General features: G+C 32.6%; 2 protein-coding genes and 1 long non-coding RNA gene across 4 annotated transcripts; 2 read left to right on the forward strand and 1 right to left on the reverse strand.

The window, feature by feature from the left end:
* Positions 1 to 12575: 12575 nt before the first annotated feature.
* LOC120079862 (uncharacterized) lies at positions 12576 to 21221 on the reverse strand. 2 transcript variants are annotated; one of them, XR_005482361.2, is made up of 4 exons: positions 16019 to 21221; positions 15855 to 15917; positions 13491 to 15760; positions 12576 to 13049 (listed from the first exon to the last, which is right to left on the reverse strand). It is a non-coding gene; the product is annotated as an uncharacterized LOC120079862 (long non-coding RNA). The 2 variants fall into 2 exon arrangements; XR_016530081.1 differs by having other exon boundaries at positions 13283 to 15760.
* Positions 21222 to 38309: 17088 nt separating this feature from the next.
* On the forward strand, positions 38310 to 44102 carry LOC120079594 (uncharacterized). The gene is made up of 4 exons (XM_039033822.2): positions 38310 to 38609; positions 38798 to 38974; positions 41027 to 42598; positions 43672 to 44102. The coding sequence occupies exons 1-4, from the start codon at positions 38592 to 38594 to the stop codon at positions 43702 to 43704; spliced, it is 1800 nt and encodes a 599-aa protein (XP_038889750.1). The 5' UTR covers positions 38310 to 38591; the 3' UTR covers positions 43705 to 44102.
* Positions 44103 to 47625: 3523 nt separating this feature from the next.
* Positions 47626 to 48714, forward strand: LOC120080357 (Putative membrane lipoprotein). The gene has a single exon (XM_039035001.2). It carries the CDS (start codon positions 48030 to 48032, stop codon positions 48534 to 48536), a length of 507 nt encoding a protein of 168 aa, XP_038890929.1. The 5' UTR covers positions 47626 to 48029; the 3' UTR covers positions 48537 to 48714.
* The last annotated feature ends 23375 nt before the right edge of the window (positions 48715 to 72089 follow it).

The following is a 72089-nucleotide window of genomic DNA, read 5'->3' on the forward strand; positions in this document are numbered from 1 at the left end:
GTCATACCAATACTGCTGAGTTAAACTCACTTTGGCTACTTTTTGTAAAGGTTTTTTTTAATACAACAACTACGAGGTGGAGGATTGAACCTCCGACTCTTAGGGACGAAGGTCATACCAATACCACTTAATTAAGCTCACTTTGACTACTTTTCGTAAAGGTTTTTTTTAGTACAATAACTACGAGGTGGAGGATTGAATCTCTGACTTTTAGGGACGAAAGTCATGTCAATACCACTACATTAAGCTCACTTTGGCTACTTTTCATAAAGGTATTTCTTAGTACAACAACTACGAGGTGGATGGTTGAATATCTGACTTTTAGAGACGAAAGTCATGTCAATGGCACTGCGTTAAGCTCACTTTGGTTACTTTTCATAAAGGTTTTTCTTAGTACAACAACTATAAGGTGGAGGATTTAATCTCCAACTTTTAGGGACGAATGTCATGTCAATACCACTACGTTAAGCTCACTTTTGCTACTTTTCATAAAGGTTTTTCTTAGTACAATAACTATAAGGTGGAGGATTTAATCTCTAACTTTTAGGGATGAAGGTCATGTCAATACCACTGCATTAAACTCACTTTAGCTATTTTTCGTAAAGATTTTCTTAGTACAACAATTACGAGGTGGAGGATTTAATCTCTAACTTTTAGGGACGAAGGTCATGTCAATACCACTACGTTAAGTTCACTTTGGCTACTTTTCGTAAAGGTTTTTCTTAGTACAACAACTACGAGATGGAAGATTTAATCTCCAACTTTTAGGGATGAAGGTCATGTCAATACCACTGCGTTAAGCTCACTTTGGCTACTTTTCTAAAGGTTTTTCTTAGTACAACAACTATAAGGTAGTGGATTTAATCTCCGACTTTTAGGGATGAAGGTCATGTCAATACCACTGTGTTAAGCTCACTTAGGCTACTTTTCATAAAGGTTTTTCTTAGTACAACAACTACGAGGTGGAATATTTAATCTCTGACTTTTAGGGACGAAGATCATGTCAATATCACTGCGTTAAGCTCACTTTGGCAAATTTTCGTAAAGGTTTTTCTTAGTACAATGACTACGAGGTGGAAGATTTAATCTCTGAATTTTAGGAACTAAGGTCATGTCAATACCACTGCATTTAGCTCACTTTGGCTACTTTTCGTAAAGGTTTTTCTTAGTACAACGACTACGAGGTGGAGGATTTAATCTCCGACTTTTAGGGACGAAGTTCATGTCAATACAACTGCGTTAAGCTCACTTTGGCTACTTTTCATAAAGATTTTTTTTAATACAACAACTACGAGGTGAAGGATTGAATCTCCGACTTTTAAAAACGAAGGTCATACCAATACCATTGAAGTTTGGCTACTTTCCGTAAAGGCTAACCTTTGTAATTCGGTAATTAATTCAAATGGTCTTTGTCCTCAATAAGAAAAATAAAATAAAAGGGAAAATATAAAGAAATGAAAGGGAAAAGTAACTATAATTGAACGTTTTCCCAAAAACAGTTTTTTAAAAAATTTATAATTAGAGAAATGAACTGATTACTGGTGGTTTGACTAAGAGATATCAATTGGGGAATTTTGACCAATGGGCTGTGTTTGTCGTGGCCCACACACATTGCCTTTTGTCTTCTTGTCCTTTGTTTTACCCTACTAGAATTTGTTCTCTTTATTTTATTTCCTTTCAATAAATTATTGACAATAAATACCATCCACACACATTTTTTTTTCAAAAAAAAAAAATGTCTTCTTATATATTTCTAAGTTTATACTTCCTTTAAAAGTTACAATATATATCATGAAATCTTTGTATTAAAAAAAGCTTTATTATTTAATGTCAATTGCGTTGACTCGAAATTGAGGATTCTCTTTATGGAAATTACCTATGATTATGACAAATTATATTCCTCTTCAATAATGTTTATTCTTAATCAATTAATGTTCATTCAATGTTCAAATAGTTTTAGCTAATGGTTCATAATTTCTTATGTAATTAATTATTTGTGTTACTTTTGTTTGATTTTTTTAGTATAACTTTATTTGATTGATACTATGTTGATTTTTTTCCCAACCCTGTTGGACATATATATTTAGTATTCACTATTTCATTATTTTCACCTTTTAAAAATAGAGCGACAACTCATTTGATGATGTGTAGCTTGATTTAGCCCATAGAGTCCTTATGTTTCATATTTGATTCACTTTTTGCCTTCATGATTTTATTTTAAATGATTTATTAAAAGTAATTTTTAATATAATTATCATTTTAGACAATGTTTACACCCGTTGAAAGATAATCCATCAATGGTCTTATAAAAAGTGAGCCCTAATCGATTACTTTTGTTGTTGTTTACCTGTTTTTTGTAATCGCATTTAGATGTGGGGTTCATCTTGAAATTTGTAATCAAATCATGTAATCTAAATGAGGGATGAATGATGCTTAATCTGATTGTGGTTGAAAACTATGTGAGATTCACTACCTTTACCATTATTATTACCGATATTGTTACTATGACAGTATGAAAATTATGAATTTCTCACATTTATTGTTACCTTTACTGTTACCGTTGCTGTTAAGGTCAAACAGTAACAGTAATGATAATGGTAACAGTAAAATCTGATATATTCATAATTATAGGTAAATGCGATAAAAAATAATCCAATTATGTTTACAATTCAAATCTATTACGATTTATCTACCAATAAATTTTTATTTCGATTACACCAATTTTCATTACAGTTTAAATATAGCTTTAATGTTTTGTTCTACAATTTTAAAAGTGATTTTTCATGTAATAAAAAATTGTCATGCATGCATGAAGGTGGCTTTGAAATAAAAGCTAAATGATTTAGTTATAATTATTTTGTAAGGTGTTTAGTTATAAATTATTTTAATTATTAATTTCACCCTTGTATAGGAGATTTTGATTCAATTAAAAATGTTTTCGTGATTAATGTTTGTTTTCACCGAATCTTTTAGAATCATATTAATAAAAAGGACATTACATTTTAGAGAGAAAAAAAAGTGGTAAAACAAAAGTTATGGGGAGAAGAAACCCAATAGAAAAATAAAAATTTAAGAAAGAAAAAAAATATAAAAATGATATAAGAGGAGTTATTTTTTCCATTAATTTGAAATAATAGTCACGTTAAAAAAATCCTTCCAATTATTTATCAAAAATCACATTTTCTGCGATTCACCTAGAATAATTTATATCTACTAAACCATCACCATTTTATAATAGAAAATTTTTGGGCAAGATAATGATTAATCATCTCAAAAATCTCTTTCAGACATGCTTTAAGAGTATGTTTGGATTATTATATACATATATATATATATATATATATATATATATATGTTTGATTAATTTTTAACAAAATTTTGAAGGTCCAAAAATATTATTTTTACGAAAAAAGTCTAGTTTCGGGATAATTTTTGAAAATATTAGGTTAGTTCACAATTATTTTTTTAGAATCATTTTAGATTGATTTTCTAATAAAATAATCGACTGAGAATCACTTTATAGTTATAATTTGACATTTATAAAGTCACTCTTAATGTAGACAACAAAACACTTGTATTATTAATTAAAATCTCACTTTAAAGAAAAGGTGAGCAAAACCTACAAAACTTAGAACCATTTTTATATAAAAAAATATTTAAGAATAATAGCTTTTTTTATAAAGAAAATTAAAATGAGAAGGTACTCCAAACTCACAAAGAAAGTTGGCCTACCAAGAAAAAAAAAAAAAATCTTCTTTGGGTATCCATGGTGCTATTTGTTCATAATTGATCACAAACCATAAAAGAGATCTCTTCAATGCATTAATTTGATTTTTGTCTTCTTCTTTTTGTTTTTCCTTTCCTATGCTCTATACTTTTTGTTAGTGATTAATTTTTTGATCTAATTTTTATTTCGTACTTATGTTTCAAAATGTTACCTTTTTAATTTTTATGTTTTGAGTTTAATTTTAATTTAGTCTTCAAATTTTAAAATATTATAATTTTACATTTAAAGTTTGAGTTTTGTTTCAATCTAGTTCATAGATTTCAATATTTATATTTTTAACCTCAATTTTTTTTTGCTAAATTCTTACTTATTTAGTATTAATGTCTATTAATTAGTTTTAGAAAAATTAAAAGAGTTAAACTTCATTATATTCAACTATTTTTTGCTTCTATATTAAAATTAGTTTTAAAATTCTACTTCATAATTTTTATTAATTAATAGACATTAATGACAAAGACTGAGAAGTGAATAATTGAGGTTTAAAAATATAAATCTTGAAATCTAGTGACCAAATTGAAACAAAACTCAAATTTTAAAGGTAAAAATTGTAACAATTTGAAACCTAGAAACTAAGGTCATGTTTGATAACTATTTCATTTTTTGTTTTTTATTTTTGGTTTTTGGTTTTTGAAAATCAAGTCTATTTCCTTCCCATTTTTTACAATGCTTTGCATCTTTCTTAAGTACAATGACTGAATTCCTAGTCAAGTTCCAAATTCCAAAAAAAAAATTTTTAAAAATCACTTTTTTAATTTCCAAATTTTGGCTTTGTTGAGAATTCCACATTGAAAAAATCAGAGGATCTCATATTCTTTATAAGATAGATGAGCTACTCTTCTTATTCCCTATTGGTTTTGAGATGGAACGTCATCCTATCAAATATGGTAACCCAAAAAGTGTATCATCTTATTGTCTATAAGCTTAATTTTCAAAAACATATTCAAAACTAAAACTAAATTGTTACCAAACGGGATTTAAATTAAAATAAAACTCAAAACTTATGTACTACTAAAAATGTAACACCAAATGCAAACTATACTCAAGACCAAAAAAGTAGTTTTTCTTAGCATTACGTTTCATATAGCTTGAAACTAATATTTTTGTACTTTTTTCTGGTTGTTATTTTCACTTTCAGGTTGCTTAAGGGCGTATTTGGAATGTATTTTCAAATGTTTAATTTAAAAAATAAGTCATTTTGGAAAAATTTGGAGTGTTTGACAATCACTCAAAATAACTTTTCAATTGTATTTTCAACCTTTTTGTCAAAAATATTTAAATAAAAATATTTTTTTAAAAAAATATTTTTTCTTAACTCAATCCAAACGTCCTATTTTCAAATATTATAAATTTAGTTTACCTTCCCGACATTGAGTTGGGTCACAATTCGATAAATGAAAAAGTCAAAAAAAAAAGAAAAAAAAGAAAAAAGAAAAAACAAAGAGACATACCAACTTGCTTGTGTTCCACTTGATGACAATGGACATGGGAAACAATGACAGTAATCAACGTGGAAATTCAACAAGAAACCAACCACAACTTCACATTTTTCCTATGAAACATCCACTTGGATTTTATGTGCTATTCCTATTTCTTTCCAGAACAAAGAAAATGATAAAAGCTAACAAACATTAAAAAGAAGTGTTAAAATTATTATTATAAAGTAGCGGATAGTTTCACATCGTCAAATATATGAAAAAAAATTACATATAAAACTTGGGTAATTATTTTGAATTAGCAAAATTACTGAAAATCGGTGATAAGCACTAGTAGATAGTTATATTTTGCTATATTGTAAATAAATTTGCTCGTTTTCCTATATTTGAAAACAATCATGAATATTTGATTACTAATCACTAACTAATTAGATTAGATGGACAAATTTCCAAGTTATTTGAAAAAAACTAGATTCTCCTTTAATAAATTTTCTATACGTTTTAGTTGGATGTAGTTAAAAGGGGAAAAAAAACTAGGTGATAAGCTGTTTAATCACTAAATTTTAAGCATTCATTCTTTTTTGTTCCTAAAGTTTAAGATAATAGTCTATTTTACTTCATATTATAAATAAATAAACTATAAGTAAAACATATTTTGTTACTAAAAATCATTTCACATTATTCATTTTTTCCAAATAGTTATAGTTCAATTATCCGAATAATTTATCTATATTTTTCTTAATTCATCGAAATTTGGATTACATACCTCATAGTTACTAAAACATTTGTATGTTTAGTAGAATTTGTGATATTTTAAATATAAAAAAATTAAATTAGTAAGTAAAATTCATTCTTTTCAAATGGTTTAAAATTTCTTATTATTAATATTAGGTCCACGTGAATAATACTTTGATGGTAAATTTATTATTTTTCATCAATGTTTAGCAATATAATAGAAGTATCAATTAATCTCTTATATCAATATGAATCTATGATGAACACACAAAAAATACATTAATGAAAATTTATAATCTTGAATTAGACAACACAATTTTCTATCGTTTATTTATCTTTATGGGAACTATGATTTTAAAATTTTAAGAAAAAAAAATACATTTTTGGTCTTTTAGATTTTAGGTCTAGTTTCTATTTAATCCTTAGGTTTCAAAATGTTATACATTTAGTTCTTAAATTTTGAATTTTGTTTGAATTTAGTTCATAGGTTTCAAAATGTTACAATTTTACTCTTAATATTTGAGTTTTGCTTCAATTTAGTCCTTATGTTTCAAAATTTACACTTTTAACATCAATTATTCACTAAATACTCATTTTATGTCTTTAGTGTTAATTTATGTTAATAAATTTAAAATCATTGAAAGAGTTATAATTAATTAAGTTTCATTAATTTTTTTTTATCACTTTTCAAATTAAATTTAAAATTTCACTTTATAATTACTTTCACTTAATTAACAGAAATTTACGTCGATGATTGAAAGTGAGTATTAATGAAAAGTTGAAGTTAAAAATGTAAAATCTTGAATCCTAAGAACCAGATTGAAACAAAACTCAAGGTAAAATTATAACATTTTGGAACTTAGGGACTAAATTGAAACAAAACTCAAAACTTAAAAACTAAGGTCTCGTTTGATAATCATTTAATTTTTTTGTTTTATTTTTTAAAATCAAACTTATATCATCCCGATTTCGTATAATGATTTACATCTTTCTTTACAATGATTGAATTCTTAGCCAAAATTCCAAAAACAAAAATAATTTTTTGAGAGCTACTTTTTTAATTCTCAAAATTTGACTTTAGTTTTTAAACCATTGTTGAAAAGTAGATGGTAGATGAAGAAATTTAGAAGTGAAAGTAGTGTTGATAGGCTTAATTTAAAAAAAAAAAAAAAAGTTACCAAACGAGACATAAATATATAAAATTTTAAAATCTTAAAACCAACTAAAAACTAAATCCAAAATTTAACAACCGAAAAAGAATTTTAGACGCGTTAAAAACAATTTGCATATAACACATCCTTTCTATATTTTCTTTCTAAAGTTGTGCTGGAAAAGTGGGGAAAGAGGTGCTTAATGATGGATTAGTTGACCCATTAGTTCTAATTTTTACCATTATTACACGCCTATATCATGACTAATCTTACAAATTTTCAATTAAAATATGTCCGTGTCTCTCACTCTATATATTTGTGCTTTTTTTTCTTTTTTAATTTTCCTCATACCTTTTCAGTGATTATCTAACATCTATCCTAACTTTTCATAATTTCTTTAATGAGTAATTAATCTAGCCACTACTTTTAAGATTAATAATTAAGTATATAATAATATTTTTAAAGAATTATTAATAATCTAGATAGACGTCTACCATTGATAGATTTCTATTAATGATATGGTCTATCACTGATAAATTTCAGAATCTAAATTTAATTTTTGTTATATTTGTAAATTATTTTGTATTGTACTATATTTACTAATATTTTGAGTTTAATTTATATATTAGCAACTATCTTTAAACTAAAAGGAAAAAAAACAAGAATAGGCCATTTGAACAATGTTAAAACATTAATGGATTAAGAACGGTTTGATTTCATCAATTTTTGAGCCAACTAGTAACCATACTAAACTCCTTGGTTTTTTTTTTTTTTTTTTTTTTTTTTAAAAAAAAAAAAAAGAAACCAAACCGATGTCCATGAACAATGAAAACAAATAAATTCGTTTTTATTTAGTTCAGTTTTTTATCAGTTTGGTTCTCCATTTTTTGTATTTTTTTTTCTTTTCTTTTAAAGTTCATTTTTATTTTTTATTTTGTTTTGAATTGGGTATTTTTTTTGCTATTTTTCATGGTAAAATTGGATATATATATATATATGTATATAGATTAAAATTGGTTTTGTTTTTTATTTTTATTTTTTTGCGTGATTTTTTTCACACCATAATAATTGGTCACATTTTCCTAACTAAAAAATATACACAAATCATAATAATGAAAATTTAAAAGGATTCTGGGACGAGTTTATCTTCAAGGATATATATTCGGTTTCATTTAGTTTCGATTGAGTTTTTCAATAAAAAACCAATTTAAATCAATAATTTTTTGTTTTTCTCTAAATACAAATCAAAATATCTAATTTAATACTAAAAAACTAATCCAAACTAGTGCATCCATTAGGTTTTTTTTTTTTTTTTTTTTTTTTTTTTTTTAAATTTTTTTTGCGCTCCTAATAGTCAATAGATATAGTCGACATGTACCTACGGTTTTGAAGATGGTTCTTCTTCTTTTTTTTTTTGAAAAAAACTTAAATATGATCACTAGATTTTTAGGAGGGATCTACAACTCATCAAATTATTCCATATTTATCCTAAAAGATCATATATTTCTAATAAGGATCACCATTCATTAAGTTTTTCCATACGAACGTATGTGGATTTCTTTTATTTTTAAGTGGTTATAAAATGGAGTATCTACAAACAAATTTGGTAAGATTTTGAACCTTTACCGTATTCATATTATATTTTAGAAAAGAGTTGAATAGTTACCTTTTTCTTCCATTGAAATTTTTTATTTTCTACCTCCAAAGTTTGATTCAAGTTCGTCAACTCAGTAATGATTTCAAAATACACAAATTTTTCATATAAATGCGTTAAAACTATCATAACTTTCAAATACTTTCTTGTCAATTGAATTTCTTAATGCGTAATGAGTCTAAGCATCACACTTTTTCGTGATAGAATGTTCGCGTTTGAATTGACTTCATCAAAAAAATATTTTTTAAAACACTCATTTTTATTAAATATTTTTTATAAAATTGGTTAAAATATACTTGAAAACTATTTATCAAACACTCGAATTTTTTCAAAATGATTTTTTTTAAAAAAATTTATACTTGAAATATATTCCAAACACACCCTAAATCTCATTTAAGAGATTTTTTTTTCTTTTCCTTTTCCTTTAGTGAAAAAAATTTAAAATTAATTCACACAATCTCATATTAAATTAATGTAAATAAGAAACGTATTGTACTTAAACTTTTATTTTGATTTAATTTCTTAATAAAAATGTCAACTTTCAAAAACTTTATTTTACTTATTAATTTATCACTATTTACCAAATGTTTATACTAATCATTTAACAATAACTCGTCAAAGAGAGCATAACTCAATCGATATATAGTATTGTTCTGTTTTATGCCCTAAAACTCGTAGATAGTAAGTGTTATTAATTGACTGTCATCAATAAAGAGTTATAAATGTTATTGTGTTGTTTTTTTTATTTTTTTTTAATAACTTTAAATCCAATAAACTAACATCTTATGAGTCTTGAATTGTATGTGGAGACATACAGAGATCAATGTTCAAGATAAAGCCTAAATGGTCTATAGTATAGGGATAAAGTTGGGTACTTTATCATTGTGACACTATGGATACGACCCACTTTGTATTTGATACAAATACAATGATCCAATGCATTCGTCTAGGTGACACATGAGTGACGGTATCCTATGCAATGAGTTTGCATAAGATCAAACCGCGAAATAGTAATTACTAGATGTAGCACCTTAACTAGTTAAGCTCCTATTTCAATAGGATGACCTAGACAAATTAGTCTCAATCCTGAGTATGTTATGAATTCCTGTTCACGATGGATTATCCTTTGATTTGTATGGGTGAGGGTGGCCAACTCGCCGACTCAATATGTCTACCATTTTGGGGACAAGAACGAGTGGAGAGCTGGGAACATAATAATACAAGATGAAATTCACTCATTCCCATTTTTAGAGTAAGTAGATGAGTGTTCCCTTAAGTGATGTCTTTGGGACGTGAACAAAAGGCCCTACCCTTTCATTGGCCCGAGAGGATTTTTTGTTTATTGGTTGAACCATAAACAGGTTGTTCATTAGAGAAACACTGGTACTTAAGGAATCAGAGGTAATCCAAGGGTAAAATGGTAATTTGACCCAATTGGAGTTACGAACACTCGTGAATGACTAACTTGTTGATATTGGTCTATTTCCTTGGACACAAAAATATATCTGTAGTGAGAAGAGTGCAGCTATGGGTTTTTAGTGGAGTGTGTCCACAATTAACGAATATTGATTAACTTGGTTAAACAGTTTAGCCAATTAATCTCATATCGTTGGAGCTTTTGATCTACAGGTTCACCAGGTCCCTTGTTAGTTCACTAAAGGATATTAAAGATGGATGATATGTTCAAATCAATATGAGAAATTGTATATTAATATGATTAATATGTAATTGAATATGGATATGATCTATAATTCAAATTAAATTGGAAAGAAACATTTGACTAAGATTCAAATAATTAATTCAAGTGAATTAGATTCACAAGGGATTAATTAATAGAGAGGTGTTGCACATCTACGTATGATGTTTATGATAATTACATATATATACAAGTTAAATTGGATTTAATGTATGAATAATTATTTAATTAATGTGCTAATTAATTAAATAAGTATTATTTAATTAATTGTGACAATTAATTAAATAATTGTTATTTAATTGATTGTGCATAAGGAAAAATTAGAAAAGGACTCTGAGAAGGGTTGACCATTTTCTATATAAAGTCTTCCTTATGACCTTTTTAGGACACACAAAGCACAACAGAATTGCAAGCATTCATTGTACTATTTTTTCCCTAAGCCACAAAAGAAATCCTCTCTACTCTCCCAAAAAGTTTTCCCTCACACCATTTTCCAATAGTTGAATATCATCTATCATTTTATTTAATCTTTGAGAATAACAAGGTTACTCTCATGGTCGTATTCAAGATTGTTCGAGGAAACGTTCATGTTCTAGATCGTTAGAGGAGTCGTTCATTAGAATATCGAGAGGATCGTTCTAGGAGCTTGTGAATCTACAAAGATAAGAATGGTTCTATTCTTTCCCTACAACATGCTATTTACATGTTTGTTCTACGTATATTCTATTTTAGTTTATGTAAAAATCGATTTGTGGGATGCAAGACATTCACAACGCTTCCGCTGTAGGATATGACCCCTTCAATTGGAATCAGAGCCAATTTCTTGCATCTTCATTCTTCGTATTTTTCGAAACAAAAATAAGTTTAGAGGTGGGTTATTAAATCTGCATTTTGAATAAAGGTTTGCAAGATTGGATGTTTTCGATTTTGGTACTTAGATTAATTTTAATATGATTGAAATGTAAGGGTTCATTGTATTTTTTAGGCAATTTAATTCTTGCTTCGAGTTTATAAGTCCGTGTCAATTGAAAGAGCAACAGTTGCTAAAGAGATTAGAAGAAACGGAGGTGTTCGGGGCAAGTTCAGAGACGAAAACGAGCAAAAAAGAAGCATTTGTCGTTTAGCATCATGACGCTGCTATCGCCGCCTCAGATTCATAGCATTGCAAGGTTGCTCCTCATCATTGCAACACTCCAAAGTTTGACGGAGTCTTGGCAGTGCACGCGCGATAGAAGACAGCGGCTGAAGTCCTCTTTTGACCTAGTTTTGCTTTTGTAATTATTAATTATTAATTAAATTGATATAAAGTTATATTAATTTAATTAATTAAATTTTCATTAGGGTGTCAAAATCGGTCCAATTGTTGCTGCTTAAATTAATTTAATTATGCATTAGATATATGTTTAGATTAATATTTGAATTCATATTACATATTGTATGTCATATAGATTCAAAAGTATCCACCTTAGGATAAACATATACATGCATCATAATTAAATATAAGGCTTATATTTTATGGATGCATGACTAAATTAGCATGCTAATGCATCATGATATAAGTGTTATGTTATAATGATGTATGATAACACTAAGCATGTCCATGCATTATGCTATATATTAAAATTGTTATAATAAATAGTGGAATGATGTATGTGAATGTTGTTTTTCATGTATGATTTATATAAGTGTTATATTTATAAAATGAAAATGGAATTTGCATTGAGCATGACATTACTTAGATAAATATAATCATTTTATTTAATCGATGTCATAGATGCAAATTTTATAGGTTTTAATAAAGCATTAAAATATAAGTGTTATAGTTTTAATGAGATAGATTAAAATCTATAATCAAGAGTTGCATGCAAACATAGGTCTAAATTAATTTTAAATAAATTGATAAACCTAGACTTATGTTATTTCTAATTGGATTAGGAATAGGTTAATCTTTTTAATTTGTTTTAATAAGATTAAAATGAATTTATAAAATAATTTATAAAATAATTGCCCATAAGAGACCTTTGTATAAGGAACATTCTGTTTAAAAGGGGGCATTTAAGCTGACAGAAATGAAATACTTCCACCTGGGAACCGACCTGGAAGGTGAATTGGAAAAATATTTTATAAGCATACAATAAATGATTAATTTTATTAGAGAGTTTAATAAATGAAATCAAGTATTATTAAATCCTTCAATATAAATGTTATATTAAGCAAATTAAAATGACTTAGATAATTCATTAGCCAGGTATTAACTAAATATAATAAAATCCTAAAAACATTAGAATAATTTAGTGGGAGGAAATTGGTATATGTGATATATCAAGTTTCAGCTCTCACGTCTCTGAGAGTTCACACCATGAGATCCATGCTCGTCTTCGTGTCGCTCTGGGCGCGACCTCCCTTTGGAAAGTGTTTGCATAAGTTAATAACAAGGTGAATAAGGAAAGTACTTGTAGTAACTGGGAGAGAGACGTGTGTCAACGTATCCTACGGTCTCCTCCATTAGTTTGCACCGTGAGATTCCTATTGTTTGTCTGCGTGTCGTCCTAGAGTGACCTGTTAGGGTTAATGCCCTAAATCTTGTAGGGTCCTGTAGTTTGTAAACATTTATATGAACAAACAATTTTATGATATATAATATGAGATATTTTATTCACTTCAGTCTATGAAATATGAGATATTTTAGTTGCATTAACCACAAACCAACAAACTAAGATCCTTGGTTATCCTTGTAACTTAAGCATGTATGTGGAGATATACAAGTGGATCATGCTTTAAGTGATAACCTAAATGGTCTGTAATATATGGATAAATGAGGGAAACCTTATCTTGATGACACTATGAGTGTGACCCTCTTTGTAGATGCTACTGAAGGAACTCTTATCAAAGAGACCAGTGAGCGGAAGCGAGATCGTTCTAAACCCCATTGTGACAGAACATACACATTTACAATCAAACAGTAATAGTTATGCAAACACTCCAAATTACAGCATGCTTCCAAAGGAAAATACTAAGGATCAAAAGAACTTACCCTTGAAGAACTATTCTTCTCGTTTCCTCGATCTTATTGCACGATCACTCACCAATACGAACGTCAGGCCTCAGCAATCTCCTCGAACAAGAACAAATCCCACTTGACCCTCGAACAGGAAATAGACACCACCAGCAGGCTACCTTGGTATTCTCGATGTGAGAATCCAGGATTTGATAGAGGGTAGGAGGAATTAGATAGATCGTATAGATGATCGAGTATGTGGGAGATGACTATAATCTATCGTATAGACTAAGTACTTGATCGTTTAGAAAACAAATGACTATTGTATAGAAAACTCGTTGCACGATCATGTATGCTCTCAAGCTATCGTATAGCTAATTCTTTTGATCGTACGATTCTCAATCGCTTAATGATCGCCTTATGTAAAAATGAAAACAATTTTCATTTTATCTATCAGTTATCATAACTGATCACAACTTCCCACTAAGTTAGTTATTGAGAGAAAAATCGTAACCAATTATTCCATAATTGATTTTATTACCAATATAAATAATATATATTCATAATCTATAGTTTTAATATCACATCTCATGCAATATATAAATCATATTTCTTTTTCTCCCTCATAGCATTTAATAATAATTCCTCCAATTAATGTATCTAATACATTAAGTCAATTATCTCTCATATAATTGATACAATTTAATTATGTCATATATGATCAAATTTTCTTTTGTTAATTTGAACACTTCAAACTAACCCAAAAACTGATTCTCAACATGAATCCATTGAGCTACCAAGGAGACCTTGTGGACCTGTAGCTTGAAGCTCTAACGGTATGTGAATAATTGACTAAATTCTTTAATCACGATATTCACCATTCGTTAACTATCGAGCATTCCACTAAAGACTAACAACTACACTTTTCACGCCACAAATATATTTCTGTGTCCATTGGATAAAACCAATCAACAGTACGATGACCCTTCACAAATCGCTCGTAAGTACAGTCGAGCCAATTTACCGTTTTCTCCCAAAAGTTACATCTAACTCCTTAAGTAATAAGTACCACTAATTCCTCTAATGAACAATACATCATAGTCCTACTATGAGTAAATCCTTCTCGAGCCAAGAGAGGGTGTGACGCCACATTGTTCAAGCCCCGGAATCAACCCTTAAGGGAGCAATTTATCTACTTACTCTTAAATCGGTGAATGAGTGAATTTCATCTTGTATAGCTGAGTTCTCGGCTCCCCAATCAGACGAATCCCCAAAGTGGTAGGTTTGAATTAGCGATCTGGCCACTCGCACCCATACAAATCAAAGGACTGCCCTCATAAGCAGGAGTTCCCAACTCACTCAAGATTAAGGGGTCACGTTACCTATGGTCATCCTAGTGAAATAAAAGTCTCTGTCATGAACGACATTATATAATGAGACTAAACATTTCGTGGTCCAGTCTTCTTTGTATAGAGCATCACCACTCGCATGTCTAATACATGAATGGTCAGGATCAGACCATTTGTAGCACTTTACAACACTTGTAACATCTACAAAACGGGCCACACTCGTAGCATCAACAGGATAAAGTTTCCCTCATTTATCCATATACTACAGACCATTTAGGTTATCAATTAAAGCACGATCCACTTATATGTCATCACATACATGCTTAAGTTACAACGACAACCAGAGATCTTAGTTTATTGGTTTGTGGTTAATGCAACTAAAATATCTCATATTTTGAATACTGTAGTGAAGACAATATCTCATATTATTACATCACATAATGTTTGTTCATACACGTGTTTACAAACTACTGAACCCGACGAGATTTAGAGCATCAACCCCAACAGTTACAAATGTTGTAAAGTGCTACAAATGGTCTGATCCTGATCATTCGTATATTAGACATGCGAGCAGAGATACTGTATACAAAGAAGTACGTATAAGACCGGACCACGAAATATTTAGTCTCGTTATATAACACAGTTGATGACGAAGACTTTTATTTCACTAGGATGATCATAGGTAACATGACCTTAATCCTGAGTGAGTTGCGAACTCCTGCCTATGAGGATGGTCCTTTGATTTGCATGGGTGCGAGTGACCAGATTGATTCAAACCTACCACTTTGGGGATTCGTCTGATTCAGGGGTTGAGAACTCAGCTACACAAGATGGAATTCACTCATTCTTCAAAGCAAGGATAAATAGATAAATTGCTCCCTTAAGGGCTGATTTCGGGGCTTGAACAATGTGGCGCCACACCTTCTCTTGGACGAGAAGTGTTTAGTCATAGTGGGACTATGATATATTGTTCATTAGAGGAATCAGTGGTACTTAAGAAGTTAGATGTAATTATAGAGACAAAACAGTAAATTAACCCAGCTGTACTTACAAGTGATTTGTGAAGGATCCTCGTACTATTGATTGGTTAAATCCGATGAACACAGAAATATATCTGTAGTGCGAAAAGTGTAGCTGTCAGTCTTTAGTGGAGTGCTCGGCAGTTAACGGATAGTGGATATCGTGATTAAAGAGTTTAGTCAGTTATTCACGTACCGGGAGCTTCAAACTACAGGTCCATAAGGTCTCCTTGGTAGCTCAATGGATTCATGTTGAGAATCAACTTTTGGGTTAGTTTGAAGTGTTCAAATTACAAGAGTGAATTTGACTATATATGATATAATTAAATTAATTAATTTATATGTGATATAATTGATTTAATGTATTTGATACATTATTTGATTGGAGGAATCAATATAAATATGATTTATATTAAATGCCATAAAGGAGGAAAAGAACTATGGTTTATATGTTGCATCTGATGTGATACTAAAATTATAGGTTATAAATATAATATGATAAATTAATTATTATATTTATTTATAATAAATTAATTATGAGACAATTGATTTCATTTTTTCTCTATATAACCAACTTAGTGGGTGGTTTTAGTAAGTTTTTGGCAACCGCATGGATAAAAGATGAAAATCGTTTTCATTTTTCATAATACGCGTAAAAGGCTTGAGTTATACGATAACTAGTTGAGAGAGTAAATGATCAATCGGGTTTTTCTATACGATAAATACTCATTACTAAACGATCGAGTACCCAAGTCTATACGATAGATTTATTTCTTGTCCCAATTACTCGATCGTCTAGTTCCTCCTTCCCTTTTCCCAAATCCATACAGAGCCCACACCTTCTGAATTCTCACACTGAGAATACCAAGGTAACAGAGTAGTGTTTTGAGTTTTCGTTCAAGGGTTGAAGATCGAGTTTTACTCGATTGTGATTGAGTATTTTCCAGTTCGTGTTGTTTGTTGAGATTTCTCATTGCGTTCGTGCTTATTAACGTGTTCGAGTTTGATCGAGAGAATACGTAAAGAAAATAGTTCTTCAAAGGTATTGTCTTACTCAATCCTTTTGTATTTATCTTTGAAGCATGTTGTATGTTAGTCCATGATGCATAACTGTTGCTGTTTGATTATAAATGTTCTTGTTTTTTTACAATGAGATTTGGAACGATCTACTTCCGCTCACTAGTTCTCTAGATTTAGAGTTCCTTCACGACCATCCCTTTGGAGGGTCTTATCATAAGAGTCAGAACAACGCAAACTCCAGAAATAGATAGGGTTTCTTAAGTTAATCTTCCAACAACTGTCTTTTCTTTTGATAGTCTGTTGAAGCGTACCTCTAGGATCTAAAAATGAGAGGGTCACACTTATGGGATGAATTAAGCTAGGTAATGAATCATCGACCAAAACAACGACAACTAAAAACTATGGGAATAAGAGTTATTCTGGTATTAATGATTGGCTGAGATTGTCTCAATTTAGGGGAGGAGTAGTCGTTCACCCTTCTGTGGTTGTTGCTCTAAACCTTTGAAGTATTGTTGCAAAAACTAAAATCAGTAGTTTAATTAGGGTTCTATGATTACATGTGTGTTTTTTTAAAATTGATTGGACAATTAAGTAATGAGTTAAGACAAATATAACTAATAAGGTCAATTGTTTATTATTCGTTTTAGCATGTCATTCGTAATCGTTTCCTTGCTTAAAAACGAAAAATTAACAAGTGAAAACTATGCGACGTGGAAATCTAACTTGGATATGATTTTGGTTATTGATGATCTGTGGTTCATCTTAACAGAGGAATGTCTTCTAGTCTCCACTCGCAATGCATCCCGAGTATTGAAGGATGCTTATAAACGTTGGACGAAGGCCAATGAAAAGGCCCGAGTCTACATCTTGACAAGTCTATCTGACGTTCTTACCAAGAAGCATGAGGCCATGATGTCTACGAGTTAGATCATGGAGTCCCTCTAGGAGATGTTTGGACAACTGTCCGTTCAGATCCAGTATGAAGCCCTCAAGTACATTTACAATGCGCGCATGAATGAAGGCCAACCAGTGAGAGAACATGTTTTCGACCTGATGGTCCAGTTCAATGTTATCGAAATGAACGATGCGATCATTGACGAGCAGAATCAGGTGTCCTTTATTTTGGAATCTCTTCCAAAGTGTTTCCTTCAATTTCGCAACAATGTAGTTATGAACAAAATACAGTACACCATGACTACCCTTCTTAATAAGTTACAAAATTATCAGTCCTTTATGAAAGGTAAGAGTTTATCCTTGAGAACTAAGTTTGCTCACTCATCTTCTAATTCTAAGAAGATTCAGAAAAAGAAAGAAGGGATTGGGAAGGCTCCTACCATTGGGAAAGGCAAGGGTAAGCCTAATGTACCTGGCAAAGACAAGTGCTTTTACTGCAATGTAGATGGTCACTAGAAATATAATTGTCCCTAGAACCTCGCCTAAAAGAAGAAAGAGAAGGAATGTAAATATGATTTACTAGTCCTGGAAACTTATTTAGTGGAAAATGACCATAATACTTGGATAGTTTATTCAGAAGTCACTAATTACGCTTGTTTTTCTTTACATGGAATTAGTTCCTTCCAATAGCTCAAAGAGGGTGAAATTATGTTTAAGGTTAGAACGGGAGACACCATTTCAACTCGTGCAGTGGGAGTTGCTAAGTTATTTTTTTGGAAGTAGTTTTTTATTTTTAGAAAACTTATACATTGTTCCCAAAATGAGGAGGAAACTTATTTCTATTTCCTATTTAATTAAACAATCGTACTTTGTTTCTTTTATTGTGATTGCATACTTTATTCACTTCTCCATTCCCTACCATTGAAGGGTGATTAAGAGAGTTAGCTAAGAGAGACAGAGAGGTAAATGTTTTTACAAACTAAACTTTAGATCGTTATTGTTCATTTGAGTAAGAAAAAGGAATGACGCTTCCTAATCTACTTCCCCTTCTGCTACGTGGCCTCACCAAGATCACATCTATCATCTACCACACTTCATCTTTGTTGGACCAGATGTAATCTTGGGCCTGAATTCGTTTCTTGAAGCCCAACAAAATGGTATCAGAGCCTACAAGAAGAACTAAGGGCCTATTAGGTAGGCAATTCAAATTCCGTTTTCTGCTTTCAAATTCACTGAATTCATTGAGTTTGTGTTTGGTTGGTAGCCATGATTCTATGGAAACTGTTTCTGGATTTTGTGATCCAAATGGTGCAAATTCTGAAAATAACTGTTTTTTTTTTAATGTTTCCAGTGTATCCGGATTTTGAATTAAAAATTTTAAAATGCATAATTATAATAGAAATGATACAAAATAATAATAATAATAAATATACTATTTCATGTTATAAACTCAATTATTTTTGTTAAATTTAAAATTATATTATATGATATTACAAAATAATAATTATACAAAAAATTAACATAAAACAAGTTTAGAAATTAATTAGTAAGGGTTTATATTTAACCTAGTATTTAATGAGTAACTAAAATATATTTTCAAACAAATTTTGAAAAGTTGTTTAAATTGAAATTTAATTTCTGAATCTGCTACCAAACACATATACGAAAACATGAAATACAACTCTATTTTCTTTGAATCCCTTGTTTTCAAATTGCCTACCAAACAGGCTCTAAAGAACTTCATGAACTTCAAAGAAAGTAAATCTTGGAGAACTAAAAAAAGTTAATGGCATTTAAGGCTAGATTACTAGCCAAGGGATTCACTCAAAGGAAAGATATTAACTACAGTGAAATATTTTCACTAGTAGTCAAGCACACCAAGAGAGCTTTTCTTCATGGGCATTTGACAGAAACAAATTACATGGTACAACCTAAGAGATATCTAATTGAAGAGAAAGAAGACTACTACTACCTATTAGATAAATTAATCTATGGTCTAAAACAATCCCCAAGATGTTGGTATCAAAGATTTGATGATTATATCACCAAGATTGGTTTTCAGAGAAGCTCTTTTGATAGTTAAGTGTATGTGAATACCGAGTCTTTCAAAGATTCTATCTATCTACTTCTATATGTAAATGATATGCTCCTAATAGGAAGATCTAAGGAGAATTTGAAATATGTTTGGTATAAAAGACATGGGAGAGTCTAAAAGAATTCTAAGCATTGAAATTGAAAGACACAGACATAGATCAAGACTATATATTTGTCAACCCAACTGCTACAGAAAGTTGATCAAAAAGTTTAATATGGAAGATGCCAAATCAGTGAACACTCATTAGCTTAACATTTTAAGTTATCAGCTGTGAATTCTCCCAAAGAGAATGATGTCTACTGTTCCCTATTCCCAAGCATGGGAAGCCTAATGTATTTGATGATCTCTATAAGACCTAATTTAGCCTATGCAGCAGCTTAGTCAACAGATACATGGCTAATCCGGGAAGAATGCATTGGGAAGTAACCAAATGGATCCTGAGGTACATAAAGAGTACTAAAGATACTAGACTCCTATATCAACAAACTACAAATTCAAAACCAGAATTATTTGGGTTTGTAGACTTAGATCATGCAAGTGATCTAGACAAAAGGAGATCTCTTTCAGGCTATATCTTTCTATATGGAAGTTGTCTCCTAGGCTGGAAGGCTACTTTGCAATCCGTAATAGCTCTCTCAACTACTGAGGCTAAGTTTTATAACTCTATCGGAGGCTATTAAAGAAGCCTTATGGCTAAGAAGACTATTACAAGACCTTGGAATCACATAAACATACACTTGTCTAAGAATCCTCAATTCCACAATTGCACAAAGCATATAGATGTAAAATTTCATGTTGTGCAAGAACAGATAGAGAATGAAAATGTAGACATTTTGAAGATTCATACCTCTGACAATACCTTAGACATGCTGAAAAAGATTGTTCCTCAACTCAAGCTTAAGAAATGCCTAGACATTGTTAGCTTCGAGCTTATTGAAAACGGTTGAAAGAAGAAGAATTTGAAGAAGGAGATACCATTAAACAACTTAAATATTGTTTTTAAGGTGGAGATTTGTAGAAGTCAATATCTACTCTATTGAAATCAACATTTACTTTCATTTAAAATTTTTCCTCTCTTACACCTGTAACATCCTATCTATATAAAGGATGAAAAACTAAGAGAGTTTGAATTAGAAAGAAAAGAAAGGGCGTGAGAGACTTATCTATATTTTCAAGATTTCTCCAATAATATTGATTGAGAACCTTGTATCTTATGAATGTACACAATCTACCGAACCACGTTAACTTGTGTCTCTCTCTTCCTCTTCCTTTTCTTACTGTGATTGCATGATTTCTTCACTTATTCATTCCCTACCATTGAAGAGTGATTAAGAGAGTTAGCTTAGAGAGACAGAGAGGTAAACGTTTCTGCAAACTAAATTTCAGATCGTTTTTTTTCATTTAAGTAGGAAAAAATAACGAAGCTTCCTCATCTACTTCTCCATCTGCTACGTGGCCTCACCAAGACCACATTTGTCATCTACCACACTTCACCTTTGTTGAACTAGATCCAATCTTGGGCCTGAATTCATTTCTTGAAGCCCAACAAGGAATCAAGACAACACCATGTCAATTTGATTTTTGTCCCTACATATATATATTTTTCTCTTATTTCTTTTGGTTAAATCAACCTTTCTTGCTCATATATTAACAAATGCCAACTTTGAAATTGGACAAGAGAAGTAAAAGAGAGAAACATTAGACAATTTTCATTGTTTACTTGAAAGAGCTTTTCCTTCGACCAATTGAGATACATGTAACAACTATAAAGAGTTGAAGAGAGGTTAAAGAAGAATGAAAAAGAGGGAAGTAACATCATCAAGAAAATAATATTAAATTAATATATATATTCTTGTTGAATCAATTATCTATTTTATTGATTTGAGCATCAGAGACTATTCAAAATCATTTCCTAAACTTAGATTAAGAAGCATTATGGGTAAAGCCTAGCTAGGACTAGAGATGTACTCCCTGTTGTGGCCCACGGATTTTCAAGGGGGTCACACGACCCCATTCCTGAATAGAAAAAGAAATGTCTTGGTAGTGAGCCAAGTGACGAATGAAGTACTTGAAAAGAAAATATTTGGCAGACTAGCCTGACACATATATTTGACATGCCAAAATAGGTATAGTACCATTACCAAGGCAAACCACACTATAAATATGAAGATCCATTATGCATTAACAATATGCAAACTACTCTGAGCCCGAGCCCTATTTATCACTATTGAGAATGATGTCCTAAATCTCCTCGTAATCTCATAGTTTGTAAACTTTGTATAAACATATTGTTATTAATAAAAATAAGTGTTATTTTATAAGTATATACTCAATCCAATAAACTAAGATCCGAGATTATTTTATATAAATTTAAATAAGTATGTAGAGACATACAAGTGGATCTTGTTTAAATAATAACCTAAATGGTCTGTAGTAGATGGATAATGTTGGGTATCTTATCCTGGTGACACTACGAATACGACTCGCTTTGTAGGTGTTACAAATGTTGTAAAGTGCTATAAATGATATGTTCCTGATCATTCATGTGGAGACATACGATTGGGGGTATCCTATACAAAGAGTTTGCATAAGACCGGACCATGAAATGATTAGTCACTTTATATAACACCGTTGATAATAGAGACTTACATTTCACTAGAATGACCATAGGTGACATGACCTGAATCCTGAATGAGTTGTGAACTCTTGCTCATGAAGGTGGTTCTTTGATTTGTATGGGTGAGAGTGGCCAAATTGCCAACTCAACAAGCCTATCATTTTGGGGTTTCGTCTGATTGGGGAGCTGGGAACTTAGCTACATAAGACGAAATTCACTCCTTCCCCTACGTAGATAAATTACTCCTTTAAGGGCTGATTTCGGGTCTTGAACATAGTGGTCACACCCTCTCTTGGCAAGAGAGGACTCAGTCATAGTGGGACTATGACTTATTGTTCATTAGAGAAATCAGTGGTATTTAAGGAGTTAGATTTAACTATAGGGGCAAAATGGTAATTTGGCCCAACTGTACTTACGAGCAATTTGTGAAGGGTCACCACACTGTTGATTGGTTATATCCAATGGACACAGAAATATATCTGTAGTACAAAGAATACAACTGTCGGTCTTTAGTGGATTGCCCGACAGTTAACGAATGGTGAATAATGTAATTAAAGAGTTTAATTAATTATTCACGTACCAATGGAGCTTCAAGCTACAGGTCCATAAGGTCCCGTTGGTAGCTCAAAAGGATTATGTTGAGAATAAGTTTTTGTGTTAATTTGAATTGTTCAAATTAATAAGATGTGATTTAATTATTGATATAATTAAATTAATTAAATTATATATGATATAATTGATATAATGTATTTGATACATTATTTGGAGGAATAAATTAAGACTCAAATAGTTGTTAATTTAATATAATATGATTTATATTAAATTCCATAAAATAAAGAAAAAGAACTATAGTTTATATTGTATGTGATGCAAAATTAAAACTATAAATAATATAAATAAATATGATAAGTTATTTATCATATTTATTTATATTATTTATTATTATTTTTTAATATAATCTTATTTCTCAAAAAACTACTTTAGTAGGTGGTTATGGAAATATTTATGGCAATTGGAATAAAATGAAAAAGAGTTTTTCATTTGAGAGAGAAGTTTTCCAAGAAAACAAATTACAACAAGAATGCAAAGAGAGACTATACGATAGTCTATATGACAAAAACAGAGCATATACGATAGGCTCTTGTTGTCTATGTGATAGGAAGACTTATCTATGCGATAGTCTACACGACTGGAAGTTTTTGCTATGCGATAGCCTAAACGGTCGAGAAGTTCCTATGCGATAGTGCTTCTTCGATCGTCTTCCTCCTCCAAACTCACAAATATCCTCTTAACTAAAATAATCAGAACCCACCACTCCTGGGATCTCACCGTGAGCATAGTGAGGAATCCGAGTGGTTGTGTCCCTGTTGGTTTGAGGATTGAGTTGCTGTTTGTTGCTTGTTCGAGAGGAGTGTTCGTGGCTTGTTCGAAGTGTTCGTGAACAAGTTGGATCAAGGGATTACTTGAAGAATAGTTCTTCAAAGGTATAATCTCTCAACCTTTGTATTTTTTTTGAAAAACATGTTGTAATTTACTTTGATTGCATAATCTTCTTGTATGACTATAAATGAATGCATTCAATCACAATAAAATTTGGACGATCTGCTTCCGATCAAGGAACTCCTCATGTTGAGTTTCCCTTCAATTGGTATCAGAGTCAGGTTGTGTTCTGATTCCAAATTTCATTTGTTGTATTGAATTTTGTTTACAGTTTCTAGTGGGTTTTAAGTTTCTGTAATGCGTTTAAGTGTTAAATGTTTGTGGATGTTGTTGATGTAGGATTGTATCAATAGCAGCAGAAGCACAAGAATCATCTAAGTACTCAAATTCACTAATTTTGACATAATATAAAGCATTCTTCTACAGAAAAAATGGGTTTCAAGACATACCTCTTGTAGAACTTCTTCAAAACTCCATCTTCAGCTGCTATCTTCTCCATATCTTATTGTAGACCACCTTAAGATCTTTCTCACTATTCTCTTGATGCTCTAGATTGAGTTATGGGATTCAAAACAAGCTTGAATCAAGGGATGAAGGAGAAAAGCTCATGTTGCAACCTTGTTGAAGAACCTTTCTTCAAATCAATTTTTCTCTCAAAACTCTTTTGATTGCATGCCCGATTTTTACTCTAATCGTCTCATTATATTGCAGATCAACATGCAAAGAGAAGAGCTGCATGAGTTGCAGCTCATGCTTGGAGAAGACAAGGCCAAGAATATGCAATATGTGTGAGCTACTTGGCGATGGATAATAGAAAAATCCATTTTTCTATTTTGTGTTTTTAGTTTTTCAATTTTTCAATTTTATCTAAAAATCAAAATTTGATTTAAAAAATCTATTTGATTTTAAAAATAAAAAATTAATTAATTTCATAAATTAATTATTAAATAAAACTTAATTAATTTAATATCAAATATTAAATTAATTTTAACATATATCCATCTTTATATATTTAAATCATATTTAAATATATAAATTCTCCTATTCTGTTTAATTCTAAAATTAAACATAATTATATCTCATATAATCACTAATTCCCTTAATTCTAATTTGAATATTTCAAATTAACTTATCACGCTATTCTAGAGCTAGTCTGTTACGAGCTAGTTGGGGGACCTCGCGGACCTACAAATCATGGGCTCCAACGATCCAAGATTAATTAGCTAAACTCATTAGACCAAATTAATATCCATTCGTTAACTAATGAGTCATTCCACTAAAGCCCATAGTTGCACTCTTCTCACTGTAGATATATTATGTCCACATGAATTAACCATAATCACCAAGTCGACCATTCATAGGTTGTTCGTAATAACGGCTGGGTCAAATATTTGTGTTTACCCCTGAGATTACGTCTTATTCCTCAAGTCCCTACTGATCCTCTAATGAACAACTGGTTTGTGATCCAATCACCAAACCAAACTTTCTCAACCCTGTGAGAGGGTGGGGCTTCTTGTTCAAGACTTGGATTCAGTACTTGAGAGAACAACCTTTCTCCTATTCCTAAATCGGGCAGGTGTGAACTCCGTCTTGCACCCTATGTCCCCAGCTATCTATCTGGTCTTACCCCTGAAATGGGATTCTTATTGAGCCGGCGCTGTTGAGCCAACCCTCAACTATGCAAATCTAAGGGCAATCTCGAATAAACAGGGGTTCATAGTTAGCTCAGAATTAAGACCGAGTTACCTAAGTCATCTAGGTAAGATAGTCAATCTTAAATAGTAAACAACTTATAAAGTAAGAGTGACTTATTTCTTGGTCCTGATCTTATGAAAACTCATTGCATAGGATGCCCCCACTCCTCATGTCATAACATGTATGAATTAGGATCACATTGTATGTAGCACTTTACAACTTTTTATAACAACTACAGAGTAGGCCGCATCCAATGGTGTTACCAGAATAAGGTACCCAACCTTATTGATGTACCATAGATCATTTCGACTATTTACTCGAACCCGATCCAGAATAAGCACTCAAATTCACTAATTTTGGCATAATATAAAGTATGCTTCTGCAGAAAAAATGAGTTTCAAGACATACTTCTTGTAGAACTTCTTCAAAGCTCCATCTCCAGCTGCTATCTTCTCCATATCTTGTTGTAGACCACCTTAAGATCTTCCCCAATATTCTCTTGGTGCTCTAGATTGAGTTGTGGGACTCAAAACAAACTTGAATCAAGGGATGAAGGAGAAAAACTCACTGTTGCAACCTTGTTAAAGAACCTTTCTTCAAGCCAGTTTTTCTCTCAAAACTTTTTTGATTGCATGCTCGATTTTCATTCCACTCTTCTCATTATATTGCAGATTAACATGCAAAGAGAAGATTTGTATGAGTTGTAGCTCATGCTTGGAGAAGACAAGGCCAAGACAATGCAATATGTGTGAGCTACTTGGGGATGGATAATGGAAAAATCCATTTTTCCATTTTGTGTTTTTAGTTTTCCAATTTTTCAATTTTATCTAAAAATCAAAATTTGATTTAAAAAATAAAAAATTAATTAATTATTAAATAAAACTTAATTAATTTAATATCAAATATTAAATTAATTTTAACACATATCCATCTTTATATATTTAAATCATATTTAAATATATAAATTCTCTTATTCCGTTTAATTCTAAAATTAAATATAATTATATCTCATATAATTACTAATTCCCTTAATTTTAATTTGAACGTTTCAAATTAACTTATCATACTATTCTAGAGCTAGTCCGTTACGAGCTAGTAGGGGGACCTCGCGGACCTATAGATCATGGGCTCCAACGATATGAGATTAATTGGCTAAACTCATTAGACCAAATAAATCTCCATTCGTTAACTAATGAGTCAATCCACTAAAGCTCATAGTTGCGCTCCCCTCACTGTAGATATATTATGTTCACATGATTTAACCATAATCAGCAAGTCGACCCTTCACAGGTTGTTCATAATAACGCCTGGGTCAAATATCTGTTTTACCCTCGAGATTAGTCTTATTCCTCAAGTCCCTACTGATCCTCTAATGAACAACTAGTTTGTGATCCAATCACCAAACTAAACTCTCTCAACCCTATGAGAGGGTGAGGCTTATTGTTCAAGACCTGGATTTAGTACTTAAGAGAACAACCTTTCTCTTATCCCTAAATCAAGCAGGCGTGAACTCTGTCTTGCACCCTATGTCCCCAGCTATCTATCTGGTCTTACCCCTGAAATGGGATTCTTATTGAGCCAGCGCTGTTGAGCCAACCCTCAACTATGCAAATCTAAGGGCAATCCCGAATAAACAGGAGTTCATAGTTAGCTCAGAATTAAGATCGAGTTACCTAGGTCATCTAGGTGAAATAGTCAATCTTAAACAGTAAACAACGTTATAAAGTAACAGTGAGTTATTTCTTGGTCCTGTTCTTATGTAAATTCATTGCATAGGACGTCCCCACTCCTCATGTCATAACATGTACGAATTAGGATCACATCGTATGTAGCATTTTACAACTTTTTGTAACAATTACAGAGTAGGCTGCATCCAATGGTGTTACCAGAGGTACCCAACCTTATTGATGTACCATAGATCATTTCGACTATTTACTCGAACCCGATCCACTCTTATATCTCCACATAAAGTTCAAGTACTCATACAATAGTCATTTTAGTTTATTGGATTTAAACTTTCATACAATTTATAAGATCAATAACAAGTATATTGATAATAGAAAATGTTTATCATTTTACAAACTACAAGTTTTTAGGACATAAAACCCAAAAGTTGATAGATGTTTTGGGATAGTTGTCTCTGTTTAATATTTTGGTTTTACATTATAAAAGTTAATTGTAAGGCCCCCTGCATTTTTGGGCATCATTCTTGCAATCGAGTCTGTATTCATTTGTGTTTTTGAGTCATTCATGAAGAAGCTTCAGACGCAAAGAGTTGCAGTTTGCTTCGATGGAGAAGATGAAACGCTGGTTGCATCGTGTAGCTTAAGCTAGATGATCGTTTAGATTAGGGTATGCGATTGTGTAGAATTGTTCTACTCGATCGTGTAATATTTGCTAAACAATCGCATAGCTAATGCTACGTGATCATGTAAAGAGTTTACTCAATCGTGTTATGTTGGTGATATGATCGTGTAGACGCTCAGGAGTAAACAATTGCACGATATTTAATACACGACACATGACATGCATTACTCGAAGTGCACTGCATGATTGCCTGGACTTCCATACTCATCGCATAGTCCTAAGCCACACGATCATTACTACACGATCGTTTATACTTGACATGCGTTACTCGACAATCAAAGGATTTGCTACACGATCAAATGATGAGGTTTCAAGGCAGGCAGTTCAAGACTCGGTTCACCTGTTCGAATCGGTTGATTCCAACTTTTGTAATAGTTTAGCATTTTTTCGGTTTTGAGACACATTATCCCCGTCCATCAACTTTTATTAAATGTACATGTGATGTATGTTTATTATATGTCATAATGTATGTCATATAGTTTTAAACCTACCATAGGTTATACATTTTTTGTGCATTTTTTTATATTATAAGAGTTATAATATATTAAGATGCATGATTAAATTACTTAAAGCATACTCATGCATCATATAATATAAGAGTTATATTATATGCATGCTCTAAAGCATATCCATGCATCATCTATATTATAAATATTATAATATAAGGTTGTATGTTAGCATGGAATGTATGCTTAGTTCATTACTTGTTATGTAAAAGTTATATATATATATATATATATATATATATATATATTAGTAATGAATGAACATTGCATGAAGCATGACAGTTAGATTTATTTATAAGAGTTATAAATACCTTATGTATGTCTAGCTAGCAATGTGAATGGTTTTAATTGTTTCATTCTTTATAAGAGTTATAATTAATGAAATTAGAATTAAAATCAATAACCAAGAGTTGCATGCAAACTTAGGTAAAATCATTTTTTAAAATAGTTTTAAAATATGATTGAGATAGACCTAAGCTCACAAATTTCTAATGAGATTAGAAATTAGATTAATCTTTTAAATCGGTTTAATAGGATTAAATTGATTTCAATAAAAGATTAGATTTGTACCAAATCTATCTATAAGGGATCTTTTATCTAAGGTGGGTTCTGGCTAGGCTGGGATATTTAAGCTGATGAAAATAGAACACCTCTACCTGGGAACCTACTTGGAAAGGTGAATTAGATAGATTTGCTATAAACATGCAATTGTTGATTAATATTTTTTAAAGTGTTTAATAAATGTTAATCAAAATTGTTTAACTTTCCAAAGTAAGTGTTACTTTTGGGAAAACTTAAACAATCACTTAGTAAAAATAATTAGCCATATTTTTCATAAGTAAATTAAACACTAGGTTGTTAAAATACTCAGTGGGAGGAAAAGATATATATGATACGTCATTTTCCACTCACGTTTCTCCCTTAATATTCACACTGTGAGATTCATGCTTGGCCTCGTGGCGCCCTGGGAGCATCCTTCTTCAGATGGTATTTGCATGGATAAATATCAAGGTGAATGGAGAGAGTATTTATAGTAAGTGGGAGAATGATGTGAGTCAACATGTCCTGCGGTCCCTTTCATTGGTTTTCACTGTGAGACCTTCTTGCACGGCCTCGAGGCGCCCTGGGAGCGTCCCCCTTTGGATGGTTTGTGCAGTTGGTCAATATCAAGGTGAACTCCAGAAATGGATGGGTCGCTTTAGTTTTTGCCCCAATCGATTTTTCCCTTCGGTTGGCTAATTGAGGCGAAACTTTAGGATCTAAAATGAAGGGTCACACTTACAGGAAATTGTTAAGCAAGTTAATGATTTCTTGACCAAATAAAAAAGGAATAAGAGTTATTCTGGTGTAATGATTAGTTGAGAGTGTCCCAATTCAGTGAAGGGAGAAATTGATTACCCTTCGGTGGCTTTTGTCCTAAATCACTGAAGCGTAATTGCAAAACTAGATGTTAATATGGGGTTCATTTAGATTTTGCTAAACCTGATTGGATTTATTTTAAAAGAGTTATGCTAAAATCTAACGTAGATCAATATATTTCTTTTTTCGGCAAAATGTCAAACAATGATTTTTCGTTAGTTGCCTTTTCTGCTTTGACCGGTTTTAATTATATGACTTGGAAAGAATCTATTAAAATATTTTTCGTGGTAAACGACCTCGAAATTGTCATGTTTGAGGATTGTCCTCAAGTCCCAACCCCGATGCATCACAAAATGTTCGTAACGCATATGAGGTGTGGATAAAGGCTAATTTGAAGGCCCAACTTCACATTTTGGCAAGCATACCTGATGCATTGGCCAAAAGGTTTGAGAACATGGTCATTGCACATGAGATCATGGAATCGTTGCAAGGATTGTTTGAACGTAAGTTCTCACTTTTTAAGCAAGATGGGATTGATGACAATGAAACCAATGGTGTCAGTTCACAAGATAATCTCCAGTCCATATTGAATGTTAAGGAACTAACAGAGAAAGCAATTGTTGCTGACTTTTATGAAGTTTATCGACGAGGACTGTCCTCTGAAATGAAACTAGGAGTTTATAATATAGGTTTTGATACTGATCCCATTACTCTCTAGAAAAGGAAGAACTTCAAAGATGATAAATATGATTTATTTATCTTGGAGATGTGCTTAGTAGAGAATGATGATTCTGCCTGGATAATTGATTCAGGGACTACTAACCACATGTGTTCTTCCAATCAAGGATTTAGTTCCTGGAAACAGTTGGAAGCTAGAGAGTTGATTCTTAGAGTCGGTACTAATCAGTCCGTTTCAGCTGTTGCTGTAGGCAGGCTTAAGTTCTTTTTGGACAAGAAACAGTATCTGTTATTGGATAACGTTTATGTAGTTTCTTATATCAAAAGGAACTTAATTTCAGTTTCTTGTCTAATTGAACAAAATTATTCCATTTCCTTCTCTGAGAATAAAGTGTTTATTTTTAAGAGTGGAATGGAGATAGGTTTTGGTTCAATGAAAAATAACTTGTATGTACTAAGGCCGTTATTCATAAAAGTTGTGCTTAATACTAAAATGTTCAAAACAACAACAACTGTAAAAAGACCAAGAGTTTCTCCTAAAGAAAATGCCCATATTTGGTATCTAAGGTTAGGTCACATCAATCTCAATAGGATTGAGAAGTTGGTGAAAGGTGGACTTCTAAATGGTTTAGAAGAAAACTCTTTGTTGGTATGTGAATCATGCCTTAAAGGCAAAATGACCAAATGACTTTTTATTGGAAAAGATTATAGAGCCAAGAAAACCTTAGAGCTTATACATTCAGACCTTTGTGGTCTGATGAATGTAAGAGCACGAGGTGGGTATGAATACTTCACCTCTTTCATAGATGATTATTCTAGATTTGGGTATCTATACCTAATGCAACATAAGTCTGAATCTCTTGAAAAGTTCAAGGAGTATAAGATTGAAGTTGAAAACTTGTTAGGTAAAAAGATAAAAACAATACGACGTGATCGTGGTGGAGAGTATATGAACTTAGGATTCCAGAACTATATGATAGAACACAGAATCACATCCCAACTCTCAGCCCCAGGTACACCTCAGTAGAATGGTGTATTAGAAAGGAGAAATAGAACCCTCTTGGACATGGTTCGGTCTATGATGAGTTATGATCGTCTTCCAGACTCATTTTGGGGATATGCAATAGAGACTGCAATTTACATTTTGAACAATGTTCCCTCAAAGAATGTTTCTAAAACACCTTTTGAGTTATGGAGAGGTCGCAAAGGTAGTTTATGCCACTTCAGAATTTTGGGATTTCCAGCTCACGTGCTTATGGAAAATCCCAAAAAGTTGGAACCTCGTTCGAAAGTATGCCTATTTGTAGGTTACCCTAAAGAAAGGAGAGGTGGTACTTCTATGATCCAAGTGAGAATAAAGTGTTTGTATCGAAAAACGCTACCTTCTTGGAAGAAGACCACGTAAGGGATCATAAACCACAAAGTTGATGGAAAAGTAGGCATGTGTAGCGGAATTGAGGATCAATTTTACTCTAATTGCATAAATTAAACATACAACCCTAAATTAGTTAATTAGGGTTTTTTAGAAACATTACCTTTGAAGCTCCCGAAACTCGTCTATCTCCGCTCGAACACGAATCGGACAACCACTAGAGCTGACCTACTATCCTCTGGACTCAGAACCAGGTTGTGGGACCCGATGGATGAAGAACCCGAGAGAGAGAAGAAGAAGGAAATAATAGAGTGAGATTTGGGTTGGGTTTGGATTTTTTCAGCGCTATTTTTAAAAACTCAATTTTTGCAAAATGTCCAAAAGTTTTTAATCCAAAATGACAAGCCCATATTTATAGAAAAGGACCATGCAAAATTGCATGAAATAACTTCATAAAAACCTAACACCTAGAATCCACTATCTAAGTGGGCTTAATGTCTCCACTATAAGCCAACACCTAGCCCACTATTTTGTTAGTGGAATTATCCAACAAAAGTTTGGATTTTCCTACTAACTTTAGTCAAAGGGCAAAATAGTCATTTGTCAAAGTCAAACTTTGACCGAAAAGTCAACATTTTGACTTTTTATGATGTTTTTTGTGTGGACTAATTTTGACCTCCCGAGCATGAATCCATATTCATTTTCTCGAAATTCAAATCATATTTCAATATAAGGTCGGTCAAAGTTTGGCTTTTCAAAGTCAAAAGTCAACTCTTTGACTTTTTACATCTTTGACCATTTTCATTATTTCCGAGCTTCCGAATATGAACTTATTCATATTCTTGATATTTAAATCACATTTAAATATTAAAGCTATATCTCTAAACTAAAAAACCAACCACTATATCATATATATTTGTCGGTTTCTCTCTCTTCACCTAATTTGAACAATTCGAATTATTCTATCATACTGTTCTAAGTTTATTCCATATGAGCTAGTAGGGGAACCTAATGGACCTATAGATCATGGGCTCCAACGATCTGAGATTAGCTGGTTAAACTCTTTAGATGGAACTAATCAACATTCGTTAACTCACGGGTCATTCCACTATAGTTCTGTAGTTGCACTCCCCTCACTATAGATATATTTGTGTCCATATGATATAACCATGATTAGTAAGCTAATCCTTCACAGGTTGTTCGTAATCTCGGCTGGGTCATAAAAACCGTTTTATCCCCGAGACTACATCTTATTCCCTAAGTTCCACTGATTCTCTAATGAACAATTGGTTTAAGGTCCAACCTATAAACCGAACCCCTCTTGGGCCAATGAGAGGGTGACGGCCCTTGTTCAAGACCTGGATTCAGTATTAAAGGGAACAACCTATCTACTATCCCTATAACGGGTAGGAGTAAATTTCGTCTTACACTCTATATTCCCAACTATCCACCTGATCTTACCCCTGAAATAGGAGGCTTATTGGGCCAGTGATAATGAGTTACCCTCACCTATGCAGATCTAAGGATAATTCCGAGCGAACAGGAGTTCATAGTTAGCTCAGGATTAAGATTAAGTTACCTAGGTCATCAATAAACGAAATAGTCAGTTTTATACATTAAATGGCATTTAGAACGTAAAAAAGTGACTATTTCATGGTTCAGTCTTATGTAAACTCTTTACATAGGATGCCCCCATTTTCATGTCTCCACATGAACGGTTTAGGATCACATCGTTTGTACTAACTACAAAATGGGCCGCATCTATAGTGTCCCCAGAATAAGGCGCCCAACCTTATTCATATACTATAGACCATTTTGGCTATATATATTTGAACTTGATCCACATTTATGTTACTACATAAAGTTCAAACTTAAACTTAATAGCCTCGGAACCTTAGTTTATTGGATTCATGAATATAGAATTTAAATTTACTAAAGATTTTCAATAACAGCTTTATTGAACAAGAATATGATATTACAAACTGTTGGATTTTATGTCCTAAAACTCGTAGGCTGTTTAAGAAGTTCCTTACTGATTTGGAAGTTGTTCCAAATATGTCTTTACCCATCACATTTTATTGTGATAACAATGGCGCTGTCGCAAATTCTAAGGAACTTAGGAGTCACCGAAGAGGCCAACACATAGAATGAAAATATTATTTGATCCAGGAGATTGTGCATCGCAATGATGTGATTGTCACGAAGATCGCGTCTGAGCACAACATTATTGATCCGTTTACAAAGGCTCTCACGACTAAAGTGTTCGAAGGTCATCTAAAAAGTTCGGGTCTACGGGATATGCAACACATTGTCTAGGGCAAGTGGAAGATGTTACTGGGGTATAGTGTATGCCTTAGTTTATTGTATTTTGTACTTTATTTATAATGTACATTAGTCTCCCTAGACTTTAGGACAAGTGAGAGATTGTTGGAAATGGTGTCTTAAATCTCCTTGTAATCTCATAGTTTGTAAACTCTGTATAAACATATTGTTATTAATAAAACAATTGTTATTTTATAAGCATATACTCAATCTAATAAACTAAGATCCGAGGTTATTTTATGTAAATTTAAACAAGTATGTAGAGATATACAAGTGGATCTTGTTTAAATAATAATCTAAATGGTCTGTAGTAGATGGATAAGGCTGGGTGCCTTATCTTGGTGACACTACGGATACGACCCGTTTTGTAGGTGTTACAAATGTTGTAAAATGCTATAAATGATTTGATCCTGATCATTCATGTGGATATATGTGAGCGGGGGTATCCTATACAAAGAGTTTGTATAAGACCGGTCCACGAAATGATTAGTCTCTTTATATAACATTGTTGATAATAGAGACTTACATTTCACTAGGATGACCATAGGCGACATGATCTGAATCGTGAGTGAGTTGTGAATTCCTGCTCATGAAGGCGGTCATTTGATTTATATGGGTGAGAGTGGCCAGATTGCCAACTCAACAAGCCTACCATTTTTGGGATTCGTCTGATTGGGGAGCTGGGAACTCAGCTACATAAGACAGAATTTACTCATTCCCCGATGCAGGGATAAGTAGATAAATTGCTCCCTTAAGGGCTGATTCCGGGTCTTGAACATAGTGGTCACACCCTCTCTTAGCCAGAGAGGACTCAATCATAGTGGGACTATGACTTATTGTTCATTAGAGAAATCAGTGGTACTTAAGGAGTTAGATTTAACTATAGGGGCAAAATGGTAATTTGGCCTAGTTGTACTTACGAACAATTTGTGAAGGGTCATTGCACTATTGATTGGTTATATCCAATGGACACATAAATATATCTGTAGTGCAAAGAGTGTAACTAGCAGTCTTTAGTGGAGTGCCCTACAGTTAACAGATCGTGGATAATTTAATTAAAGAGTTTAATTAATTATTCACGTACCGTTGGAGCCTCAAGCTATAGATCCATAAGGTCCCTTTGGTAGCTCAAAAGGATTACTTGAGAATCAGTTTTTGGGTTAATTTGAATTGTTCTAATTAATATGAGGGAATTTAATTATATATGATATAATTAAATTAATTAAATTATATATGATATAATTGATATAATGTATTTGATACATTATTTGGAGGAATAAATATTTGAATGAGATTCAAATAGTTGTTAAGTTAATAGAAATATGATTGATATTAAATGTCATAAAATAGAGAAAAAGAACTATAGTTTATATTGTATGTGATACAATATTAAAACTATAAATTATAAATATAATATGATAAGTTAGTTATCATATTTATTTATATTATTTATTATTTTTTAATAATAATCTTTTTTCTAAAAAAAAACTACCTTAGTGCGCAGTTATAGAAATTTTTATTGCACTTGAAATAAAATGAAAAGAGTTTTTCATTTGAGAGAGAAGTTTTCCAAGAAAACAATTTACAACAAGAACACAAAGAGCGACCATACGATAGTCTACATGACAAAAACAGAGCATATACGATATACTCTTGTTGTTTATGTGATAGGAAGACTTATCTATGCGATAGTCTACAAGATTGGAAGTTTTTGCTATGTGATAGCCTAAATGATCCAGAAGTTCCTATGCAATAGTGCTTCTTCGATCGTCTTCCTCCTTCAAACTCACAAATATCCTCTTAACCAAAATAGTCAAAGCCCACCACTCTTAGGTTCTTATCTTGAGCATACCGAGGAATCCGAGTGGTAGTGTCCCTATTGGTTCGAGGATTGAGTTGTTATTTATTGCTTGTTCGAGAGGAGTGTTCGTGGCTTGTTCGAAGCGTTTGTGAACAAGTTGGATCGAGGGATTACTTGAAGAACAGTTCTTCAAAGGTATAATCTCTCAACCTTTGTATTTTTTTTAAAAGCATGCTGCAATTTACTTTGATTGCATAATCTTCTTGTATGACTATAAATATATACGTTCAATCACAATAGAATTTGGATGATCCGCTTTCGCTCAAGGAACTTCTCATGTTGAGTTTCAATCACCATTCAACTTCTCCCAATGACTTAAGCATTAGTGGTAGGCTGAGCACAACATGGTCCAAGGTTCACTGTAGGTCAACTTCGGCAAGACTACTCACCTGTTCAATAGTGCACGTCAGCTGTTTATACTAACAAGAAGTTATTTTTTTAAAAACTTCAAAAACCAAATATACATAACTTCATACTGCAAAAACCAATTTTCTTTGAAAAAATTATTTATCAATGTTTTAAGAAAGAACGAGTATGGTTATGAAGATTGCACTTGTCAAAATATGAGTAATTGTGGTAAGAGGGTCTGATTCGGCCAATGAAGGTCTCAATAGGGTAAAATGCCAATTGGGGCTTGAACTTTTAAGCCACAACCTACGTCTTACTAAAAAAATATTTAGGAAATTTGAGTTAGTATTTACGTTTGTAGTGTGTATATTTATATATAGTTTAAGGATTAAAATAAAATATTTAAAAATTTATGATTTTTCTTAGCTTAACGTATGAGGATATGAATCCCATGCTTTTTGATTGATGGTACAAATTTTATGGTAATTTAGTTATGCTTACTCTAATTAAAATTTTAATGACCAAAGTAAAATAAACCAGAATTTTGTTTAAAGAAAAAATAAACCTAAACCAGAATTTTGTTTAAAGAAAAAATAAACCAGAAAATTTGAAAATTATAAAAGGTTTTTTAAATCTTTAGAAATTAGAAATGCATTTGTTTAAAATTTTTAATAGATGTTAGGGTTGAGTTTTTGGCAAAATATTAGAAGTGCAATTTGTCCCACATCGAAAAAGTCGAAGAAAGTGATGGTTTCTACCACTATAAAAGGAGTCAATATCTCTAGTTTTAAGTCATTCCAATTAAAAACACTTTAAGTTTTTAATGTGCTAACTTTAATTTTTTTTTTTTTATATTCTCTAATTTGATAGTGGGACAAAAGGTGTGAGAAATCAAAAGGTTTGAGAGAGTGTAATTGTAATTGGGGTACAAGAGTGAATATAGAAAGTGGGCATATGAAAAATAGGAAAATAGAGCAAGTTCTCGAAGGGGTCTGGATTATGACAGTGTCATCAAATAGCAAGGTTTATTGGTATGTGACGAAAATATGAAGACAATGAATGTAACAATAGCTGTGCATTTTTCAAATATCTTGTCAAAGTAGAATCTGTGAGTTTTTGGTAAAATATTTAAAGTGCAGTTTGCCCCAGATTAAAAAAATTGAAGAAAGTGATGGACTCCTACCGCTATAAACTTATGCCTCTAGTTTCAAGTCGTCCCAATGAAAAATGTTTAAGCTTAATACGCTAACTCTAATTAAATTTCCTTTGTATTCTATAGTTTGAGAATAAGAAAAAAAGTGTGAGTAGTCAAAAACTTTGAGATAGTGCTATTATAATTGAGGTTGAAAGAGAATTATCCTATGTGATTGTAACAAAATTTTACATAATGGATTTCTTTCCCGTGGGCGATGAATTTCCTTGAGTTTGAAGTTTTTCATATAAATTCTTGTATTTTCTTTTATTATTATTATTATTATTATTTTCTTTTAACTTCTTTGTTATTTATTTATTTATTTGTTTATTCCTCTAGTAGAAGTCAAGGTTTTTTTCCAATAGTAAGAATAAAGTCAAAATAAATATCTAAAAATCCAAACGAAATAAGATCAAAAGAAAATATAAAAGTTTGTCCTTCATAAAAAAGAAAAAAGAAAAAATAAAACAATAAACTTGGTTCTAAAAGTTTCAATCCACCGTTGATGATGTTAAAATGGGCCTACGTTTAACGACCTTGTTTTCAAAATTTGAAATTGGAAAAATAGAGCGTTGAGAGAAACCGCGCTCTAAAAATGAAAAATGAAAAATAAAATAAAATAAAATGCCGAAAGTACATTTCAGATTTAAAAAATTATTTTCCACATGGGCCCCGCACTCAAAATTCCTTCTTTCTTGCGCGCCTTTGAAAACAAAAATCTGAATGGCTCACGTGGATGATTTCCCCAAAACGCTGTCGTTTTCAAGCCCTCCTTCATCTTAACAGAAACCGCTCCCCCGCCGAAATGCTCCCCAAACTACCATCCCCACCTGCTCAAGAACGCACCCAAATCTAAGCAAATTCAATCTTGAACAGCCAAAGCAATTTCATGGCAATGAGAACAGATTCGAGTTCGATGCTGAAGTTTTGAGTTGATCTTTCAGTTCTTCTTCTTCTTCTTCTTCTGCTTAATCTGAGCTCGAAGTTTTTGTTTTATTCAGCCATGGAGGACGAACACCAGGTCAGTTCCGCATTCTCGTTTCCATCTGATTATCTTTGTTTATCCGTTACAAACATTTAACGCTACTTCTCACTGATTCGATTTCTTTTTGTCTGTTTCTAATTCCTGATTTTGGAGCTTTGGAAGTGTCGGAATCTACTGGAAAACATTGCGGTTTTGGTTATTTGATTCTCTTTGACTGTTTTCAGAAAATGATGGCTCTCAAGAAGGCTTATGCTGATATAATTTTGAACACGGTGAAGGAGGCAGCGGCTCGAGTAATGGTATCCGAGCGTAAAGCGCTTTGTCTTCAGCAGAATCTTTGTTCTGTCAACGATGAGGCGCTCAGGATGCTCCTTCGCTTGAAGAACATGATCGATTCTAAGGTAATTTTTCTTTTAATGTTATCTTCACTTTCGTTTCTTCTTTCTGATTCGTTCTCGAAATTTATTGATTGATTATGGTTGCGTACATTGCTGTGTATTTGTGATCTCTATCATCGTTTGTGTTTCTGATGGTTTGATAGCCAGCTATGCTTTTCTACATTGTAATAGTACTGCAAAATTTTACTATGCAATGACATGTTCATCTTCATTTCTTTCATGTATTACACAATGGTTATTTGTCTGCTTTGATTATGTATAAGGCAATCTTATGAATATATATAAGTTCCTGACTGAACTGTATCCAGGGAATACCTTTATTAGCTAGCAACTTACTCGAATCCAAATAGTGATGATACTGTATGATAATGTTAATGGAATTTGAACTATGCACAAAACTTTTGCTTAATTAGCTAGATTTGAATTTCTCATTATTTTCTTCGGCGATTCAATTTTACTGATGTTTTTGCTACATATATTTCTAATTTGTTGAATCCCATAGTGGGATGTTTATTTATTGTGTGATTTTTCGTCATATCCTAGATTGGTTAGACATAAATTTTTTCACTTATGATGGCCTCTATGCTTAAGTGTCGCTTGTGAGTTCGTTTGAAGTTTTATGAGCTACATTTGAGTTTTATCTACTCTCTGGAACCATCAGCGGATATGAGTACTTGAAGTTAATGGCATCTGAAAGCAGACGTAATTGGATACTTTTGCATTATCCTTCTCGTATTTAAATTTCCTACCTTTGGAATTATTGGTACCTCACTACATTCAGCAAAGAACAAACCCTTTGTTGAAGGTGATCTGAAATTTCATGATTGCTTGATTGTAGTATCTTGCAAATGGTTGGAGTTCTAACTTCTACATATGATTCAAGGCTCTTCCCCAATTGTAAATGTGGTTACCTAAAGTAATCAATTTTGGGTTAATAGTCTGAGACATTCCGCCACTGAGATATGACTTAAATAATTTGCATTAGTTTACTTGAAATGTTAAACTAATTTCATAGAAGTGCAGTTATCATTTGTTTACTTTGCCAAATTCTGTATTTAACAAGATGTTGAAACAATTCATGGTTCATAAATATGAGATTCGGTGGAGTTTGATGTTGGTTGACAAATGGAGTTTGCTCTTTCCTCAAGCGAAGAACTCTGTGAAACTGAGTTACTGAGTCTTATATTTTGTTTTTTAAAATTGTTTTTGATAAGAAACGTACTATGTATCTCGGACAAAAAGAATAAAAATAAAATAATAACGATAATGAAAATAAGAAAACCTGGGGTCGGGGGAGTAGATAGGATTCCCTCCCACCCAAAAGAAAGCTACATAATCAAATTCTTCCCATCATGACGAGGCTGTTACTACAAAAACATTTCTTGCTGTTTGAACACCGCTCCAAAAGGAATTCATTGAGGTGATTCTATCTTTAAAAATATTACATAATCCACTTGTATTAGTTTGTTAAAGTCGTTCAGTAACAAAGCCCACTCATATTGGTTACCTTTCCGTTATAGATAGGTTTAATCTCTCTGATTTATGCTGCAAGAGTTTTGTGATTTCTCTCTTTCCAAATAGAATAAAGTAGCTCTCACCGCGCAATTTCATAAAATTTTAGTTTTGCCTTCAAACAACTTTCCTCCTACACTCGACACAAGCCAGAGATCCACCTTTTTTGAAATATGGCCACACCGGAGTAGCACCAAACCTTTTGAACAAAGGGGCAAGGGAGAAAAATATGATCGAGTGTCTCAGCCTCCTTAAAACAATAGAAGGAGATAAATCCAAACTCAGGAACTACTTTTGTAACTTTTCAGCGGTATTAAGATTTCTATAAAGAAGGGAGCAAATGGGAATTTTCACTTTCTTTGAGACTTTCAAACTTCCATAAATAACCTACCAATGCATACCTCTCTTGGTTTACTATTATAGTGGCCATTTCCAGTCTTTTAATAAACTGAATTTATTATTGTTGGAGATCATTATTGTAGTAGCCATTTCTAACTGTTGTTTCTTATTTCATCCAAATGGATATACCATTCTTCTTTGCAGATGCATGAAGCAGAAATAACGTCATTATGCCAGAGGAAAAGAGTTGAAGAGCTTGAAGCACAACTTCACGAGGCAGAGAATGTGATAACAGATCTTAGAATACAGTTGAAAGAGGCACAAAACCAGTTGGAGAAGGAGAAGAAAGACAAAATGCAACCTTTGGAAGGGAAGATTTTGAATAAAATTACTTTCTCCAGTCGATCTACCCTTGAGCCGGATTCTTCCAGTCCTTCCTCATCAGAACTGCAAACAGTGTCTTCTAATTTAAAGAACACGAAGATGGAACAGATTGCCCATGCAATGTACAATAGTTTGCCAAAGTCTATCGAACACTCATCTGTTTCTCAAGTGGACATTGTCCATTCTCATGATTCTGACTCTACCTCCACGGTAGTGAGAATCAAGGAGCATAGGTTATTTAGTAAGAGATGCACCCAGAGAATTCGTTCACTAGAAAGGAATTTCCCGGATTATAGTTTACCTCTAGGTATTGATGTAAAAGATAGCCAAGTCCTTGAGGGAAAGGAAACTTTAGTAAGAAGGAGGGACAAGGAGGAAAGAGGCCTCTCTACCAGAACTGGAAAGACAGATATACGAAAGAATGTACATGGTGCTGTGTTAAAGAGATCCGTAAAGCTCCATACATTAAGAAGGACGTCTCGATTTGGAAAATGTAAAACAGGCTCTTGCAGGTTGCAAGGTAATCAACTCACGAAACCTCATCATCCATCATGCATCATTTCCCTTTGCAGGCCACATTTGAAAGATGGTAACGTGAGATTTGATAAAAGTGAATATCGACCATCTCTGATGGCTGATAGTGGGAATGTGACACAAAATTCTCGTTTGCCGGAGGAGCATAAAATTGACAATTACAAAGATGCAAGTGGAAATTCTAATGGAGGGCAGCCAAAAGGAAACATGAAAAGAGGGAATTTAAATGGTCAGTCGCCTGATCAGCCTATCAATCCGTGTGATAAGTCTTTTGTCCTGTCTCCATGTAGGACTTCCATTAATCTAGTAAATGATAATAGGAAGTCTAGTGAAGATCATTCCAACATACCTAAGCATCAGAGGAAGATGAAGAAATTAACCTGCTTGGATCCAGGACTCACATCAACAGGAAGTTATGTTGATTCTACATCAGTGCCCCCTAGTGTTACTGCCAGTGTTAAGGTCAATAAATCCAGAGTCCTCGAGAATGCAGCAAACAGTAAGAAAGATTTGATGGCATTGTCAGTGAAACAGGAAAGTGATGAAATAATGAATTTGATTTTTCCAAGTTCTAGGTTGAACTCTGAAATGAATCCTAATACAAAATGCGAGCCAATATGTGAAGTTACAAATTATTCTCCTTGCCAAGTAGACAAGAAAATGTTTCTCAGATGTACAAGACAGAGCAAACGCAAGAGGGAAGCCATAGGCATTTCTGATGAAAATATTTCTCCCGGAAAGAGTAATGCAAAAAGGAGGTTGGGTGAGAAACTAAATTTTGAGCCCGAGTTTGAGAGGTCTAACTTGATCAGAGAATCAACAAGGGAGAGTCGACTGCTGTCTCAGGTTGCTCGTCAGGTTGGTTACACATTCTCCTTAGCAATTTTGAACGTATGATGAACTGATATAAAAATGTTGAGACTTTATCTAGAATGGGGAACAAAACCCGTAGTTGCTCTAGCCTGCAATATTTTGAGGTTTACATGGTGAGAACTCCTTTAGTGTTCTTTTAGGAACCGACGATGCCTGACTCCTTACTTGAGTTCAATATTTTCTCCTTGCATTAGCCGAATACAGGTTTTGGGCTAAGCATTGTTAATCATTCTGTCGCTCACCTATAAAATTCAACCAGGAAAAGGAAAAGCAATCACTTGACTTCGAACTGTTTTTAGGAGGCAGTTGGTTCATGGGATTGGGAAGTCTGAGTTTCTACAATTGATTTTAGATTGTGCAAAGACTGAGTTTTAGAAGTTTGTTTAGCTGTAGGTTTGTATTTTTGGGCAGTATATAGCTTGAGAAGCAGGTTATACATACCTATGTACTAATTCAAGACAAGCAGTGGGACTAACTACCAAAGTAGGAGATTGGAATATAAAAGTTCACTGACCAAATATAAATTTGAGTACAAAAGCTAAACCAATGGATCCCACACCCTTACCAAAAACACCCCTTCAGAGTTAAGTTTTTTAACATTCAACCAGAAAACCTCAATGTGAAGGTTTGAAGCGACTTGTACAGGAGAATTTCCTTTTCCACTATAATTTAAGGGTAATTGCATTAGATAACACTTTTAGGGATAATAATTAAATGTATAACAACATTTTTAAAGAATTGCAAATATAACAAAATCTATTAGTAGTAGACTCTATTACTGGTAGACTCGTCTTAGTAATATGGTCTATCACTGATACACCCTTATTATCGATATGGTCTATCATTGATAGATTTCGAAAACAAAATGTATATTGCAAAACTGTCCCTAAGTTTAGTAAGACTCTAATATTGATCATATTGCTTGCAGTTTCCATGATCTTTAGAACAGTTGCATAAGCACTTGCTGAATTTCTGTCCTTACATTCTTATCATTTGGTTGGTTAAAATCTTAAGTGCTTTGTTTCAAATTGCTAACTTTTTACCTTTTTCTCCGGCAGCTCGTATCTTTGTCTAGAAAAAGATGGGAGTAATAATGGTGATTTCTTTTCGGCCTTACAACACCATCAGAACCTGGATATGATTGGGCATCAAGCACGTCAGCCCTCCTTGGAGTTGTTCTTCAGAATTTACTTTTCCAAAAAAAAAAAAAAAAACCTCAGGTTGGTGTTTAGATTTCATTTAATGAAAGAGAAAGAAAGAAAAAATGATAAATTATCCTGTGCAGTTTTACATGTGTCTTCTTCTTACATAGTTTATTAGGTATCTAATATTTAGTTTAATTTATAGAAATATAAATCAATAACAAAAGATATCAGGAGCATTATTATTAGCTTCAATGTGGTGATGGTGTAAAATGAAGCAAGTAGGGTCATTTTGTGATGATCAATGTAACACATGTTTTGATGAAGCAAGCATGCCTTTGAATTTATATTTCTTACTTTTTTGTTTTTGAATTGTTTGTTTTATCATCATCAACTTGGCATTGACATTACATTGCTTCTCTGACTGATGAAAGGTGAGACTTTTTAGTACTAAAAAGAAAGAAATGAGATCTTTTGCAGGTGATTATCACTTTCCAAGACACATTGGATTCTCTATATAGTTTTTTGTTTTAATATGTTATTTCCTTCTAATTACAATATTTGATTAAGATGGAAATTGTTATCGTGCCTTTAAGTTTTTACCTCACAGAACTACATCTTTTTTAAAAACTTGTAAAAATAATTTTTCTCGGTTCATTTGGAGCGAGATCTCATTTCTTTTCTTTTTTTTTTTTTGAGAAATTGTTAGAAATAACATATTTAAGTTTTTACCTCATAAAGCTATTTTTTAATTCTCGGTAGTCGATCTCGTTCGAGATGGATCGTGAAAAACAATTTTTACGAGTTTTCAAAAAGCTTGCTAGTTTTGTAAGATGAAAACCTAAATGTGCTATTTTTGACAATTTTTCAAAAGAAAGAAATGAGATCTTTTGTAGGTGATTACCACTTTCCAAGACACATTGGATTATCTGTATTGTTTTTTGTTTTATTATATTATTTCCTTCTAATTACAATATTTGATTAAGATGGAAATTATTAAAAGGCTGCATTTCTTAACCATGTAATTTTTTGTTTTTGATTTATGAAAATAAAGATTATAAACACTACATTCAACTATAAGTTTATATGATTTGTTGGCCATGTTTTTCAAATGTTTTTAGAAAACTAAGCGAAAAAGTTTCAAACTAAAAGAATTAACTTTCAAAAACTCGTTCCTAATTTTAGAATTTGACTAGGTGAAAATCAACATTAAAATTTTTTGAGGAAAGAAAATTCTAACACCGTTATCAAATGAGACCTAAATTATTAATATTATTAAATCTTAACTTATGGAAACCGTGTTCAAACGCCTGTAATATTATTTTCTTCTTAATTAATATTATTTCTCACTTGTTGAATTTTCTATAAATTTTAAGCTTGCAAGTGAGAGTGTTGATGTAATGGTATAATTAAATTTATTGACACCTATTAGCTTAAGCTTTTTGATTGATTGATGATTTAAATAACATCACTAACATGAACCTATGTGGTTTACATGATAAATTTAAGGGAAAATTTGAATTTTTTTTTTCATTTTCTTTTTTGAGTACAACAAATATATAAATATAGAGATGTACAAATTTGAATCTTGGATCTCAAGAGAGAAATACATGTCAATTACAATCATGTTCATATTAGTGGGACCAGATAGACCTATGCTAACACCAAGAAAGAATCTATGAGCAAATGACATATTTGGGTTATATTTGATATTGAACATTTCTATTTACAAAATTATAAGGGTCCAAAAAACAAATTGATCGAGAGCTAAATTTTATTTTATATAAACTTTCAACTTGTTTTCTAGTTTTTAAAAATTAGACAAAATAATTATTTGTAAGAACACTTTTCAACTTTTTTCGAGACATTTTCTTTATTTCATTGGTTTCATCCCTTTCTATTTCTTTTTTTGGCTAAATAATTTCATATATTCTAATTATACCCATATAATTTCATGGCTTAGGGATCGATTCAAAAAGATTTTATGGCTTAGAGATAATCCTTTTATGGGATACTATTTATCGTTATTGTCGGTTAACAAGTTATAAACTATTTTTATTCAGGAAAAAAAAACACGCTAAAAACTATTAAATAATTAAATTTTCTGCATTATATTTGTTCATAATTCATGTACAACTCTTCCTTTCTTTTTTTAATCTCTCTCACTCTTTCTTTAAAAAAAACTTGCTTCTTTAAATAAAATTTAGCATAAAGTTGCAACTATTAAATAATTATAATTGACCAGTGCAAGAAAAGTTAAAAGGCTTATTTATTAATTAAAATGGATTAGTTTTAGAGTCACTAAAAAAAGAAAAATTTTGGAGATAGAAAAATTTCAAATTATTTACAGAAATAAAAAAACGATTTTCATCCCAAATAGATATTAATAGACTTCTATCAAAGATCAAAATTTTATTATTTTGTGTAAATAAATTTCAATCACCCTCCTCCTCCGGGATGAAAAAGAGATTCACATTTGTTGCTATGATAATGTCTACTAACAATGCCAAAGCTTCGAGTTACCTTGTCATTAAATATCTCATTGACATTCTCAAATTTTGGAAAAGCCAACATAAACATTTTCAAGATGCAATCAAACAATTTTTTCAAATAAAAAAAAAGTAGAGAACATAATCTAATGCTTCAGATTCTGGGAATGATATTTTACATTTTTCAACAACTAGTCAATTCCTTATGACGTAAGAATGACAAACTAATAAAATAACCCCCCTATCAATTACTAATTACCAAAAACAATTACCTACCTTAGAATGTAGTTATCTAAAAGTATAAAACTTATTGAAGTTACCAAAGCTTTGTATTTATTTTATGAAAAAAGATGGAGAATTTTTATGGATGTTTTTGAAATAAATGTCGAATGATCCTTTGTTGATGTTAAATTTAGATGAAATTATCAAAATATACTCATGCATACGTGGAAAAGCATCTCGTTCTCTCTTATTTTTCTCACACACAAATCTCTACTCTCTCTATATCTCTCGCTTTCTCTCAGTCTCAGTCTCTCTCAGTCTCTCTCGATCTTGGTCACTTTCGCTCGATTTGTCTCAGTCTGTCTCGCTATCTCCCGTCTCTCTCTTCCTTTCCTCACTTACAAAATCTCTCCCCTCTCTCACTCTTGCTCAACAGACTTGGTCGCGTCTAAGTTTCCAAAAAAGATGAGGTAGATTTTTTTTTTTAAAAAATAATTATTTTTACTTTTTTTACTATGTAGTAACAATGGGGTACATGAGATTAGGTGGTGTCTAATCATTGCCTTTATTTTATTTTGATGTTTCTACTAAAAATTGGTGTATATACTTTTTTGTCTCTATACTTTGAGATTCTTTTATTTTAATCCATGTTCTTTTATTTCAAATTTAGTTTTTATATTTTTAATAAATCTTAAAATTCATCCTTATTGTTAGTGTGAAGTTTATTTTAATTTAAATTGGTAAGATAATAACAATAATTATCATTCAAAATAAAATACATTTGAATATCTTTCCAAAATTTATATCGAAAACTAATTGAAACTATTTGTTTCGAGAAAAAAAAAACGACAAGCTACTAATAAGGTTTGATTTTAAGATTTCTCATTAGTACAAAACTTCACACAACCATCCAATGACTCTTTAGAGTCGCAACAAAAAATGAAACACTTTGAGACTCAACTCTAGAATAAAACAACATTTAAAAACTATAAAAACCAAAGTATAGAAAATGAAAAACCAAAGTATAGAAAATGAAGTTTTAAATTAGATTAAAAAATAAAAACAAAAGAAACCCAACTAGAACTATCTCTTTCCTATTCCCAACAAAGCTAAAAAGTTTGATTATAAAACATGATATCAATTAGGCATCCTAGAAAGACAAGGAGTTAACGCACGCCAGGTCCCAACATGAACATTTGAACATATCTACCACCACCACCTTCACAACTTCAAATCATATTCCTAAGTTGAAGTAATCATAAACAAACCAAAAAACAAAAAAAGTAGAGTAAAAAAAAAAAAAGGCAATGGCAGTTGCAGTGAAAAAATTGCAGGCTTTATAGCATCTCTGTCTTCTTGTCTTCCCCAGCATCTGCACCTTGTCCCTTTGATATCATTAAAGCCTGCTTACATTGTTGGCCCACTCTCACAACCCAACAAAATAATACTCAATTTCTTCGCCACCATTATAAACAGATCAAAATTTGAGAATTTCAACTTCAAACATCAAAACCCAGCTGATTTTTGCCAAAAAAAATTCTTTTTTGAGTAATTTCATCGAACATGTGGAGGGCAGAAGAAAGTTACAGAGAATTAAAGCAAGGAGAGGTTGAAGATAAAGATTCTATAGGAAATGTTTTGTTATCAGCAGGAACAGCATTGTTAATGGCCGCTTGTTTGAAAAAAGCTGTTGTTATGTTCTTGGTTGAGCAATGGCGGATCTGGGTGTTTCTTGTTTTAAACCTTATCCTTGTTGCAATTTTCTTCACATCGAGTCCTGCAAGTTACAGTGAAAACCAAAATGAAGAGGCAAAGCAGAAGAAGATTAAGAACAGAGAGTTGAAGGAAGCTGAAAAAACAGAGATCAAAGAAGAAGAGGAAATTGAAGAAGAAGAAATTGAAGAAGAAGAAGAAGAAGAAGAGGAAATTGGGTTATCAAAGGAGGAATTGAATGAGAGAGTTGAAGCTTTCATTGTAATGTTCAAGAAGCAATTGATTTCAGATGCAAGAAAGGGGAGAAATAGAAGCACTCCATTTAGTTATAATAATAATAATAATAATACTCAATAGCCAAAGCCAGAGCCAAAAATTCTTTGGTGTGGTTAAAGTGAAATGAAATGATTTTGGGATGTTCTTGTGTTTGTTTGGTGAGTTTCAAGAGCTTGAAAAATGTAATCTTGAACCATAATTTTTGGAACATATAATCTTTTTTGTATAATTCAAGGTTTTAACATCACTGTTCTCTCTTGATCTCTTCTTATGGCTATGGGGAGTTTTTTTCTTCTTTTTGGTGCTATGGGATGGGTATGGATTCATTCTCATTCTTAGTTCAATTCAATTTTATGGAAATATCGATATCAATAGAAAAAATATAAAAATAAAGAATTCAATAAAATATTCTAGATGTCTTTAGTAACTATTTGGTTTATTGTTTTTAGTTTTTGAAAATTAAGCAAAAAACCAAGTTCACTCCTAAATTTATTGCATTGTTTTCTACTTTTTATCAATGTTTGAAAAAAAATCAAACCAATCTAAAGGAGGTTTGGGTTGGATTGGATTGTGCGTGACTCTTCAGACTTATCATTAGCTGGTGGAGGTAAAACTGCGAAGAATTTCTACTCTATTCTCATTCTTGAAGTTGAAGCAATCTTGAATGGGTTGAGAGAGATGAAGAAGCTTTGGGGAGGTAGCAACCCACCGCTAATTGTTGAATCTGATTCATTGGAGTTGGTGAAGTTGTTAAACCATGTTGATTTCAACCTCATTGAGGTGAGCTTGTTTTTGGATGAGATTTTGGATGTTACTTCCTCTGTAAACGTTGTTACATTTCTTTTTGCTCGAAGAGAAAAGAATAAAATAACTCATTCCATTGCAACTTTGACATCCTATTTTGGTGACCTTTTTTTATTTAGAAAGAAAGTTTTTCAAATTGTATTATCTTCTTTGTTAATGAGGAGAGACCTGTCTAATTGGTGGGTAGTTACCCCTTCTTTATATATTTTTTAAAATAATAAAAAACCAAACAAAAATTTGAAACTAAAAAAAGATAGTTTTTTAAAAACTTGTTTTTGTTTTTGTAATTTTGCTAAGAATTCAACCTTTTTACTTGAGAAACATGCAAACTGATATAAAAAATTGAAAGAAAATAGATTTAATTTTCAAAAACTAAAAATTAGAAACCAAGGTCTCGTTTGGTAACCATTTAGTTTTTTGTTTTTGAAAATGAGAAAAATACCTTTTTGGTTCTTAGATTTTGGGTCTAGTTTCTATTTGATTCTTAGATATCAAAATGTACACTTTTTGTCCTTAGGTTTTGAGTTTTTGTAGTCCTTAGGTTTCAAAATATTACAATTTTATTATGGATATTTGAGATTTATTTCAATTTGGTCTCTAGATTTCAAGATTTACACTTTTAAATTAGATTTTGCACTTAATACACATTTTTTAAAAATCTTTATTGGTAATGTATCTTAATAAATTTAAAAAGAATTAAAGGAATTATAATTAGTCAAGTTTCATTACTTTTAAAATTAAACTCAAATTTTCGCTTCATAGTTATTTTAAGTTAATTAAAAGGCATTGACGTCAATGATTGAAAATGAGTATTTAGTGAAAAATTAAGGATAAATATGTAAAATCTTGAAATAGGGATCAAATTGAAACAAAACTCAAATCTCAAGTGTAAAATTGTAACATTTTGAAACCTAGGGAATTAAAACCAAACTCAAAACTTAAGGACTAAATATGCAACATTTTGAAACCTAAAGACCAAATAGAAACATAAGGCTAGAGCAACCTAAGGACCAAAATCTAAGTTTTATATTTTACTAATGTTTTCAAAATCTAAACTAAAATTTGAAAACTAAAAAAAGTAGACCCTGTTTGGTAACCATTTCATTTTTTGTTTTCAATTTTTGAAGATCAAGCCTATTTCCTCTACATTTCTTACAATGATTTGCATCTTTCTGAAGTACAATGGTTGAATTCTTAGCCAAATTCCCAAACCAAAAACAACTTTTTAAAAGCTATTTTTTTAGTACTCAAAATTTGGCTTGATTTTTTAAATCATTAATGAAAATAGATAACAATGGGATAAATTTGGAGGTAGAAGTAGTGTCTATAGACTTAATTTTTAAAAATAAAATGGTTACCAAACAAGGTCATGGTTCTTAAAAATTTGTTTTTGTTTTTGAAATTTGGATAAAAATACAACTCTTGTACTTAAGAAAGATGTAAATCATGGTTAGAAATTGTTATGGATAATTTTGGACTAAAAGATGAACATAAAGATAAAACTAGCAGAGATACCTAATCCCAAAAAACGGACCCAGGATAGGCAGAAAGCAAGCTCGAGAGAGTTCCTAACAAATATAAAGAAGAGGCAATTGGGCCAAAACCAACCGAGGCCAATAATCCTCGTGAGTGGTCGATCTGGATCGATCCTCTATTTTGGAGCATCCATAGGGACCCAAATCCAGCCCTGAGTGTCCAGTTTCCAATTAGGTAAAGGAAGTAAATTCTAAATCCTAAGGGGATAAGGAAGACCTTTAACAAATAGAGCATGACAGGCCTGCAAAAGGTAAGTTCATCTCCTCCCTAAAACTGTTTGCTTTGGCCTTTGTGCTGAGATCTAACTTAAGTATCAGAGTGGTTGCGCCAGGCACCACATTGATGTGTTATATTTTATTATTTTGCAAATAAATTTTCCTCCAAATTATAAATTTACCGTTGGTGGCACGTGAAAGTTAGGTGAATTCGCTTGGCTGGATTTTGCCATCAATAGTTGGAACAGTTTGTGGGGAAAATGTATGTAATCTGTAAAGAATTCATAAGACTGAAGGAATGGAATTCCTAAATCGAAGCAATTGATTGCTTTTGCCCTAATTTTGTTATAGGAATTTCATACAAAATAGAGATATAACAAAGAGTAAAGTATGCTTATACAAGATTTTTAAGGAAGAAAAACAAGAATGAACACTTCATAGTTTCTTCTCCCGATCAACAGTTAACACACGATATGAACTCTTCTTGAGATCACAAACTCTTTTCATAACCAAAACATCACCAAGAGGACTTCTTTGCTATTCTCTTGAACAAAGAAGAGTTTGTGGGAACTCTTGAAAGTAAAGGGGAAAAAAATAGAAAGAGTTTTCTTTTGTAAAGATGAAGAGTGTTTTAAGAGAAATTGGTGAGAGGTTTCCTTCTTTTGGTAAAAAAAAATGCAAAGACTAAACATTTGAGATCTCATCCCATAATATACGTGAGGGAAGTTTGTAACTCCTCTCCCCGCTCATTATTCCACTGCATTGGAGGGGAGTTATTTTAATTAATAAATAAATAATAAATATATGTTAATTAAATCAAATTTAATTAATTAATTAATTTATTGAATATTAGATAATTAAATATAATTTTATTTATAAATATTAAATATTTAAATCTTATTTAATTAAAAATAACATATATTTCATATTCTCTCATAACCTATAAATTTAATATGAGTCCAATTCACATTAATTTTAACATATTTGTTTAATATGAATCCAATTCACATTAACTTAATATGAATCATATTCAAGTATTAATGTTCTCATATTATAAATTTTAATTTTTGAACCTAATTCGAGAAAGAATTAAATTAATATTATAATGTATCTTATAAATTATACTAATTCCCTTAATTAATTTGAACATTTCAAATTTTTTCAACACTAAGTAACTTTGTTTAACCCATTGTGAGCTAGCAGAGGGACCTAATGGATTAATTAAACTCTTTAATTAAATTAATCAACTTTCATTAACTATGGGGCATACCACTAAAGACCCGTAATTGCACAATTATGAACTATAGAACATTTATGTGTCCATTGATTTAACCAGTACATGTAAGTCAATTCTTCATGAGTTGTTCATAATTACAGTTGGGTCAAATTATCGTTTTACCCCTGTAATTACCTCTTGCTCCTTAAGTACCACTGATGCTCTAATGAACAATCTGTTTATGGTCCAATCATAAATAAAGTCCCTCTCGAGCCAATGAAAAGGTGAGGCCTTATTATTCAAGTCTTGGATTCAACATTTAAGGGAATAACCTATCTACTTACGGTAAAGGCGGGAAGGAGTGGGTTCTATCTTGTGTAGTTATGTACCCAGCTCCCCACTTGGTTTTTTCCCCCAAAATGGTAGGCATCACTACAACAAATTAGCTTTTAATAGCATGTTAGCATAGCCTTAATAATTAATGATTAAATTAGATATTAAATTAATTTAGCACATTTTCACCTTCATGAATCCTTATTCATGAATTTAATATTTAAATATTAATTGATTCTCCAATTTCGTTTAATTCCAAAATTAAACGTGTAATTATATCACATATAATTACTAATTTCCTTAATTCTAATTTAAACGTTTCAAATCAATTTATCACATTACTCTAAGGCTAATCCGTTTCTGAGCTAGTAGGGGGACCTAGTGGACCTATGTATCATGGGCTTCAACGATCCAAGATTAATCGGCTAAACTCTTTACATCGAATTAACCCTCATTTCTTAACTACTGGGTCACTCCACTAAAGCCTGTAGTTGCACTCCCCTCACTGTAGATATATTGTGTCTACTCGATATAACTATGATTAGTAAGTAACATGCATATTATATATTAAAACATTTGAAACCCTATACATGCATACTATATATTATAACACTTTATAGCATACTTTCAATGCATGTAACATGCCTCCTATGGTGGGATTTTAAATCTACATGGCATACTTTATGTACATACAAGATTTATTTAATTATAACATATATCACATGCATAAATAATTAAACACAAACTGATATGATTTTAGTTTTGGCATTTTCAAGCAAGAAAAGGCCTAATTAATACAAAGATCAGCAAAAACCAGCTCCAAAAAACTTTTGGATTGCTCGAACCGCTTTGAACCAGACCCGAACCTCTCGAATCGGACCTCCAATGCTTAAAATTGTGCTAAATCGGGAAAAAACTATCGAGTACCATCAAGCATCGAGGATGCCCTCAAGCACCATTGCGTCGAGTATTTCCTTAAATATCAGCACCGGGCAAAAACAATCGAGTACCATCAAGCATCGAGTATGCCATTGATCATCGAATATGCCCTCGAGTACCATCGTGCATCGAGTATTTCACTAAATACCATCGAGTACCATCAAGTATGGCATCATGCATTGAGTATTTCACAAAATACCATCAAGTATGGCATCATGCATCAAGTATTTCACCAAATACCATCGAGTTGCTCATTGAGTATGGCATCGTGTATCGAGTTTTGGAGCATCGAGCATCGAGTATTGGGTAGTGGCTGAAAATCTAGTTACTGTTGCTCGACCTTCTCACTTCTTTCTTTAATTACATCCTAATTGCAAATCTAATGACTCCAATCGAATTACAGACACTTAAACACACATTAAGGCCCATCAAACAAGAGCCAATTACAAGAATTAAATATAATTAAAGAGAAAAGAATGCAAAAACTCAGAAAAACCATATCAATTCATCATTTCCATATAACTTATGAAAAAACACCCACCAAGCCAAAACTAAACTGAATTGAATGCTTAAATGATGCTCTGGATACCAATTGTTGGATTACAGAAGCAAGCAGCGGAAGAAAAAACAGGATCATTAAGCATTCTAATTCATTAATTTTGGCTTCAAACTCAACATGCTAAAAAACTAAAAACAGAGTTTCAACATTAACCTTTGAAGTACCTTTGAATCATGAATTCCAGCTGCAATCCTCCCTTTCTTTGGATGTGAACCACCACAAGATCTTCCTTACGATTCTTTTGGTGCCTTAGATTGAGTTGTGGACCTCAAAACAAGCTTGAATTAGGGAAAAGGGAGGAGAAAGGTTTTTTGGTTTCACTATGAAGAACAGTTTTTTTCAACCTTTAATTTCTCAGAATTCAGCAACAATTGGATACCCATTATGTAGGAATATATCAATAAGCAGCAAAAGCAACAAGGATCAATAAGCACTATAATTCATTAATTTTGGTAGTAACTAAAGCATGCTCATACTATAACAAGAGAGTTTCAAGCCATACCTTTGTAGAACTTCTTTAAATCTTGATTCTCAGCTGTAAACTTCTCCAAATCTTGTTGTAGACCACCTCAAGATCTTCCTCACTATTCTCTTGGAGTTTTAGATTGAGTTGTGGGACTCAAAATAAGCTTGAATGAAGGGAACTTGGAGAATAACTCACTGCAACAACCCCACTTGAAGAACAACTTCTTCCACATGAATTTTTCAGCAAAAATTCTATAGATGCATGCCCCAATTCCACTCCAATCTTCTCAAATATTGCAGGCTATCATGCAAAGAAGATGGCTGATACAACTCATGCTTGGAGTTATTGAAGCCAAAAAAAATGAGTTTGGTGTGAGCTAGTTAAAGGCTTAATGGAAAAAACCAAATTTCCATTTTGTGTTGTTTTTCCAATTTTTCAATTTTTATCAAATGATTTCAAAAATCAATTTGATTTAAAAAATTGAAAATATTATTAATTTTTGTAAAATTAATTTTTTAAATAAAATTAATAAATAATTATTTAAACAATTTAATTAATTCTAATTAATTTAATATCAAATATTAAATTAATTTTACACAAAACCACCTTCATATATTTAAATCATATTTAAATATTAATTCTCCAATTCCGTTTAATTCTTAAAATTAAACGTGTAATCATATCTCATATAATTAGTAATTCCTTTAATTCTAATTTGAACGTTTCAAATTAACTTATCACGCTACTCTAAAGCTAATTCATTTAGGACCTAGTAGGGGGACCTCGCGGACCTACAGATCGTGGGCTCCAACAATCCGAGATTAATTGGCTAAACTCATTACAACGAATTAACCCCCATTCGTTAACTAATGGATCACTCCACTAAAGCCCATAGTTGAACTCCCCTTATTGTAGATATATTATGTCCACTCGATATAACCATGATTAGTAAGTTAATCCTTCACAGGTTGTTCGTAATAATGGTTGGGTCAAATGTCTGTTTTACCCCCGAGATTATCCTTTGTTTCTTAAGTCCCACCGATACTCTAATGAACAATTGATTTGTGATCCAATCAACAAATCGATTTCCTCTCGAGCCAATGAGAGGGTGGGAACCCTTGTTCAAGACTCAGAGTCAACACTTAAAGGAACAACCTCTCTACTATCCTTAAAAGCAAATAGGAGAGAATTCCTTCTTGCACCCTATATCCCCAACTATCTACCTAGTTTTACCCCTGAAATGGAGGTTTATTGAGCCGGCACTGTTGAGCCAACCCTCACCTATGTAAATCTAAGGATAATCCCGAATAAACAGGAGTTTATAGTTAGCTCAGGATTAAAGTCAAGTTACCTAGGTTATTGTTTTGAAATAGACAGTCTTAAATAGTAAACAACGTTATAAAGTAAGAGTGACTGATTTTGTGGTCCGATCTTGTAGAAACTCATTTGCACAGGACGCCCCAACTCCTTATGTCATAACATGTACGAATTACGATCACTTCGTTTGTAGCACTTTACAACTATTTGTAACAACTACAGAGTAGGCCGCATCCAATAGTGTTACCAGAATAAGACACCTAACCTTATTCATATACTACAGATTATTTTGACTATTTACTCAAACTTGATCCACTTTTATGTCTCCACATAAAGTTCAAGTACTCATGTAATAGTCAAGGGTCTTTATGGATTTCTAATAAGCAATACATATATTCAATAACAACTTATTGAATTTTCAGAACAAGTTTTATTGTTTACAAACCATGAGTTTTAGGACATAAAACCCAACAAACTCCCACTTGAACTAAAACTCCAATGGTAACTCATATATACGAATATATAAGATTTAGTTTCTAAGTTAGAGAAATACAATAAACTAAGGCATCCCATACCCATGGTTTACCATTCAGTGTCCCATACCCGCTATTTCTCCCACTTGTCCTAGGTTATTTACCTGGTATTCTTAGTCTTACTAGGTGATTCTTAAACACTTTAGCCGAGAGAATCATTGTAAACATGTTAATGTACAATAGACTTTTTATTAAACAATATGGGGAATGCATCTTATTCTCAATAATGACCAGGAAGTCATACTTTCCTCCACTACATTGAGGTACTCTCAACTCTTTGAGTAAGACATATTTGACCCGTCTTAACAACTCTTGTTAACAATGTTAATTAAATAGATCTAGAAATCTTTAAAATTTTTATACTTTGATCTAATTGATTTCTAGCCGTTTTAAATATCTGAATATTTGCAAATGGTTTTTAAGTAGTTTGATTCTTAACAGAAGTTGGTATGAGATAGAATAAACATACTTTTCGCAAATGAACATTTCATTTACAAAAAAAATATATACATTTTTTTCTTTACGAGATAACAAAAAGAAATTAAGATTATCATCAAGCAGCAACATCTCCCATTGGTTAAGCTGAGTAAGCGGTCCTCAGGAACTAGTTTTCCTATTTTGCTTTCTCTACTCTCTTCTCAGTAAGGTACTGAGGGCAGTTTCTCTTCTAGTACCCTTCTTCGTTGCAGTAGAAACACTTTCCTTTGTTTGCAGTGTTGTTCTTGCCTTTCTTTCCAGCGGATTTCTTCTTCCCTTTCCCTTTGCACTTCTTCATAGGAATACCCTTACTTTGTGAAGAGGAAGCAACACCAGGTTTTTTGGAGGACGTTCCTCTCTTCTTAGCGGTAGTAACATTTACTTCTGATTCCAGACATTTAGTTCTCAACATAGTCTGGTAAGCTTGTAGCTCATTCAGCAAAGTAGTCAAATTGTATTCAATTTTATTCATGAGTGCATTCGTGCAGAACTGCAGAAAACTCTTCGGAAGAGATTCTAGAGTAAAACCAACTTGATTTCTCTCGTCAACAACAACGCCATTTACTTCTGCCATATTAAAGTGGACCATCATGTCCAGGACATGTTCATGAATAGAGGCCCCCTCTTTCATGCGGCAACTGTAAACGCACTTAATAGCATCATGCCTTAGAGAGAAGAACGGTTGCCTGAACATCCCTCGTAGAGATTCCATAATCTCTTTGGTATCTATATCCTCATGTTTCTTCGCCAAAACATCAGATATGCTGGCGATGATATAAGCACGGACTTTATCATTTGCCCTGATTCATCTATCATACGCATGTCGAATAGTTCGATTGTGTTAGAGCTTGGAACGGGAGGACAATCTTCTGTTAAGATGAACCGTAAATCGTCTATCATCAGTATAATATTCAAATTTGATTTCCAGGTTGCATAATTATCCCCTATCAGTTTATCAGACACCAACAATTGTACTAGTGAACTTGTCATTATGAAATTATAAACAAATTCTATAAGTGAATTGCTTTTAAATCCAATCAAGTTTTAGCAAAGTAATAATATACCAAAAATTATTTTTGCAACGATACTGCAACAAGATATTCTTGACTAAATACTATCTCCAGAATAACTCATATTCTGATAGTCATTTAGCTACTGCTTTTGGTCAGAACTTACTAACACTTTAATAATTTTGTAAGTGTAATCCTCCATTTTCAGACGTCAGAGGTTGGCCCCAACTATGCTACCAAAATGGAGAGTCAAGGTTCGGAATGGACCTAAGAAATCCTATCCATTTCTACAGTTGAGTTGTTCTAAATCTTATGTTACAACCCTCCGTGCGAATAGCCATCGTTAAATGACTAGCAAAGGGCCGCTTAAAGCAAACCAATAGGTACAATATAGGAATCTCACGGTCTATTTCTAACGGAAGAGACCGCAGGTGACACATATCCTTCACCTACTTACTATAAACAACTTCCTCTGTTCACCTTGTTATTGATTCATACAAACACTTCCCCAATGGAGGTCACTTCTAGGGTGACACGAAGTGTCATACGAATCTCACGGTGTGAACTACGTGGAGATGTGGAAGTTAAAATTTTATGTATCAAACATTTGATTTGTGTTTGAACGACTTCCCCTTATTCACCACAATCTTGATTTATGCTAAAAAATACTTTCTGAATAGAGGTCACTTCTAGGGTGACATGAAGTCCTGCTTAAATCTCAATTGTGAACTCTTTAGGGAAATGAGAGCTAAAAATAACGTATTGTATATGTTATTAATCTCCCACTGAAGTGTTCTAATAACATTATCATATAGAAGTTATTAAACTCCCACTAAAATGTTCTGTTAATTGGGTAAATTTATACTTAGGTTTATTTCGGTTAAACAAACTACCCTAAGTCTATGTGGTTTATCTAAGTATAACACTTATAAATGGATTTAAACCTACGATGTCAAAGTGATAAACCGTTTTATTACCTTACATCACTCATGTATGCGTATAAAATCGATTAATAACACTCAATAATTCAACTATAATCCCCAGGTAGGAGGTGTTCCGTAGACCGTTAACTTAAATATCTCTAGCCTTCACAGGATTATATACCGGTTGAGTTTGTAACCCAAGTTTTACAAGTTTAATGATCTATTTTAACTATTAAAACGAGTGGTTAACCTACGTGGGCATGCAACTATTCTTTGTTATGGATTATCTAACCCAATTTTATAATAGCTTACAAAATTTTAGACATGCTAAACATCCACAACATACATCAAAGATATTCAATATTTAATATAACAATTATATTAAATAAAAGAAGCCCTAAACATGCATACTATATATTATAACATTTTATAATATACTTTCAATGCATGTAACATGCTTTCTATAGTGAGATTTTAAATCTACATGGCATACTGTATGCACATACAAGATTTATTTAATTATAACATACATCAAATGCATAAATAATTAAACACAAACTGATATGGTTTTAGTTTTGGCATAAACAAGAAAACAATAGCCTAATGATTACAAAACAACCAGTAACAGCATCAAAACCGCTTCAAACCAAACCCAAACAGCTTGAACCGAACCAGAATAGCCTGAACTGAACTAGCCAAAAACCTTTTGAGGCTGAACCGGATAGGACCTCAAGAAAATTGGTCGAACCGGCTGCTCTCGCTAGCTCTGGTGTTTTTTGATTCAACTCTCGCCAGTTCCATTGAAGAATTTCGCTTCAAACTTGATCTCTCACTCCATACTTGACATCTCGCTTGAACTTGATTCATAATCTCGCTCAACTCGATCTCTCGCTCAAAATTCCAATAAAATCTCATTCGAACTAGAAATCTCGCTCAAACTTGATTCAAAATATCGTTTGAACTTGAAATCTTGCTTGAAAAATTCCATCAAAATCTCGCTGAGGCTCATCGTGTAGCGCTGACGTCTATCGTCTAGCACGATCGTCTAGTGTCTGCCTGATCCTGTAGCACCAATACCTTTCGTCTTCCAACTATCGTGTAGCGCCATCGTATAGTGCCTACACAAAGCTACACGATTGCCTAGCGCTGCCAACTATCATGTATTGCCATCGTCTAGCGTCGAACGAAGCTACACGATTGTGTAGTGCTAGACAAAGATACACGATCGTGTAGTGCTATCGTATAACACCTCTTCACGTCGTTCAACGTTCGAACAAAGCTACACGTGAAGGAACTCTTATACAAGAGTACCTCTGAGTGAAAGCAGATTTTTCCAAAGACATTGTGACAGAATTACCACATTTGCATTCAAACATACAGATATGCATCATATTGTAAAATTACCAGCATGCTTTAAGATTAAACAACCAAGAGAACAAGAAAACTTACAAGTTGAAGAACTTTTCTCCTCGGAAAATCTCACTCTCTCCAAGGTAACAGGTGCTTTTGCTCTCGTTGGAACATCAAGATCGTTCACCAAAACTCTAGTCGTCTACCACGAACGACCTTCACACGAACAAACGAAAATGGGGACGACACCACCACTTAGAACCCTTAGTATTCTCGGTGTGAGAATCCAAAGAGTGGGCTCTGTTCGGATGTGGTAGAGGGGAGGAGGAATGAAAATTGTATACAACGATCAAGAAAGTGGGAGAAGGCTTAGTTTATCACATAGATAAAATGTTTGATCGTTTAGGTGAAGTACACGATTGTGTAGTAAATAGGCAGCGATCGTCTATAAGATCGTTTAGTAAATTCTCGAGCGCTAGATGATCATTTAGTAAAAGGTAGACGATCGTTTAGAAGATGCGTGTGCGTGTAAGCGATCCTGTAGTAAAATTTGAGCTATCATATAATCTCTCAATTTACTAAGCGATAAGCACCAAACACTTCGTGAGCAATTAACCGTGATTCCTTGCAAAATGAAAATGATTTTCATTTTATTCTTCAGTTACAAAAACTAATTGGAACTTCCCACTAACGCATGGTTACGGAGAAAACGATGGCCAATTATCCAATAATTTTCAAAATAAAATAACAAATATAATCATATTATATTCATTAACCTATAGTTTAATATCATATATCGACCATAGTGATTTCTCCTCCACTAGATATAAATTATATTTCTATCCATTTTCCTCCAATTAATGTATCTCATACATAAAGTCAATCATATCATATATAATTAACCAGTTTAATCATATCATATATAATCGAACTCCCTCTTGTCAATTTGAACATTTTAAACTGACCCAAAAATTGATTCTCAACTTGAATCCATTGAGCTACCAAGGGGACCTTATGGACCTATGGCTCGAAGCTCAAACGGTACGTGAATAGCTGACTAAACTCTTTAGCCACGAGATCCACCATCCGTTAACTGTCAGACATTCCACTTAGACTGACAACTGAACTCTTCTTACCACAGATATATTTCTGTCCCTCGGATATAATCAATCAACAGTACGATAACCTTTCACAGATGCTCGTAAGTACAGTTGGGCCAATTTACCATTTTGCCCCTATAGTTACATCTAACTCCTTAAGTACCACTGATCCCTCTAATGAACAATACAACATAGTCCTAATATTTGTGGACAACTCTTGGACCATGAGAAGATGTGTGGTGCCACATCGTCCAAGCCCTAGGATCAACTCTTAAGAGAGCAACCTATCTACTTACCCGTACTTTGGGGAAGGAGTGAATTTCATCTTGTGTAGCTAAGTTTCCAACTTCCAAATCAGACGAATCCCCAAAGTGGTACGTTTGAGCCGACGACCTGACCACTTTCACCCATGCAAATCAAATGACCACCCTCAATGGCGGGAGTTCTCAACTCACTCAAGATTGAGGTCATGTTACCTATGGTCATCCTAGTGAAGTGAAGTCTTTGTCATGAACAAAGTTATATAACAAGATGTTAACATTGGTCAGGTCTTACTCGCTCGCATGTCCCCACAAAAATCATCAGGATCAGACCATCATCTGTATCAAGTCACAACACTTGTAACTATTCTACAAAGCGGACCGCATCCGTAGTATTACCAGGATAAGGTTTCCCTCCTATATCCATATACTACAGACTATTTTGGTTGTCAGTTAAGACATGATCCACTTGTATGTCACCATATATATGCTTCAGTTACATAATGACAACAAAGGATTTTAGTTTATTGGTTTGTGGTAAAGCAAAGAAAACATCCAATGTTCAAATATAAGTAGTGAAGAAAATATCATATATTATACATCACAAACGTTCATACAAAGTTGTGTTTATAAACTACAGGACACGAGCCTTTAGGGCATCATCTCCAACAACACGATTGTGTAGTGTTATCGTATAGCGCCTCTACACATCGTTCAATGTCCGCACAAGGCTACACGATCGTGGAGTTCTATCGTATAGTGCCTCTTCACATCGTTCAGCGCCCACACAAAGCTACATGATCGTGGAGTGCTATCGTATAGCGCCTCTTCACATCATTAAGCACCCAATGTCCATAGCTACACAATCTCCTAGCCCTCTCGCTCTTGCTTTGTAGCGAGATTTGAATAGAGGTTGAAGAACTAGAATCTGCAGCTCGACCTTCTTCACTTGTTTCTTCAATACATCTTAATTTCAACGCTAATAACTCCAAATAAATTATAGACTCTTAAGAACACATATAAGCTCATGAAACAAGAGCCAATTACAAATTTAGCCAAGAAATCAAAGAGAAAAAAAATGTCAAAACTCAGAAAACCATATCAATGCACCATGTTCATATAACTCATGAAAAACACCTACCACACCAAAATTAAACCAAATTGAGTGCTTAAATGATGCTCTGGTACCAACTGTAGGAGTATATCAACAAGCAATGGAAGCAACAAGGATCAATAAACACTCTAATTCATTAATTTTGGCAGTAACTAAAGCATGCTCATACTATAACAAGAGGGTTTCAAGCCATACCTTTGTAGAACTTCATGAAATCTTGATTCTCAGCTGCAAACTTCTCTAAATCTTGTTGAACACCACCTCAAGATTTTCTCTACTATTCTCTTGGAGCTTTAGATTGAGTTGTGAGACTTAAAATAAGCTTGAATGAAGGGAACTTGGAGAATAACTCACTGCAACAACCCCACTTGAAGAACAACTTCTTCCACACGAATTTTTCAACAAAAAATTCTATAGATGCACGCCCCAATTCCACTCCAATCTTCTCAATATATTGCAGGCTATCATGCAAAGAAGATGGCTGCATGAGATACAATTCATGCTTAGAGTTATTGAAGCCAAAATAAGTGGGTTTGGTGTGAGCTAGTTGAAGGCTTAATGGAAAAAACCAAAATTTCATTTTGTGTTGTTTTTCCAATTTTTCAAATTTTTATCAAATGATTTCAAAAATCAATTTGATTTAAAAAATTGAAAAATATTATTAATTTTTGTAAAATTAATTTCATAAATTAATTTTTTAAAATAAAGTTAATAAATAATTATTTAAACAATTTAATTAATTCTAATTAATTTAATATCAAATATTAAATTAATTTTACACAAATCCACCTTCATATATTTAAATATTAATTCTCCAATTCCGTTTAATTCTTAAAATTAAACGTATAATTATATCTCATATAATTACTAATTTATTTAATTCTAATTTGAACGTTTCAAATTAACTTATCAAGCTACTTTAAAGCTAATCCATTTACGAGCTAGTAGGGGGACCTCGTGGACCTACAGATCATGGGCTCCAACGATTCGAGATTAACTGGCTAAACTCATTACACCAAATTAACCTCTATTCGTTAACTAATGGGTCACTCCATTAAAGCCCATAGTTGAACTCTCCTCACTGTAAATATATTATGTCCATTCGATATAACCATGATTAGTAAGTTAACCCTTCACAAGTTGTTCGTAATAATGGCTGGGTCAAATGTCTATTTTACCCCCGAGATTACTTCTTGTTCCTTATGTCCCACCGATCCTCTAATGAACAATTGATTTGTGATCTAATCAACAAACCGAGTCCCTCTCAGGCCAATAAGAGGGTGAGGCCCCTTGTTCAAGACTCGAAGTCTGCACTTAAAGGAACAATTTGTCTATATACGATGCTTGAGACAGGGCTAATGTTCTATTCTTGCGACTCTAAATGATTTGGATTCCAAGAATAGTGAGCCTCTCCTAAATCTTTCATTTGGAATTGGGTAAATCCATTGCTTAACGTCAGTCACAAATCTTACATCATTCCCAGTGAATAGGATTTCCTCAATATACAACACTAGGAAGGCAACAGTGGTTTTAACAATTTTCTTGTAGACACAAGGTTCGTCAATATTTTGTTCAAAGCCATAATATTTGATCCTAGTGTCAAATCTTATATTCCAAGATCTAGATGTTTGTTTCAACCCGTAAATGGATCTTTTAAGCTTACAAACCTTATATTCTTGACCCTGTTCAATGAACCCTTCTGGTTGAGCCATATAAGCATTATCTTCAAGATTGTCATTTAGAAAGGCTGTCTTAACAACCATTTACCAAATTTCTTAATCATAAAATGCGGTAATGGATAAGAGTATCCTAATCAAATTTTTCATGGCAACAGGGGAGAAGGTTTTTTCATAGTCCATCCCTTCTCTCTAGGTATAACCCTTTACCAAAACTTGAGCCTTAAAGGTCTGTATCTTACCGACTTGGTCTCGTTTCCTTTTGTAGATCTATTTACAATAAATAGATTTTATCCTATCCAGCTGATCTATAAGTTCCCAGATTAAATTGAAGTACATAAGCTCCATTTCGAGGTCTATGACTTTGATCCACTGATCTCGGTCTACATCATTCATTGCTTGTTTATAGGTCAATAGATCCTCAATGCCATCATCGGCTATGAAGACCTGAGTTTCTATTAAACCCATGTAACGATCGAGCTGATGTACAACTGTTCCACTACGTCGAGGCATTCTTAACTCTTGAAAAGGACGTGATTGGCCAGAATTACCAACTTCAACAACAACTCTTATTGAAGATCGACCTGATCAACAAATTTTGTTGGTTTTTTTGGGTTTTATGTCCTAAAGCTCGTGTTTTGTAAATAATAAAACTTATTCTAAAAATTTAATAAGTTTTTATTGAATATATGAATTGCTTATTTCGTTTTAGAAATCCAATAAACTAAAAGATTCATGACTATTATATGAGTACTTGAACTTTTATGTGGAGACATAAAAGTGGATCAGGTTCGAGTAAATGGTCAAAATGATCAATAGTATATGAATAAGGTTGGGTGTCTTATTCTGGTAATACTATTGGATGCGGCCCACTCTGTAGTTGTTACAAGGAGTTGTAAAGTGCTACAGACGATGTGATCCTGTATCCTGTACAATGGGTTTGTACAAGATTAGACCACGAAATTAGTAACTCTTACTTTATAACGCTATTTACTATTTAAGACTGACTATTTCAAAGCGATGACCTAGAAAACTTGAGTTTAATGCCGAGCTAACTACGAATTCCTGTTTATTTGGGATTATCCTTAGATTTGCATAGGTAAGGGTTGGCTCAACAACGCTGGCTCAATAAACCTCAACTTTAGAGATAAGACCTGGTACACAGCTGGGAACATAGGGTGCAAGATGAAATCACTCCTACCGCTTTCTAGGATAGTAGAGAGGTTGTTCCCTTAAATGCTGACTCCGGATCTTAAACAAAGAGCCTCACCCTCTCATTGGCCCGAGATGGATTCAGTTTATTGATCGGATCACAAACTAATTGTTCATTAGAGAATCAATGAGACTTAAAGAACAAGAGGTAATCTCGGGGGTAAAACAGACATTTGACCCAGTCATTATTATGAACAACCTATGAAGGGTTAACTTACTAATCATGGTTATATCGAGTGGACATAATATATCTATAGTGAGGGGTGTGCAACTTTGGGATTTAGTGGAGTGACCCATTAGTTAACGAATGAGGGTTAATTTGGTGTAAAGAGTTTAGCCAATTAATCTTGGATCGTTGAAGTCCATGATCTGTAGGTCTACTTACTAGCTCATAAATGGATTAGTCTAAAGTAGCGTAATAAATTAATTTGAAATGTTCAAAGTAGAATTAAGGGAATTAGTAATTATATGTGAGTTTTTAGAATTAAACGGAATTGGAGAATTTAATTAATATTTGAATATAATTTAAATATTAAATTCATGAATAAGGATTCACGAAAGTGGAATTTGTGTAAAATTAATTTAATATTTGATACTAAATTAGAATTAATTAAATTATTTATTATTAATTTTATTAGAAAATTAATTTTGTAAAATTAATAATGTTTTCATTTTTGAAATCAAATTGATTTGGAAATCATTTTGTAAATTTGAAAAAGATTGGAAAATTAAAAGTTGGAAAACTCCATTATCTCAATTGACTAGCTTACTCAAACTCCACTATTTCTTGATTAAAATCTCCAAGCATGAGCTGCACCTCATGCGCCTTCTTCTATGCATGATTGTCTTGCAATAAATAGAGAAGATTGAAGTGGAAATCGTTCATACAAATGTGTTGCACTTGCTGAAGTTCTGTTGAAAACTAGTGAGGTTAAAAAAGGTGTTCTTCAAGTTTCTGTTGTGAGTTTCTTCTCCAAATTCCCTTCATTCATACTTATTTTGAGTCCCATAACTCAACCTAAGGCTCCAAGAGAATAGTAGGGAAGACCATAAGATAGTTTATAACAAGATTTGGAGAATATTTGTAGCTGAATTCGAAATTCAAAAGGTTCAACAAAGGTATGTTTTGAAACCCTCTTGTCATTGTATGAGCATGCTTTATTTATAGCCAAAATTAATGAATTAGAATACTTATTGATCCTTGTTGCTTCCGCTTCATGCTAATATGCTCCTACAATTGATACCAAAGCATCATTTAAGCATTCAATTTGGTTTAATTTTGGTTTGGTGGGTGTTTTTCATGAGATATATGAAAATAGTGCACTGATATGATTTTCTGAGTTTTGGCATTTAAATTCTCTTTGATTCCTTGATTAAATTTGTAATTGACTCTTGTTTGATGAGTTTATATGTGTGCTCAAGAGTCTGTAATTTATCTGGAGTCATTAGAGTTGAAATTAAGTTATAATTGAAGAAAGAAATGAAGAAGGTCGAGCTGCAGATTTCCAGATTGTGAGCTTCTGCTTAGATTTTAAGCAAGATTTTGAGTTCGAGCGAGATTTTGTATCGAGTTTGAGCGAGATTTTATATCGAGTTTGAGCGAGATTTTGAATTGAGTTTGAGCGAGATTTCAAGTTCGAGCGAGATTCTGATAGAGGTTCGAGCGAGATTTCGAGTTCGAGCAAGATTCTGATTGAGTTTGAGCGAGATTTTGTTCAACCGAGCGAGATTTTTATCCAGCAACGAGATTCTTGAACCGGATTGACGAGATTGACCAGTTTAACTGGTTTTCTTCAAACTTGACCCGTTTCACCTTCAAAAGTGTTTTGATTGGTTTGGTTTAGGTGGTTCACATCTGATTCAAGCTGTTTGGGTTTGGTTTGGAGTAGTTCAAGCAGTCTGAAAGTGGTTTGGAACCGTTTCTAGCTATTTTTATAATATTTAGGCCTTTGTTTGCTTCAAAATGCCAAAACCATATCAGTATGTGTTTAATTATTTATACATGTGATGTATGTTATAATTAAATAAATCTTGTATGTGCATACAGTATGCCATGTCGATTTAAAATCTAATCATAGGAAGCATGTTACATGCATTAAAAGTATGTTATAAAGTGTTATAATATATAGTATGCATGTTTAGGGTTTCTTTTATTTTATATAATTGTTATATTAAATGTCGAAAACCGTTGATGTATGTTGTGGATGTTTAGCATGTCTAAAATTTTGTAAGCTGTTATAAAATTGGGTTAGACATTTAAAAATCCATAACAAAGAACAGCTGCATGCTCACGTAGGTTAACCACCTGTTTTAATAATTAAAATAGGTTGTTTAACTTATAAAACTCGAGTTATAAACTCAACTGGTATATAATCCTATGGAAGGCTGGAGGTATTTAAGTTGACGGTCTACAAAATACCTCCTATTATTGAGCGTTGTTAATTGGTTTTATGAACAATATGTGAGCAATGCGAGGTTTTAAAATTGGTTTATCACCTAGATATTGTAGGTTAAATCCAAATATAAACATTATACTTGAATAAACACCTAGACTTAGGTTGTTTAATTAGCCGGAACAAACCTAAAGAAACATATACCTTGTTTAATCGTTGGAACACTTTAGTGGGAGTTTAATAACATATATGATGTGCAATTAGAACACTTTAACGGAAATCAAATATGTATATGATATGTTAGAACACTTCAATGGGAGATTAATAAACATATATGATATGATTATTTTAGCTCTCGCGTCCCTAAGAGTTCACAATTGAAATTCATGGGGCACTTCATGTCACCCTAGGAGTGACCTCCATTCCGAAAGTGTTTACATGAATCGAGCTTCTGGTGAATAGGGGAAGTTGTTCACTTTAAAATCAAATATGATGTTTTGATTTAAAAATTTTCACATTCTCAAGATGTTCACATCGAAAGGTTCATGTAGCACTTTGTGCCACCCATTCGAAAAGTGTTTGCGTGAATTGATCATGGTGAATGAGGGAAATTTGTTCAATGAAAAATCAAATATACGATATATTGATTTCAATTCTCACATCCCTAGATAATTCCCACCGTGAGATATGTGTAGTACTTTGTGTCACCCTGGGAGTGGCCTCCATTTGGAAAGTGTTCGTCATAGATCAAGACCAAAGCCAATGAGGAAAGTAGTTCATAGTAAGTGGGTGAAGGATATGTGTCAATATATCCTATGGTCTCTTTTATTGGTTTGAACTGTGAGATTCCTATGTTGCACCTACTTGTCGTCTTTAACTGGGCCTCGCTAGTCGTTTAATGATGACTATCCGCTCAGAGGGTTTTAACATGGGATTCGAAACAACTCAAACTCTAGAAATGGATATGATTTCTAAAGTCGGTTCAACTTTGGCTTTCCAACTTTGGGAGCATAGTTGGGATTAGACTTCTGAGGTCTGAAAATAGAAGATTACACTTACATAATTGCTAAAGAAATTAGTAATTTCTGACAAAAACCGATAGCTAAATGACTATCGAAATATGAGTTATTCTGGAGATAGTATTTAGTCAAGAATTTCTTTCTGTAGTATCGTTGCAAAAATAATCTTGGGTATATTATTACTTTGCTAAAACTTAATTGGGTTTAAAAGCAAATTCACTTATAACTTGTTTATATTTTTCAGAATGACAAGTGCACTAGTACAATAGTCGGCATCTGATAAACTGATTGGGGATAATTATGCAACTTGGAAATAAAATATGAATACTATACTGGTAATAGACGATTTATAGTTCTTCTTAACAGAGGATTTTCCTCGCATTCCAAGCTTTAACGCAAACCGAGCTGTTCGGGATGCGTATGATAGATGGATCAGGGCAAATGACAAAGTCTGTGCCTATATCCTCGCTAGCATATCTGATGTCTTGGCAAAGAAACATAGGACTATAAATACTGCCAAAGAGATTATGGAATCTCTACGAGGGATGTTCGGACAACCGTCCTTCTCCCTAAGGCATGATGCTATTAAATATGTTTACAACTGTCGAATGAAAGAGGGGGCCTCTATTAGAGAACATGTCGTGGACATGATGGTCCATTTCAATATGGCAGAAGTAAATGGGGTTGTCATTGACGAGAGAAGTCAAGTCGGTTTTATTCTAGAATCTCTTCCAAAGATTTTTTTATAGTTTTGCACGAACGCACTTATGAATAAAATTGAATACAATTTGACTACTCTTCTGAATGAGCAACAGGCTTACCAGAAAATGATGAGAGCTAAATTTCTGGAACTGGAAGTACACATTACTATCATTGAGAAAAGAGGAACGTCCTCCAAAAAGTCTGATGTTGTTTCCTCTTCATAAAGTAAGAGTATTCTTGTTAAGAAGAGCAAAGGGAAAGGGAAGAAGAAAACCGTTGGGAAAAAAGGCAGGGCTAACGCTGCAGACAAAGAAAAATGTTTACACTACAATGGGGAAGGCACTGGAAGAGGAATTGCCCTCAGTACCTTGCTGAGAAGAGAGCAAAGAAAGTAAAACAGGTAAACTAGTTCTTGAAGATTGCTACCTGTCCTCAGATTGACCAGTGGGAGATGGTGTTATCTGAAGATATTCTTATCAGCTTTTGTTATTGTAATAAAAGTTAGTTTATCTTGTATGTAAAAGAACAAACTGTATATATTTTGGTTGTAAATGAAGTGTTCATTAGTGAAAATTTTGTTTGTTCTATTGCATAACAATTTCTGTTAAGAACCAACCTAGTTAAAAGCTATTTGTAAATATTCAGATATTTAAAACGGCTAGAAATCAATAAAGGCAAGTAGTTATTTAACCTAAGTAATAAGTTTAGAACACTTGAAGAGTTCAAAGTGTACAAAACTTGTTAGGTAAAATTAAGACCGAAGTACTTCGATTGGATCAAAGTATAGAAAGTTTAAGATTTCTAGATCTATTTGATAGAACATGAAATCAAGTGAAAAACTTTCTAGTTGCCTTAAATTGTTTACTCAACATCATTCCAATTATTGGAATATTAGTCAAGATTACCATGTATTATTGATTTCCATAAAAGTTTGCATAAATTAATAAAGAGTTATTGAATTCACACTCTAAACAAAAGTTGTTTAGACAGGTTAGATGCGTCTTACTCAAAGAATTGAGAGTATCTTAATGTAGTGGGAGGAAAGTATGATTTCCTAGCCATTATTAAGAAACAAGTGTTGTGAGAATAAGATGCATTCCCCATATAGTTTAATAAGAAGTCTATTGTACATTAACATGTTTACAGCTATTCTCTCGGCTAAAGTGTTTGAGAATCAACAAGTAGGACTAAGAATACCAGATATATAGCCTAGGGCAAGTGGGAGAAAAACCAGGTATGGGATGCCCTAGTTTATTGTATTTCTCTGTAAAACTCAAAAACTCGATTTTATATAATCGGATATATAAGTTACCATTGGAGTTTTAGTCCAAGTGGGAGTTTGTTGGGTTTTCTGTTCTAAAACTCGTGGTTTGTAAACAATAAAACTTATTCTGAAATTTCAATAAGTTGTTATTGAATATATGAATTGCTTATTTCGTTTTAGAAATCCAATAAACTTAAAGATTCATGACTATTACATGAGTACTTGAACTTTATGTAGAGACATAAAAGTGGATCAGGTTCGAGTAAATGGTCAAAATGATCAATAGTATATGAATAAGGTTGGGTGCCTTATTCTGGTAACACTATTGGATGCGGCCCACTCTGTAGTTTTTACAAGGAGTTGTAAAGTGCTATAGACGATGTGATCCTAATTCGTACATGTTATGACATGAGGAGTGAGGGCATCTTTTACAATGATTTGTACAAGATCGGATCACGAAATCAACCATGCTTACTTTATAACGCTGTCCACTGTTAAGACTGACTATTTTAAAGCGATGACCTAGGACACTTGACCTTAATCCTAAGCTAACTATGAACTCTTGTTTATTTGGGATTATCCTTAAATTTGCATAGATGAGGGTTGTCTCAACAATGCTGGCTAAATAAACTTCCATTTCAGGGGTAAGATCGGGTAGATAGCTGGAGACATAGGGTGCAAGATGGAATTCGCTCCTACCTGCTTTCTGGGATAGTAGAGAGGTTGTTCCCTTAAATGCTGACTCTGGGTCTTGAACAAAGGGTCCCACCCTCTCATTGGCCCAAGAGGGACTCGGTTTATTGATCGGGTCACAAACCAATTGTTCATTAAAGGATCTGTGGGACTTAAGGAACAAGAGGTAATCTCGGGGATAAAATAGACATTTGACCCAGCCGTTATTACGAACAACCTATGAAGAGTTAACTTACTAATCATGGTCATATCGAGTGGTCATAATATATCTACAGTGAGGGAAGTGCAACTATGGACTTTAGTGAAGTGACCCATTAGTTAACGAATGGGGGTTAATTTGGTATAAAGAGTTTAGCCAATTAATCTCGAATCATTAGAGCCAATGATTTGTAGGTCCACAAGGTCCCCGTACTAGTTCGTAAATGGATTAGCCTTAGAGTAGCGTGATAATTTAATTTGAAACGTTCAAATTAGAATTAATGGAATTAGTAATTATATGTGATATAATTACACTTGTAATTTT

The sequence above is a fragment of the Benincasa hispida genome, chromosome 6 (genome assembly GCF_027475165.1).
Source record: "Benincasa hispida cultivar pf3 chromosome 6, pf3_genome.v1.1, whole genome shotgun sequence".
Lineage (NCBI taxonomy): Eukaryota > Viridiplantae > Streptophyta > Magnoliopsida > Cucurbitales > Cucurbitaceae > Benincasa > Benincasa hispida.

Coding starts and splice junctions, on each gene's coding strand:
- LOC120080357 (XM_039035001.2), top strand. CDS start 48,030: ATGTGGAGGGCAGAAGAAAGTTACAGAGAATTAAAGCAAGGAGAGGTT.
- LOC120079594 (XM_039033822.2), top strand. Junction 38,975..41,026: donor AGAACATGATCGATTCTAAG/GTAATTTTTCTT, acceptor TCTTCTTTGCAG/ATGCATGAAGCAGAAATAAC. Junction 42,599..43,671: donor TGTCTCAGGTTGCTCGTCAG/GTTGGTTACACA, acceptor TTTCTCCGGCAG/CTCGTATCTTTGTCTAGAAA.